Consider the following 71,034-nt stretch of genomic DNA (forward strand, 5'->3'; position numbering starts at 1 on the left):
TTGTTCCACTTTGAAGTAAGCTGTTTGGGGGAAGAATCAGTTTTGTGTTGTGTGTTTCCTTGACTGATGAAGCCTTCTGGATGGAAGGTGAAACGTTTCAGCAAAAAAAGAAACTGTCCAGATGACCTGACTGAAAATTGTTGGATTGTATACCTGGATTATTGAGCATGAAATTTTTGGTCAACAGTAGCACTGTTCTAACATGCAACGGTATTTTTGCATTGTTCATATTAAAAAATTGAACTAGGGAAATTACATATTCTGCACAAATGCAGTGAGAAAGCTGAGTGTTGAACAAATGCTGGAACTGGTTGAAAAATCTGAAACTGGGTTGTTAATGCAAAAAAGCAAAGCATTACCGCTAACTAAAAGCTAAAAGAAGAAGAGCATGAGCTAAATGCTAGAAACAAAAAAAACGTTGTGAGATAAAAAACATTTTCATCTCTGTCTACTGGGTTATGAAGACAACAGATCCAGGAGTAAAACCCATAACTCCATATCCCCAGCAAAACTCTCCAGCTCATCCTGGGGGACTCATAAGTGTTCCCAGGCCAGGGAGGATCCATAATCCCTCCAACATGAGAGGCATCTAGGAAGTATCCTAAGCTTGAACCACCTCAGCTGACTTGTTGCATGCAAAAGTGCAATGGCTCTACTCATTCGCTCCCTCTGGATGACAGAGCTCCTCACCCAATCTCTAAAGCTGAGCCTGGCTACCCTACAAAGGAAACTCATTTTGGCTGCTAGTGTCTGGGATCTTGTTTTTAAGTCATGATCACAAACCAGCGGATCATCAATCACTCTATTATAGTACAGTCGACCAAAGATTCATTTACTCATTATAGAAGACCAGTAGCACCCCTCACAGAATGCCTCAGGGAACACGTTCATAAGCTTTCTACTGGTCCACAAAACACATGTAAACTGGAGAGTCAAACTCTCATGACCCTTTTAATAACCTATTAAGGATGAAGATCTGGTCCACTGTTCAATGACCAGGACGAAAGCCACACTGCTCCTACTTAATCTGAGATTAGCTAAAAAAAACACGCTGCAAAATACTAGCTAAAAGCAACAAAACACTAGCTAAAAGTAGCAACATGCCTGGGCTATGTTGAAGCTAAAAGTAGCAACAGGCTAGCCTAAAATTAAAAAAGCAAAACACTTGTCAGAATCAACAAAATTCTAGTTAAAATTCGTTGTCAGGCTAAAGCTAAAGTAGTAAAAGAGTAAAGAGCATAGCTATATATTTTGAAAGGTATAAAAGCTACAAAACCAAAATTCAGATTATCTACTTCTTCATTGAGCTTTGATAATTGATTGGCTAAAATGGCACAGAGTATCCTGATGCATGCTCATCATGCTCATGCTCATGCTTGAGGGCACAGAGTAGTTGAAAAATGTATGGAATAGTTGAAACACTTGTGAATGTGAGAAGGAGGTACCTTTGTGATTGACGTTTCGTGTCGTCCCATCAGGTAAGAGGCGGGCCCATGAGAAAGACAGCCGATAGTGCGTCAGTCCGAGCTGCCGGATACACTCCAGGTCTTTCTCCCACAGCTCGTAGCTGTTACAGGCCACATCTCCATTCTGGTCCTCGAACACTCGTCCTTTCTCGTGACTAAATGTGTCCCAGATACTCGGTCCCTTCCCGTCTGCCTGCCATCCACCTGAACCAGAACAAAAACGTTGAATTTGGAGATGTTTACAATGTGGACATAAAGACTAATGATTGAAAACACGTATTACTTGTCTGAGTGTATGTACAAAAAAAATAATCATCTCATGAACCAATGGATGTTTTCATAGTGAAATAGACGTACATCTACACCTTGTTCATTTTTGGTGGCTTGATTCAAAATGGCTCAATTTTGCCATTAAGTTCTGTCTGTCTGTTAGCAAAATATCTCATGAACTACTGCACATATTTTAATGAAATATAACCAGTGGATGCACATCTACACCTGATTCTGTGTCTGGCTTCATCATGGGATGGGTTTTGTTTAAAGCTCTGTCATGGAAGTCAACCGTCGAGGTGCATTCCTTCAAAGAATGCTCAGTCTTTATTTGTTACAGAATTTGTGCAGGCAGGTTCAGTTTGGTTCCAGTGATCTCTGTCCTACTTTGTGACTACAGTATACTGGTTTGGTTTCCTTTGGAAAGGCGCCTCGCCTGTCTTCCCATAACGAGTGCATTTCCACTTGTTCAAGTTTTGGTTTGTAATTAGACTAAGCACGGTCACACCGGCTCTGTTCACAGACGCACGGTGGGTTCTGCTGTTGCAGAAAACTGCTCACCCTCCCTTGCTATCGCTTTGTACAGACACTGTGTAGAACGTGCCAATAAATAGAATAAAAATCCAAACTTTATGTTTTCTTCTGTTCCTTTTAGCACAAAGACAATACAAATTTTAAATATTTAGGATTTACAACCATGGTTATTCTAGGAAAATCATAGCACACTACTACTACTACTGCTGCTACTATTAATAATAACCATCATCATAATCATCATACAATAATAATAATAATAATAATCATCATTATTATTATAAATGTACATTCAGTAACTATTATCTTGTACCCGATAGTTCATTTAAAATGCATGAGTTGAATAATGTGATACTTTGTTTACTTACAAACTTAATACAGTACATACACAGGTAAAAACATTATCGCCCACATTAGCCCTTTAGGTGGGGGAGAAAAGACAGATGATTTAAATCTTTTGCACAGGACAGTATGAATCACATTGCATAAATAATATGGTGCTAATTTGCGTTATACGTTACAAAGGTATAGAGAAAAAGACATGATAGTTTTAATATTTAGTATTATATTGCTAAAACAGTTACTATTCGAGCCTTAATGAGTTATTAAAGATGGTTCTGTCATGCTTCTGTTTACCTTCAATTTGATACGCCGAAGTTGACGCTCCCCAAGCAAAGTCAGAAGGAAACATGTTTTCTGAGCCTTAAATGTGCCACACAACGAGTTTATCCCTTTCTTTGGCGTTTAAGAGGTTTATCTCGTGCTTCTTATGTGTCGCAGCTCTTTTTTATGGCACCACTTTGAACGTTCCTAAGATTTGCCGCTCACTGGGCGTGGCCTATATGTCACGTGGTGCGCTTTATCCAATAGGAAGGACACAACGTGTTTTCTTTACTGCACACGAAAATTCAAAAAAAGCGTTCAAAACAAAAACAACTGGACTTTATTTGTAACAGAAGACGTTTCGCTCCTCATCCGAGGAGCTTTCTCAATTCAAAGAGCAGTGAGTGAGAGATTCAGGTTATAAGGCTGAGTGAGATAAGACACACACATATGTAGATTGGCAATTCACACCTAAACACCTTATCAGTAAGAGTCTTTTGTTCCTCTAATTCACAGATGAGGCCCCTCTGTTTCCATCAGGTGTGAAAACTGGCTGGGAATTTGTCTTAAAGTTGCATTATATGTTTTTGAAAGTTGAAATCTGAGGCCTCCTCCTCTGTTAAGAGACAGTTTTTCTCTTTTTACATAAATTGCTTCCTTCACCCCCCTCTCAAACCATCTGTGTTCTCGGTCCAAAATGTGCACATTTTGGACCTCAAAAGAGTGTCCCTTATCTGTGAGGTGGAGGTGAACAGCTGAGTCTTGTCCAGAGGAGCTGGCTCTCCTGTGTTGAGCCATGCGTCTGTGAAGAGGCTGTTTAGTTTCTCCATTGAAGAGGTCTGGACAGTCCTCGCTGCACTGGACCGCATACACTACACCACTCTGTTTGTGTTTGGGTGTTTTGTCCTTAGGGTGGACCAGCCTCTGTCTGAGAGTCCTGCTGGGTTTGAAATGTACTGGGATGTTGTGTTAGTTGAAGATCCTTCTGAATTTCTCTGATACTCCAGCAACATAAGGGATGATGATGTTTTTCCGTCTGTTGTTCTCCTTTTTCTGTTTATTAGTGTGTTTTGTAGATTTCTTCGCTGACTTGACAAAAGCCCAGTTACGATATCCACATATTTGGAGAACTTCTTGGATGTGTTTCTGTTTCTTTTCCTTCCCTTGTGTCTTCATGGGGACACGTTCGGCCCGATGCTGTAAAGTTCTGATGACAGAGAGTTTGTGTTCCAGTGGATGGTGGGAGTCAAACAGAAGATACTGGTCTGTGTGGGTTGGTTTTCTGTAAACTTCAATGTTCAATTCAATTCAATTCAATAATACTTTATTAATCCCAAAGGGAAATTATTTGTTGTTGTAACTCGTTGTCCTCATTTCATTAAGAGATGTTGTAGATGCTGATGGCTGTAGACAGGAAGGATCTCTTGTAAAGGTCCATCCCACAGTGGATCCTAAGAAACTGGCTGCAGATGCCGTCCGATCCGTCCACCCAGACTCGGCTGGCCTCTCGGTTCCCCCGGGCTGTAGGACCACCCGAATGCTGGGCAGAACTCCTCCCAGAGCGATGGTCACTCCTCCCAGCAGTCTGCCGAGCTCCTCATAGCTGCGGACAGCCAACTGTAGGTGCCCAGGGACGATCCTGTCCTTCCCCTGTCATGAGCCGTGTTTCCTGCTAGTTCCAGGATCTCAGTGGTCAGGCACTCGAGCACAGCTGGCAGGTAGATGAGAATGCGTCCACATAACATCCTTTTCAACTCTTTTGAGATTTGGGGCTGTAGTTGATATATTATTTGAGCTTTTGAGATGTTAATCAGCTGCTGTTGTAGAAAACTGCCTTGTTGCCATGGTTATGCATCATAACAAATGTCCAAAACTAAAAAAAGTTCAGGAAACGATCATCCCAAAAATGTGATTTACATCCAAAAAATCAGGAATTAGTTTCCAAAAGCAAAATCTCAGAATGAAAGTAACAGAGCTGCTCCAACATGCAGCCACCTTGAGCGGCGCAATTCTAGAACTTAAGTTGAGGCTGTCCTCTCTTTCCATCTGAACCAAACAGTCCAAAAAAAGGCAGCTTGTTGTCGTTTGCATCTTCTCTGGTGAACTTGATGTTGTTAAGAGAACACAGATGGTTTGAGAGGGTTGGCTTGTTATGCTGCCATAGGCTTAGACTACTGAAGGACAAATTTACCTTGTTTTTAAAAATGAATTGTTACAATTGAATAGTTTTCATTTGAAATTATTTCTGTCTTAACATGTGATTCTCAACCTGCCATTGTGTATCTGTTCCTCCTTCCTGTCCCCTCAAACCCAGCCGGTCGATGCAGATGGCTGCTTATGCTGAAGGTTTCTTCCTCGTGAGGGAGTTTTTCCTTTCCACTGTCGCCTTTATGCTTGCTCAAGATGAGAGTCTGCGATAGAGTTATATTCAAAGCAGTCTGCTCCTCAGATAAATAATGTTATTAACTTTTTATCTATATGAATGATTCTGTTCAGTGCCCTGAGATGACTTCTGTTGTGACTTGGCGCTATATAAATAAACTGAATTGAATTATAAGACATATGGTTTTGGAAAAATATATGCAAACTATTTTTGGTTTTATTGTCAACTTAACAAAATTATAAAAAATTAGTCACTTCAGTATTACTGCCAAGTTACTGCTACAACGTAGTCACTTTTTTTGCACAAAGAACATCTTCAAGTGCATTTCATGCTGTTAAAATTGTGAATAAGGTCTAAAAAAAACTGTTATTTTGCCTTAACTAATACTTTTTTAGATTGTACTTTACTTACTTTGTACTTTTATTTAAAACTCCACTTGAAACCCTCAAGAGAGGTGTTATCATTGGTTGCAGGTACACTTTTAATCCACATGGAGGCAGAAGGAACAGGTCCAATAACTACTGTAGGTAGGTCACCTCCTGATAAGGAAGTTACTTTTTGTAACATTTCTGTGATTTTACAGCAAGTGACTTCAGCTGTGTTTTGTCAACTATTTTGTATTCTTTGGATAAAGATGATTAAAGTCTGAAAAGGGCTTATTAACCTTTTTCCAGTTTTTATAATAATGTAATTATTTTGAAACTCCTATTCCGTGGTTCATAAGATATTTTTACTTCTTAAATTCCAGACCAATTTTTCTTATCAGGCCTCTTTTGATGGCAACTCTGAAGTCTTTGATGCGGTCATTTCAAGAGGGGCATGCCATATTTAACACGACTAAGAAGACGTGCACTGTGGGTTAGGTGTGTCACCAGAAAGTGTCTGTTCCTTTTCTCAGTTGAATTACCACAAATCATATTTTGATATTAACTTCACCTTGGATTTATACCTCATTAAATGTTCACAGCCTCAGAGTTAAAATGTCCAGTCAGCTTCAAACAGTTTTAATATTGTGCCATATTTTTGCACTTTAACTTCAAATTCATCATTGTACATGCATGCATGCATAAAAGGAATGGTTTGAACTTTTGAAGGGGTGTTCTCCACAAAATACTACTTCAAACAAAAACCAAACAATCCCTCCAAGTAGAAGGCAAACTCTCAATAATTCTTAGAAGGGATGGGATGTTTGACAAAATTTCAGACAACTATATCACAAAATAATACACTCACTTCAGTTTCTACTGTAAATCTATAAATGATGAATACTGGGATGATAGCAGCTTAAAAGTGGGTGATCAGTGACATAATGACAGATATATTACACTCTAATTTGTGAGCTTTTAATAAAGTTGCATCAGTTGTACAGTTCTCATTTTCATCACACTCTGACATAGACTTGACCAAATGTTCTCATTGGGTTTGCCCAGACTTTTGGTGTTTTGAGATGATCTTCGCAAATTCCTGCCCATACAGGTACATGGTTCGACTCAGCTTGGCATCAGAGAAGTCCACGTGGAACAGCCCGAAACGAACACTGAATCCATCAGCCCATTCGAAGTTGTCCATCAGTGACCAAGCAAAATATCCATGGACCTTGACTCCATCTTCCTGCATAGCTGAGCACAACAAAAAAACAGAAGGGTGGGTTAAAATCTATGTGTGTTCACCAAACAGAATATTTCTCCTTTTATTATGGTTAAAGTCGTCTTGTGAATCCATGACAGTAATTATGACATGAGAATAACAATGTCGTTGGAAAGTGCTTCAATCACAACACAAGAGTCCCTCAATACTTTGCAGTTCAACTTTCGCGGACTCATTCGTTCACGGGTTTTCAACGTATGATTGTACACATTGTTTCCCGGTGGCCTGGCCCACTCAGTGTTTGCCGAGGGGCCCCCTCCTTTCTCTTTCTGAGGCAGATCTGTGCAGACAGCCTGAGAAAAAGAAAGAAGGGGGTGGGGTCCATCTTTCCCCATCGCTGCTGTGGGAGCTTCAGTGAAGCGGATACCAGAGTGAGCAGCATGGATTGTTTATTTAAAATAATCAAGTGCGACCTGAGCCGAGCCTTAACCCGAACCGAGCCCGTCCGCCCCCGGGCACCAATTAGCTCAGTAACCGTAGCATCAGTGTGTCTGCTCTCTTTGGCTGTGCTTCTATTAGAGCGTTTAGACTCTAAATGTGAGTTTATAACATTGCAAGAATGTGGGAAGGGTTTCTAAAGTTGTAAAATATATATACTAAAATAAATATGTTGTCTGGAACATAACCTCTGCAATAAGTGAGGGACTACTGTATACTACATATTAGCTTATAAACAAATAACAAAAAAAATCTAAGAACATATCAATCTACCTCTATATATGCATTTAGGAAGACTTCTTAGGCCATCTTGTTAGGTTAGGTTCATTTGTCATATGCAAAAACAACAAAAGGTCAACAGTGCAATGAAATGCTTAGGAAGAGAAGAACCATCTCGACTCGGCAAACAACAAAAAAATAAAACAAACAAACCAAAAAAAAAATAAATAAATACCAAAGCATGCAGCAAAAAAATACTAAAAACATACTAAAAATACTCCTAAAATACTAAAAACAAGGTGCCAAAGTTGAAAAATAAGTACATCTACAGTGTGGTTCGGATAGCAGTGAGGTTCTTTCAACTGCGTGGTTCTGTTCTGTTAGCGGCGTGGTCTTATTAGCAGCTTAGCAGGTCTTGTTAGCAGGTCCTGCTAGCAGATTGATGGTAATAAGGACCACAGCAGCTGCCCTCACAGACCGTAGTCCAGAACCGGGTCCGGCAGACAGAGAACATCCAAGGTTTCCCCGCAGAACCGAACGGGTCCGTAGAGTTCGGTCAGGAAGATGAAGGATCTTGTTAGCATTAGCAGCGTTTGCAGCAGATTAAAAAAAACCAACCATTTTTAGTTTCCCTGGTATTACCTTTAGCCACTTCCAAGATGGTGTTGCTGGAAAACTCACAACGTTGAACATCCTCCATCTGCAGAGGCCCCATCTGAGAGAAGCCATTCTCTGTAATGTAGACTGTTGGGTCATTGAAGGTGTCCTGGGAAGTCACAAAGGAAATGTTTTTGTCAAACAGGGTATCATGGTTGTCAGACATTCAGAGCAGAGACAGATTGGTCTACAACGTTCTATTTAGCTTTATTTTAAGGCACTTGCTACAAACTAATGGACCACAACAAGTTACAACAGGAGGAAATGGTTTGTTTGCGAACACGTTTTGATAAAGTAACTGTTTCATACAATGTGACAGAGCTAATGATGCGTCAACGTGTTTCTAAAAGGTGTCTACAATAGATTACTGAAAATAAAATAAATGGAAAGACACTAAAGAAATGTCAGACGGGTTCTCTTTGTGTGACTGAATGTTGTTCATCATGAGAAGAAAAAATAAAATTTTAAGGGATGTAAACGAAGTCAGAAGAAAAACAATGGAGACCCAGAGATGCTAGGTCAAAAGGTAAAAAGTTAATTCTCTTTTCTTCTGAAAAGGAACAGCAACAAAGCTGTGAGGACAAGAGTCAACAGAAGTGGCTAGTTTGAGGGAGGAAATCTATCTGAGGAGAGGATTAGAGCAAAAGGTGAGAAGATCATGCAAACAAGCTGAGACAATATTCCTAACTCAGGAGGGTTTCCGTAAATGATTGTCAAAGTTAGTTGTTAAAAAAAGGGGGGGTAAAAAAATATTTGCTGTTTTTAAACTGTAAAAAAACCTAATGAGTTTTCACATTAACCCCAAATAATTACAAACCGGATTCCAAAATAGTTGGGACACTAAACAAACTGTGAATAAAAACTGAATGCAATGATGTGGAGATGGCAAATGTAATGAGAGGACAAGGATAGCCTAAGTTGTTATCAACGCTCCGTTCAGAAGCCTGCATCACTGATGGTATGGGGTTGCATGAGCGCTTGTGGCAGGGGCAGCTTGCATGTCTGGAAAGGCACTATTAATGCAGAGAACTATGTTCAGGTTCTCGAACAACATATGCTCCCACCTAGACGTCATCTCTTTCAGGGAAGACCCTGCATTTTTCAACACGATAATGCCAGACCACATTCTGCAGCAATCACAACATCATGGCTAAGTAGGAAAAGGATCCGGGTACTGAAATGGCCAGCCTGCAGTCCAGATCTTTCACCTATGGAGAACATTTGGCGCATCATAAAGAGGAAGGTGCGACAAAGAAGGCCCAAGATGATTGAAAAGTTAGAGGCCTGGATTAGACATGAATGGGGGAGCATTCCTATTTCTAAACTTGAAAAACTGGTCTCCTCTGTCCCCAGACGTCTGTTGAGTGTTGTAAGAAGAAGGGGGGATGTCACACAGTGGTAAAAATAGACTTGCCCCAACTTTTTTGGGATTTGTTGACGCCATGAAATTTGGAAACAACAGATTTTTCCCTTAAAATGATACATTCTCTCAGTTTAAACTTTTGATCTGTGATTTGTGTTCTATTCTGAATAAAATATTAGATGTTGGCACCTCCACATCATTGCATTCAGTTTTTATTCACAATTTGTTTAGTGTCCCAACTTTTTTGGAATCCGGTTTGTAATTATAGATGTAGAAATTGGTTTAGAAGCATCCATCCATTATCTTTACCCACTTCTTCATTTTTGGGTCGCGGGGGTCACTGGTGCCCATATCTTTTCATTCAGTCAACCTTTATTTAGACAGGTTGTTCCCAATGAGCCTCGGGAACTCGTTTACAAGAGACTGTGAAGTTAATGATGTCCAGTTAACCAGTGAATACAGGGTGCAATAGTGGGTACAGTAGTTACAGCCAGTTATGAATCTTAGTGCACCATGATAGACAGCATCCAACATCTGCAGGGTGCTTATAGGAGCGTTCATGTAAATAATGTCAACGTAGTCAATGGAGGGAAGGTTAGTTGCAGTTACAAGGCATTTCCTAGCATTCAGAGTTAGACAGGATCTATATCGGAAAAAGAAACCCAGTTTAACTTTCAGTTTCCTTACTAGGTTTTCCACATGAAGCTTAAAAGAGAGATATGAGTCCACCAAGATACCCAAATATTTGTAGGAACTGACAAACTCAATAGGGGCACCATTTGAGGATAAAATCAGAGGAAGAACTGCTGGGATCAACCTCCTGTTTGAAAAAAAGCATCTCTTTGGTTTTGTCGGCATTTAGGACAAGTTTGAGATGGAACAAATCAGAATGGATGATGTTGAAAGCGGATTGTAAAAGCGGAAAAGCCATAGCAACAGTTTTAGCTCGACAATAAACAACTGTATCATCAGCATAGAAATGTAAGGATGCATAAGGGATGGTCTGACCTACATTACCTATGTAGATTGTAAAGAGGGTGGGTCCTAATACTGAGCCTTGTGGTACACCATTGTTGACTGTTAAATAACTGGAGGAAATACCATTAAAAATAAATGCAAAATCATGCATTTTGACCATTATTACAGCTTTAAGATAGACAGAAGAATAAGAACAAAGTGAAAATGTTTACCTTCATATATTTCAAAAGTTTCCTTAAGCCATAGGGCACCACAGCCAGCCAGGACACGCCACAAATGGGCCAGGATGGATCTATAAACTCCAAGGCATCTCGGTCACTCTTCATACACAACGTTTGCTCAGCATCTCCCCCTGCTTTGACTTTTCGGGACGTATAGTAGTTTAGTGCGAAGAAGTCTGCTGTTCCCAAAATGGTTGGATCATCCTTTGAGAAACTGGGAAGTCTTGGGGGACCGCTGTATCCCAGCTTCTTGCTTCGATGTTCAATGGCAGATCTCATAATTTCTGGATAATCTCCAGTGACAAACACCGGCCAAGCGAACCACCCCAGTGTGAATGCAAGATCTCGTTCGGTAGCGGTGATGTCTTCATTAGAGTCAGGATTTAACGGCTCAAGCCAGTCGCTGTTGAGGGCCAATGACACAGCACCCCTCTGCGTGGCTCTGTACTCGGAGTCGTAGCTGTGCCACGCCATGGCGTGAGCTCGCAGCAAGTTGTGCCCAACCTGGTAGGCAGAAATGCCTTTTTCTTTTACCCCTGGAGCATGGATGCCATCTTCATATCCTAGTTTGGCAAATGTTAGTGGCTCGTTGATTGTGAGCCAGAGTTTGACCCGATCCCCAAACGTCTGGAAGCAAAACTTGGCATAGTTGTCAAAAAGTGTTGCTATCCCTGGTGACTTCCAGCCCCCCAGGTCTTCTAGAACTTGAGGCAGGTCAAAGTGGTATAGAGTGACCATTGGTGATACATGACAGGCCAGCAGATCATCAATCACCCTGTTATAGTACTGCACACCTGTTGGTACAGAAAATTACAAGTTGAGAAGAACACTAAAATCATAAAAAACCCAACCAAAGACTAGGTTTGCAATTGTGTATTTAGCTAGGTGCCCTATGTTCAAAGGTATAATGCCATTGTTCTAACATGCAACATTGTTTTTGTGTTGTCTTTATTGATTAAACTTTCTAGAAAAATGGCAATTTTCTGCTTACCAAAGAAATGTATAATATCACTATCTAAAATCATTAAAATGCAAGCTAAAAGTAGGGAGTGGTAGCACAGAGGTTACTGAAAGTTAGCCTGGTATTAGGAGATCACAGGATTCAAATCCTTCAACCGACACAAAACATTTGGGTGGGAAACACCTACATCTGCCTCTACCCTCATTTGTCCTCACTACATGCACTTGAGCAACCCAAGTAGCATACCCTACAGCTAATCTTCATGTGTCTTAGACATTCATTTATTTTATTTAACCTTTATTTATACAGGTAGTCTCATTGAGTCACCACGACTCGTTTTCAAGAGAGATCTGTTTGAGAGCAGATGGTGGGGTTAAGAGCCTTGAGCGGGGCAAATGAGGGTGGAGGCAGGTGTGGGTGTTTCACCTTTCTCATTCACATTTTGATGTTGTCGTTACGGGGAGCCGAACCGGCAACCTTCTGATCACAGTCCCACCTTTTCCAACCTCTGTGCCACCACATCCAACCTAGCAGCCCTTTGCCTCACAAAATTATTAAATGAATAAATAAAATTAGAGAAAGGCTAGCTACAAGCTGAAAATAGTGAAACTGTAGATTAACTAAACAAAACGCTGAGTAAAATTAGCAAACTGTTAACTTCCATCTAAAGCAGCAAAAAAGTAAAAAGGGTAGCTAAAAACTTAAAGTAGCAAGAGCCTATCTAAAAGCTACAATTAGCAAAAGAAGCTATCCAAATGTATCAAAAGTCTAGCTCAAAGCTACAAGTAACAGAAGGCTAGCATAAGAAGACAAAAAAGAGCAAGTGTGCTGAAATGATTTCAATATATATATATATTTATTTATTTTTGTTTGTTTGTTTTGTTTTGTTTGTTTATTTGTTTGTTTAAGGAGTTGAAGAAACCCCAAATTATTATCTGGGAAAAACATCTGCAATAAAAATTACAAAAAACAAAAGTCAGAGCATCCACCTCTTGATTGCGCTTTGATAACTGATCGGCTAAAATGGCACAGAGTAGTTGAAAAATGTATGGAATAGTTGAAACATTTGTGAATGTGAGAAAGAGGTACTTTTGTGATTGACGTTTCGTGTCGTCCCGTCAGGTAAGAGGCGGGCCCATGAGAAAGACAGCCGATAGTGCGTCAGTCCGAGCTGCTGGATACACTCCAGGTCTTTCTCCCACAGCTCGTAACTGTTACAGGCCACATCTCCATTCTGGTCCTCGAACACTCGTCCTTTCTCGTGACTAAATGTGTCCCAGATACTCGGTCCCTTCCCGTCTGCCTGCCATCCACCTGAACCAGAACAAAAAAAAGTTGTTAAACCTGAAATGTTTGTAACAGGTGTTTATGGTATTACTTGTGTCTGAGTGCATGTTCTGTACCACAAAACATCTCATCAACCACTGGATGGAAAATAATCAAAGCGTTGCTTGAATGTTTGTTAACTCTTTATAATTTTCTATATTTCTGCATACATTTGACCTCAAACATCATCAGATTTTCACACAAGTCCTAAAAGTAGATCCCATCCCACCTCAATCTGTAGCTCCTTTTGACCATTTGAACCCATCACTCTATCTTCTCTAGAGCAGGTCATGTGCAGCTTGAAACCTTCTGGCTCCCCCTTTGATGTGGCCCCCCTCGACTACTAAAGGAGGTGTTTCCAACTCTAGGTCCGTCCATTCTTGCCATAGTAAACAGTAGTTTATCCACTGGCGTGGTGCCAAAATCCTTTAAACATGCTGCTGTCCAGCCTCTCCTGAAAAAAACAAACCTTGACCCCTCAGTCGTTTCCAACTACCGGCCTGTCTCCAAACTCCCATTTGTTTCTAAAGTACTGGAGAAAATAGTCGAGTCCCAGTTGAAGTATTTCCTGGAGGATCACTCCATCTTAGAGCTTTTCCAATCTGGCTTTAAACCTCTCCACAGCACTGAAACTGCCCTGCTGAAGGTCTTTAACGACATCTTTAGATTCACAGATACCGGTGATTCTGTGCTGCTTGTCCTGTTGGACCTCACAGCTGCCTTTGACACCATCGACCATGAGATCCTCATTGCTAGGTTGGAGCAGTGAGTGGGCGTCACAGGATCAGCCCTCAATTGGTTCAGAGCTTACCTCACTGACAGATCCTTTTGTGTCTCCATCAAGGATTTTAGTTCTGCAGATGCAGAGCTTAAATGGGGGGTTCTGCAGGGGTCCATACTGGGTCCCCTCCTATTCTCTTTATACCTGCTGCCGCTTGGTGCCATTTTTCGGAAACACAACATGCCCTTCCACTTCTATGCCGATGATTGTCAAATTTACTTCCCCCTAAGACACAATGGTACATGCTCTGTTCAACCGCTGCTCGACTGCCTGGCTGACATCAGGGACTGGATGGCTTTAAACTTCTTAAGTTTCAATGAAAAGAAGTCTGAAGTCATGTTGTTCCCTCCCAATGACACGATCACAAACCACTGCATCGACCTTTTCGCTCTAACCCTGTCAGAAAAACAAAGTGTCACTAATCTGGGTGTGATAATGACCCTTCCCTGAAGCTTAACGATCATGTAAACATGATCGTTAAATCATGCTTCTTCCAACTGAGGCGGCTGTCTAAACTGAAGCCCATATTGTCCAAAAATAACCTGGAGACAGTAATACATGCATTCATTACATCTAGGCTTGATTACCGCAATTCACTCCTGTTTGGTATCAGTCAAACCTCCAATGCACGACTACAACTGGTCCAGAATGCAGCAGCCCGGTTTTTAACCAGTACAAGCAAAAGAGAGCACATTACACCAGTTTTGGCCTCACTGCACTGGTTACCGGTTCACTTTCGAATCCAGTTCAAAATACTCATGTATGTCTACAAATCACTGAACAGTGTCGCCCCCCCATCTCCCTGATCTGCTACAACCGTATGTCCCACCACATTCCCTGAGGTCAGCTGACCAGTTGCTCCTCACAGTTCCAGGAACTCGTCTTAAGCGCAGAGGTGACAGGGCCTTCTCTGTAGCAGGACCAAGACTCTGGAACGAGTTACCTCTGCTTGTCAGACAGGCCCCCTCCCTCTCGGTTTTCAAGTCCCGTTTAAAAACTCACAACTATTCAATACCTTTCAACACAAGATGATCTGTGTTTTGATCCTGTATGCTCCACACTGGTTTGTCGTCATTATCTGCATCGTTTTTTTTGTCTATATTCTGATTTACCTCATTTTGTATTTTGCTTTGTGTGTTACCTGTTGTTTTGTCTGTACAGCACTTTGGTTGGCTTTGTAGCTGTTTTAAGTGCTTTATAAATAAAGTGGTATGGTATGGTGGTATGGTATACACAGAACCCAGTTAAACAAATGAGACAAAAAATTATACTTGGTCATTTATTTATTGAGGAAAATGATCCAATATTAGATATTTGTGAGTGGTAAAAGTATGTGAACCTCTAGGATTAGCAGTTAATTTGAAGGTGAAATTAGAGTTGGGCGTTTTCATTCAATGGGATGATGATCAGGTGTGAGTGGACACCCTGTTTGATTTAAAGAACAGGGATCTATCAAAGTCTGATCTTCACAACATATTTGTGGACGTGGATCATGGCAGGAACAAAGGAGATTTCTGAGGAGCTCAGAAAAAGTTGTTGATGCTCATCAGGCTGAAAAATGTTACAAACATATGTAAAGAGTTTGGACTCCACCAATCCACAGTCAGACAGATTGTGAACAAATGGAAGAAATTCAAGACCATTGTTACCCTCCCCAGGAGTAGTGGACCAACAAAGCTCACTCCAAGAACAAGAAGTGTAATAGTTGGCGAGGTCACAAGGACCCAGGCTAACTTCTAAACAACTGAAGGTCTCTCTCACATTGTTAATGTTGATGTTCATGAGTCCACCATCAGGAGAACACTGAACAACAATGGTGTTCATGGCAGGGTTGAAGGAGAAAGCCACTGCTCTCCAAAAAGAACATTGCTGCTCAACTGCAGTTTGCTGAAGATCACGTGGACAAGAAGAGTGTTGGAAGAATGTTTTGTGGACGGATGAGACCAAAATAGAACTTTTTGGTTAAAATGAAAAGTGTTCTGTTTGGAGAAAGGAAAACTCTGCATTCCTGCATACGAACCTTATCCCATCTGTGAAACATGGTGGTGGTAGTTTCATGGTTCGGACCTGTTTTGCTGCATCTGGGCCAGGACGGCTTGTCATCATTGATGGAACAGTGAATTCTGAATTATATCAGAGAATTCTAAAGGAAAATGTCAGAACATCTGTCCATGAACTGAAGCTCAAGAGAAGGTGGGTCATGCACATAAAAGACAATGACCATAAGCACACAAGTGGTTCTACCAAAGAATGGTTCAAGAAGAATAAAGTTCATGATTTGGAATGGCCACGTCAAAGTCCTGACCTTAATCCAATCCAGATGTTGTGGAAGGATCTGAAGCAGCAGTTAATGTGAGGAAACCACCAACATCCAGAGTTGAAGCTGTTCTGTACGGAAGAACAGGCTGGAAACGTTTAGTTGCAGTTATTGTTCTAGAATTGCGCCGCTCAAGATGGCTGCATGTTGGAGCAGCTCTGTTATTTTCATTCTGAGATTTTGCTTTTGGAAACTTTAATTCCTCTTTTTCTGGATGTAAAGCACATTTTTGGATGATTATTTCCTCTGGTATCAGATGTTGTGCAGCTGGAAGGAGTTTTATTGAAACTTTTTTAGTCTTGGACATTTGTTATGATGTGTAACCATGGCAACAAGGCAGTTTTCTACAACCAACAGCAGCTGATCAACATCTCAAAAGCTCAAGTAATATCTCAACTACAGCACCAAATGAGCTGAAAAGGATGTTCTGTGGATGCATTCTCATCTACCTGCCAGCTGTGCTCGAGTGCCTGACCACTGAGATCCTGGAACTAGCAGGAAACATGGCTCACGACAGTTGAAGGACAGGATCGTCCCTCGGCACCTACAGTTGGCTGTCCGCAGCGACGAGGAGCTCGGCAGACTGCTGGGAGGAGTGGCCATCGCTCTGGGAGGAGTTCTGCCTGGCATTCGGGCGGTCCTACAGCCCGGGGAAACCAAGAGGCAGACGAATCTGGGCGGACGGATCGGACGGAATCTGCAGCCAGTTTCTTAGGATCTACTGTGGGAGGGACCTTTACAAGAGATCCTTCCTGTCTACAGCCATCAGTATCTATAACATCACTTAATGAAACGAGGATAACGAGTCACAACAACAAATAATTTCCCTTTGGGATTAATAAAGTATTTTTGAATTGAATTGAATTGAATTGCTGGGTGTCACACCAGATACTTCTACCACTCACAAATATGTAAAATCGGATCATTTTCCTCAATAAATAAATAAAAGACCAAGTATAATATTTTGTCTCATTTGTTTAACTGGGTTCTCTTTAGCTACTTTTAGGTCTTGTGTGAAAATCTGATGATGTTTTAGGTCAAAGAGTTCACAAACATTCAAGCACCACTGTTCATCTACATGTCATTAACTCCGGATTCATTTACACCTGGTTCTGTATCTTTGGCCTCATCATGGAATGGGTTTTCGTTAAAGCTCTGTCATGAAAGTCGGCAGTCAAGGAATGCTCGGTCTTTATTTGTTACAGAATTTGTGCAGGCAGGTTCAGCTTGGTTACAGGTGATATGATCTCTGTCCTACGTTGTAACTATACTGGTTTGGTTTCCTTTGGGAAAGGCGCCTCACCTGTCTTCCCATAATGAATGTGCTTCCACTTGTTTTAGTTCTGCTTTGTAATTTGACTAAGCCCGGTCACACCGGCTCTGATCACAGACACACGGTGGGTTCTGCTGTTCCAGAACTCCCTCGAGTTGTCTTTTTTGTTGAGACTTTGTTTTACACAAAGACAATATTAACGACACAAAAACACAATGCAATAAAAATTGTGAAAATCAGGCAAAGTCTTTTGAAAGGCCAACAAATGCCACTCAATACCATTTTTTTAAGTTTACAAGCAAGCCTGGCAGCACATGAACATATCACCATCTTTCCTGCCAAACTAGGATCACTTCATGTTGCACAAATGATGGAGTTATAAGTAAAACAGAGTTAAAATAATGTTTGTGCTTTCTAAATTCATTTGGCTGTGGCAGCCATCTTGACTTGGATTGTTTCCAAAAGTTAATCATTTCTAGAGAGGCACCCAAACATTGCCTTCTGAAAGGTTTATTGAAATTTGATCAGCTGTTTGTGAGATATTTTGCTAACAGACTGACTTGATTGACTCCAACAGGTACTCAAATGCTTTACATTGCATATTGCGTTTGTAGTTGTTATTGTTATAGGTAATTAGTTTGCATTAATGCACTGGTTACAACAGCCGCAATAAGACAATTTTTTAAACAGATGTTGCTGGTATTGATGTAAAAAAGTATTCAACCATGTCTCGTGCCTGTATTTACCTTCGATTTGATAAGCGGAAGTAGACGCTCCCCAAGCAAAGTCAGAAGGAAACATGTTTTATGGGCACAACCAACTCGTGCTTCTCTTGTGTTCGTTGGTTTGTTTTGTGCTTTAACTTTTTGTTGCTGAACGCGCCCCAAATTTTGCGGCCTCCTGGGCGTGGCCTAAATGTCACGTGCTGCGCTTTATCCAATAGGACACTCTGTTTATGTAAGGCTTTTGTGCTGCATCGTGGTATAAAGTTTATTCATTTAAAAAAAGTACAAAACAATTCCATAACAATATAAAAAAAAGATACAAAAGATTTAAAATGAAAGGCAGCAGAAAGAAGAAAAAATCTTATTATATCTGCCCCTTTTTTCAAACAATTATTTCAATCATAATTCAAAAAGCGTTCAATACAAAATCAATTCAATCATAATAATTTTCAAGTAACAGAACAAAATGAATAACTCTTTCTAATTTTTCTAATTCTAATACAAAACACACACTAAGCTACTTCATATATACTTTTTTAACAATTCAGCTTTGATCTTTTTCTTAAATGTGCACATTGACTTGGCATTTTTAACATCACTCTCTTGTTTCTTTAAGACCTTTTATGACACATTTTCACTGAATTGCACTGAGTTGTTGGGCAAAATCAACAGGTATGTTTTTATTATTAGATTTCAGTTATTTCTTTATTATTGTGTGCCTTTTTTTAAACGCTGTTTTGGTATTATTATTATCACGTTGCCAATGTTTTTGCCATACAATTAATTTTGCTGCATTAATAGTGATGCATTGCTGCAACAAAGTGCACACTTTTTTTTCTAAACACTATTGTTTTGCTTACTGCGTAACACACATAACATAAAACAAGCAAAACCCTGTTTTTTTGCATAATCAATCAATCAACCTTTATTTAGACAGGTAAATCCAAAGGGCATCTTTCAGTGCATTCCACACACTAATCAATAAGGAAATTAGACTTAAAACCCTGTTCTTTCTCTATGCCTTATCTAATAAATTCTGGATAGTATTTTTTTTAGACTTTTTATACATTTCTTGCATTGCTGGGGCTGTTAGTTTTTGGTTGCAGGTACACTTTTAGCCCACATGGAGGCAGAAGGAACAGATAATAAAGTTCCTTGGACTTTTTTTTGGTTCCTTTTTGTAGCATTTCTGTGATTTTGCAGCAAGTGACATCAGATTAATCTGTTTAGTTAACTTTTTTTGCTTGCTCGGGGCAAAGAAAATTATTATTATAATCTGAAAAGGACATATTAATATATTTCTATTTTATATAATTTAATTATGTTGCAGTTCCAGTTTAAAAAGTTAGTAGATTTTAGGTAAACGTCATAATTCATACGTGATGTAGATTTTTAGAAAGTAGTAGATAAGAATCCAATGAACTACTGCTCACTTTTTATTACTCATTACAGATAAACATTATAAATCTGTTTTAACAGGAAAAAATACACGTGAATGACTTTTTAGAGAAATAAGAAAAAAAGTTAAGTTTATGTAAAATTTCAGAAATGATGACAGAAAATTTGAACACTGTTTTTATTTTTGCAGAGTGTGACTCATTTGACTTGAACAAAAAATTAGATGGTTAATGACCAGTGATAAAAATAAGCGGTTTTAAAATCAAAACATCAATTTGAAAGTTTAGATTTTTTTTTTTAAGTTTAGAATGTTCATTTAGTAACTGTACAGTGGGCCTTTATAGAAGTGTCTATACTAGAGCAGCTAGTCAACAAGAGGAACTGCTCTAAACACTGTCTGACATTTTGTTTGCTGCTGTGAAGTTATTAATGATGATTGAGTTAAATCAAAAAGGTTGCAAGCACCTTACAGATGTTGGACGCTGTCTATCTCAGTGTGTTAAGATTCACAACTGGCTGTAACTACCGTACCCATCACTGCACCCTGCATTCATTGGTCAATTCAATTGTTCATCATTAACTTCACGCAGACTGTCTCACTGGTACATTTTCATCTTTAAATCACTTCTTGGTCTGTTGCCTTCATACATCTCCTCCTGCATGTCATGTTGTCAGTGCAGCGCCAGCTACAGCATGCACTCTCAAGACATAATTACCTGAAGTGTCCCATCCCATCAGTGCGGACCAAACTTGGCAAAAGGGCCTTTTCTTACTCCACTCCTGTAACCTGGAACACCTTGCAAAAAGATCTGAAGTTGTGGACTTTGACCTTTTTAAGGGATTTTAAACAACTGTTAAGTTCATTGCAAAAAAACAACACAGACATGTTCCAGTGAGACAAACCTGTATATAATGGTTGAATTAATAATAAAAAAAAATTGACTACATAGCGTGTTTGAGATATCCTCTGTGTTTTTGACCAAAAAAATATCTTTAGATCCTTCAGATTAATTTTCTACTTCAGTAAATAAAATCCAAAACAAAAGTCAAATGCACCAAACTGGTTCTGTAATTTAATTTATCGAATACTGTTGATGGTACGGTTTTATTTTGAAAAACAAACCGGATATGGTTTGGAATTCCAACTGGCCTTGGTGACATAATTCAGCGCAACATCGGGACAGATTGACAAAGAGGGTAGGCTACTCAATTCTGGACTGGAGACTAGTTTAATATGTTTTTTAGGACATTTCGTAACAGTTAAAAATATCTCCAACTACTAAAGTTACGAACTGATACATTTTTTTCCCGTGTTTTTAAGATTTCGAAGCACGGCTTTAGCCGGGAAAGTTCTTTTGTTTTCGGGTTTCATGTGAAAGTAATTTCCTGCGACTGTTCGGTGGATAATGCGCCCCTGACTCATTTATTGCGTTTAGTTAGTACGCTGTATTTGGGAGTTAAAGTAAACATGTGAAGACAAAAAAAAAAAAAAAGAGCCAGAAGGCATTTCCTGAAGTTTGGAGCTGATAACCTGGAATGAGTTCAGCCGCCTCCTGGGAAAAGGAGACGACAGTCCGAGCTGCGGAAGCTAACAGAGGCTCCCACTAACTGGAACTGGGGCTAGGTTTGGGGGATTCCTGCTAGTTTTCGTGAATAAACGTTATCACGACCGTGGATTGAGAATTATAAATGAGTCGTTTGCCAAACAAAGGAGGACACGGTCGTGTTGAGAGAAATGGAGGAAGGATCACTTGAACACGCTGAGATTTCGTCTTCTGGCTGTTTTTCATGGCTTTGAGCTAACCCTGTTCCGTCCTCTGTAAATGCTGCAGCAGCGGTGGACAGTTTCACAATGACGCTGCGGTTGTTGGTGTTTTCACTGCTGCTGTTGCTCAGAGGCTCCGCGGCACAGCAGTCCGCCTGCAAAACGTCGGACGAGCGGTCGAGAAGCGGGGGGAGAAGCCCGCCGTCCGACAGGAAGGTGGTCTGCAGCAACATGGAGCTCGAACAGGTGCTACCCCCGGACTTCTTCCCGAACAGAACCGTCACCCTGTGAGTACAAATCAGCAGCTCATCATCCATGCAAACATGAGCCGAGACGTGTTTTTAAAAGATGCTCTTTGCAAAGAATGAAATGAAACATACCTGTATGAAATGTTGAGGTCTGAAAGAGTTTGCGCCAGTAGTTTTCTGAAATGCAGGTCCACACTCAATGTAAACAAAGCTGAAATGTCCTGATGCATGCTCACTAATCCAGGTAATCCAGGTAGAAAAATCTAACCAAGTTCAGTCCTCTCCTCTGGATGGATAAAAAAAATAAATAGTTGAAACGTCAGTCTGAGGAGCTGCACTGAACTCAGTCTTATAAATGACACCTTCTCGTAGGTCGTTTTCACACTTGGCTCGATTGGAGACCAAAATTCGGTACAGTTGTTTACATTTTCAGCTGGTGCGTTCGCATTCACACTGCACTGAATCAATTGAATCAACCTGTCCCCCCCCCCCCCCCTCGCCTGTGGTGGTGCTGCTCCAAGAACTACTGAAGGAAACGACACGAAAACTTCTGAAGAAGACGCTGAGCACGAGGGAGAAGACCATGGAGAATGTTGTTATTCACACAAGGCGGCTGAGACGGCTCCGTATGAGAAATGCACGTTTGTTTTGGTTGTATTTACACAGAATGCCCTGCGCTGTAGTCCACTTCCTGCTTTTGGAGCGGTTTCTGGTCCGCTTGCATTCACACACTGCATTCGAGCCGCGCCAGAGTTCACTTTGACCGAACAGAGACCTAGGTATTTAGGTGGATCAGAGATCACTTTTTTTTGGTTCATATCAGAGTTCGATTGCGCATTCACACGAAACGAACCGGACTTTCTAGGCAAACGGACTAGAGTTTGATTAAAGCAGACTTAACAGGGCTGGTGTGAATGCACCCATAGTGGATCAACCAGTTTGTTGTTGATATCCAAAACTAGCTGTTCACGTGATAAAGGAGGACCATCAGCTTAACAACCGATTGTTAGTGCTCTGATGACCGCTTGCTATTCACAGAGGACTGAGTGATACTAATAACAGCATTGTAAGTAGACCCGTCACAATAACAAATTTTGCTGGGTGTCTCAGAAATTATTGTGATAAACGATAATATTGTTTGAAATTTGACAATAATTTAGTAATTGTCAAATTTAGGAAGAAATGTTTTTTTATTTGTTTTGCGTGTAGCACCGTTTTCGACCACTGGATGGCTGTTTAAGATGTTTGAACCGAAGGATGGATAGTGAGGGAGCGAGCAGCGTGTCTCTTTAAGAAGGTTAAGAATACAACTAAAATGGATTTTGGATTTACAATGGATAAAAGGAAAGGGAGGGGTCAGTGAAGAGCACCGGAGTTGAGCTTTTTGTCATCCAGTGTCTTCAGTAGAAAGAGACACGAAGAAACGATAAAGCCGATAAATGAAAATGAGGTAGATAATTTTGATTTATCATGCGATTAATTGATTTATTGTTTATTGCGACAGGCCTAATTGTAAGAGGGGGACAATTGGACACGGAGGCCTCCGCCCCTGTTTAATTAATTAACGTTCATCATTAAATGTACAGGTTGTATACAAGTATCCAACCATGATGGCAGGTGTCCGGTATGACTAGTTTCTGGTACGGTAATGGGAACTATGTATTGACCTACATTAGCTGTGGGTGATACAGCAAAATTTGGTATCAGTCAGATACCAAAGACAAGATACCAAAAACACCACCAGCCTGATAAAGAAAGCTCATCAGAGACTCTACTTTCTCAGGTGGCTGAGACGAGCTGGTCTGGGAAGCTCAGTCCTCACCTCCTTCTACAGGTGTGCAGTGGAGAGCATCCTGTGCTCCAGCATCAACGTGTGGCATGGAGGCTGCACAGCTGCAGAAAGAAAAGCTTTGCAGAGAGTGGTGGAGGCTGCACAGAAGTGTGTTGGAGTCAGACTCCCCACCATCACAGACATCTAGACCTCGAGATGTAGGAGGAGGATCACCTGCATCATGAAGGACCCCACTCACCCAGCACACACACTTTTTACCCCACTCTCCTCAGGAAGGAGGTTGAGAAACATTAAGTGTAGAGCCACTAGACTGAGGAACAGCTTCTACCCTGAGGCTGTTAGACTCATGAATCTCTAACCAGAATAATCACTGTGAAAAACCATATCATGTTGCTGCTGATCTGTTTCATGTTGCTGCTGATCTGTTTCAATGTTGCTGTGTTCATGCGTGCTCATCTGCTTACACAGACTCATGTTCATGTTTGTGCTGATGTTCGACGTAATTTAAAAAAAAAAATTTATGTTATGAGTGTTTAGTGTATATTTAGTTGATGTTTTTCTTAGTTCATGTCTTGGATCTTTTTACTGTTTTTCTTTTACATTTTATTGTTGGATGCAACTGGGACCCTGTGTACATAATTTCGCTCCACCACATGTACCACATGAGATGTGAATGACAATAAATAAACTCTGACTGTGATACCAAAGCAGTTTAAGTAAAAAAAAAAAAAAAATGTAATCAGTGTTGTTGTAGGGAAGATGATTGCGTCGTCACAATTAGATGACCACTCGACTCAAAACTAGGGATGCACCGATTTAAGTTCCGATCCGATCCCGATCCCTAAATCTGGAATATCGGCTGATACTGCCCTGATATCATCATCATTATTGATTTTATATGAGGCTGTAATAACCTCCTCTCTATAGGCAAGTACATTTTGTACAAATATATGCATGTCCAAAAAGGCAACATGAGGTAAGTTTTATTAATGTTGGATACGTTTCAAAGTTAGAATTAAATCCTGCTAACACAAAACTTGTTAGTTTTTTTTCTCTCCTAGCTTTAAAGTGGATATTAAAGTGATTAGATGGCTTCAAACATCTGCTAAGTTCATGGCATACACCAACACAGACATGTTCATGTTTTTAGTATTTTACATCGCTTTATAAAGTAGCTGTTTTGTTATATATATATATATATATATATATATATATATATATATATATATTTTATATATATTTTTTCTTGTATTTTTCAATTCATATGCTTTTTATTATTATCTACTGTTGTACTGATAAATAACTCCTGGAGGGTAAACTATATCTTGGTTGCAAGTATCAAGCTGTGACATCCTTCGTTTATTTTACAGCTGATAGCGATTGGTCATTAATTACGATGAAGTTTAGCAACTTCTCGGTAAACATTCGAGCTCTGTGGCTTCAGCGGACTGTTATTCTCATTCAGTTCGGAGAAGGCAGTCTGATTTCAGTCAGCTGCGCTCAGTCTGCCCGTCTCGACGGAAGCCACAGAGCTCGAATGTCCAACGTAAAACTAACTTTACCGTGGTTTAATGTGGCGCTATGGCTCTGCAGATATTGCACGTTGCTGTCTTGTTTTGTGATGTTTCTAGTGTAAAATACTTCCACACAGCAGACATGTTTCGATAAAAATTTGGTTAGCCGTTAGCCACAGTGCTACTGCACGTTTCAGTTGGCTGCAAACTATGAACTGGATTCCCTGAATGTGAGGCGGGTCTTGTTACTCTGGGTTCATGAGACACGCCTCTGTTCAGGAAATCCATTCCATACTTTGAAGCCAACGTGCATCATGGATCGGAAATCTCTGCAGGTTGGATTGGAAAAATCCAATACGTAAATTATGCTGCCGGTATCGGAGCCCAATACCGGATCGGATCGGCCCCGTCCCTACTCAAAACCTGCTGGTGGGTAGAAAGACAAAGTACACTGTTTGTTTTAAATATGATCACACGCTTCTTCACATATTTGAATATGGTCCAATCCTGCGTTGTGGCTGGATGCGCACAATGGTGGGAAAACAAAAAAACAAAATCAGATTTCCTGGCAGCATATACCAGTGGTGTGGCCTACGTGATACTCAGGCATACGGAGTGTACCCACTAGAAAAGCTTAAGAATTTCAGTAAACCCACTTAAAGTGCCCAATGATACATAACACATCATTAGGCACGTGTCATTGATACGTTAAACACAGTTAAACGCTTCTGTAACAATCTTATCGGTATGCAGCGCTTTGCTTTGATACTGTTTGATAAATTCTATAACATGTTTTTAATGCAAAGCCAACTGTTGTACAAAGTTTGTTGTTCATTTATTCAAATACAAGCATCAGAGAAATTTGAAAATGTTCAATACGCTTAAAAATCTAAATAAATTGACGATTACATTGTACTGACCAGTGTACTTTGGTTTCTAAGCACAGTATACGCACTACAAATATGAAGACTACACTGCCATATACCAAATGACAGATAGGCAAAGTAAGTACTAGCTTTTGGTGATCAACAGAAAGGGTTGGATTCTGAAGAATGAGGGTCATGTACGTATGTGGTGCTCAGTTCCTATCAGGTAAATTTGATTTGTGCTTTCAGACGGACGATCTGTCTCCTATAAGCAGGTACAGCTCACGTTATCCTCGATACACACTGATCTGAAGTGATCCTGTAAAAAGAAATAAACAATACAGTAGTCTCAAAATGTCTAACCTGTTTTTGTTAGGGAATAGCTGGGAGCACAACAGAAAATTATCCTGCTGAATTTATTTGACTTCAACAATCTGACCAATTTACAGGAAACTGATTCCCCAAGATTGTGGTGGTTCAAGATTTGTGGATGGGGTGTAGTAAGAGAAAGACTTCTAAAATTCTGATTCTATTTTATACTTGCTACCATTCAGTGTAAGGAGGAGGTTTTCACTTTTGAATGAGTAATACACATGACACCATGTCTGCGTGGTATTTCTGAAAGCCTTCAGGATATAAGTTAAGCCTTATGGGGTTTTAAAACCAGAATGTAATGTAGACTCTGATGGGATTAGATTCACTTTCAGCTATTAACACCACCCTTGAGTGAGCCTTGTGGCGTTATATTCTTAATGAATAAGGCTTTATACCTATTTTTGCTTCAGTTATATTTAGGAGAACTGCTCTTCTCTTTGTACTAAAGTAATAATGGTGAATTCTTGAAACACCATTACAGATGCACATTTGACAATGATGTAGACTGTTTTTAATTCTACATTCAAGTCGACGTGATAAATCTGATTTGGGTCCTGGTCACCTGCAAATGTATAGAAATTTAAATCTTTGTATCCAAGTTTGTTTTTCTTGTTTATTTTTTTGATGAGGGTTTGAATTTAGCCTTTAGCTCCGAGAGACAAATCGGGTTTCTGGGTACTGTTTGCATAATTGTGCGAGTGACTATTTCTGTGTAGCTGTTTAAGTTTCAACCTGCACATCAATGCCTACATGAATGACTACACTTTCTTTACTCATCCAGCTCATGTTTCTTAATATGGAGCTTGTTATTAGGTGCAATTAAAATCTTATTCAAAGGAGCAGATAAGTTCTCTGCTGAGTAAGGATGGATTAATTTCAGGAAGATAGTCGGTCTCAGGCTGTAGAGTTCTGTTAACCTAACTAGTTTAACAGTGCAAACTTAGAATCTGTTATTATTATTATGATTTTGGGACTTGTTTCCTTAAAGATGTGCATATAAAACTGTTTCTCTTGGGTCTAAAAAAGTTAAATCTGGTCCTCTGGACATTCAAAAAAAACAAAAAAAAACAAAGCAAAACAACAAAAAAAACCATTTTGTTTTCAACAACATTTCAACAAAAAAACTACATTTTTTTGTTGTTGTTGCTTTGTTTTTTTTTTTTTGAATGTCCAGAGGACCAGATTTAACTTTTTTAGATTTTTCTACCTGGATTATTGAGCATGCATCAGGATGTTTCTCTTGGGATTTCACATTCTAAATCTGATTAAATGTGATCTCAACCATATTTTTTTTTACATTGTCTAGAGTAGACTAATCCAAACGTCTCGTTACTCATTTTTTTGTTTTCTTCCTTTTTGTCATGCTGTGGCTCTTTGAAGTTGTTGTGTAATGAGAACATAGGTGCCGGCTGTCATGCATGCCCTAAAAGGATTTATTTTTGGTCTTATCCAGACACACTATGGTGTAAATCTGTGGTTCTCAAACATTTTGGCCTCTGACCTGAAAAATAACAAAGTCAAACATTTGCAACCCCAAATATCCTTGTGACTATTGTTTTTATGTTTTATAACTATCATAGTGTTTATAAAGTGTAAAACATTATTTTGTAGTTATGTTTTATTTCTTGAGATCATCTCAGGACCTCTGCTAGGTGGTGCTAGGACCTCCGCTAGGCTAAAAATAACAGAAAATCCAATTTAATGAGTCCCACACCAGTGTTATGATTGGCTTCACATTGAAGGTTTTCCATGTTTGCCGCTATCCATCCACGTTGTGTAGGATGTAGCTGGGCCAGCATACAGTGGAAACGAGAAGGGGGTTCATAGGAAACAGAAGCACCTCAACTATTGAACCACTATGAAGTGTTTATCCCAGTACAGTTCAATGGTAAAGAAATTTTAAGTTCAAGTAGAACAAGTTTTTTTTTTTTTTTTTTTTTATAACCTGGCTTAAGTCAGAAATGTATTCAAAAACCTACTGAAGAGGTACAGATTTTCATACCTACCAGTTTTAACATAAAAGCCTCTTGAGCAGAAAGAATGTGTTGAAAGAGTATCGTTTTGTTCTTAAAGCAACACACTTCTGGGGGAGGTGAGTAGTGTCTCGTCATTTTATCTATCTCTCAGGATAAGATATGGTAAGACGAATAAATTAGGACAACTTTTGCCATATTTTGTCATGTCATATTTACTCGCCAACAAGCCAAGATAAAATCTAAACTGTCCTCAAGTCTTTTAAGAGTGGTAATTTGGATTTTCAAGATGATTCTTTGGTTAACGTCATTGAGATTTATGTCATTTGTTTTAGCAGACTTGATGTGAGATTTGGTAGATCCCCGTTTCAGCATTTTCCTGGCTTGAGCTCAAGCAGATTTATGTACTGTATGCCTCAGGAGACGAGACTTCCTGCCTGAAATGTTTAAGATCTGGCTTGGAACAAACAGAATTCACAGACCGGTTCATAATCTGAAAATGTAAGCAGTTTAGCTGCAGACATCCTGAGGGTGGCAGAAATGCTGGTAGTTAAATTCCTACTATCTCTGATCAAATTCTTAGCTTCATGTTACTTATTGTTAACAGAGGTGTTGTTTCTCATTGTTAAGTCTTGTACTGACAACAGAAGAGTTTCTAATAAGCCATTGGTACAATCCTATCATAAGGAAGAGGTAGGGCCAGAGAAAAGCGTAAGCATTAGGGGTGCACCGAGTGCAGTTTTCTGACCGATCACAGATTTCTAAAAAGTCTGACCTGCCGATTCAGATTTTGGCCGATACCGATTTTGTTTTATAAGCGACACTGTTGGGTGTTATAAGGTCTCAATGCACCGTCAATTTTCCAATATTATTTTATGGAAAAACATACCCTTGAACAATATCCTAGAAACAATACAAACTTGTAACTGGCCATGAGGTGTTGCTCTGAAATATAACTTAAATTCAGACAATTGTTGTTAAAACTAATAAAATCGGTAAAATCGGTTTCTCGTGCAAGTATCGGCCGATTTCCCAAATTTAAGACAATTGGGGCCGATTTATTGGTGCATTCCTAGTAAGCATGCATAGATTGAGGGTGGAGGGTGGAACGAAGCCAAAGCAAAAGTGCATGAATTTCAGTAGATCTCTGGTTAACATAAATTATTTTTTTTGATGAATAACAATACTTGAAAAGTGCACTTTTGCAGCCAAATGCACCCTAATTTTGTGGTAAGTAAAAATTTCTACATTCTAACCATTTCTGTGAAGAAACTAAGATAAGATGACTTTAAGATACAGTAACATCAAAGTTCATGCTCAATAATTCAGGTAAAAAAAAATCCAACAAAGTTAAGTTAGGTCATCTGGACGGTTTCTTTTTTGTTGAGGTGTTTCTTCCGAAGGACTTCATCCATCCGAGGAGCCACAACAAACTCAGTCCCACAAGCAGCACACTCACATAGTGGACCAACCATTTTGCTGGTGGATTTTTTTTACCTGGATTATTGAGCATGGACTTTGATGTTTTGAACCACTTTGGCCTTGGCTACCCCAGTGGAGTTGACAGGGGAGAGGGCAGGCCCCAGAAACTATCTTATCACCAGCAAACTGGTTGGTCCACGATGTGAGTGTGCTGCTTGTGGGACTGAGTTTGTTGTGGCTCTTTGCACTTAAGTCCTTTGGATGATGGACAAAACGTCTCAAGAAAAAAAGAAACCATCCAGATGACCTGACTGAGCTTTGTTGGACTTTAAGATAACTCCTTTTATACCTCAAAAAAACATTTGTTGAATGTCATCTATCTGTACATGGGGAGTTCCATTTTCATCCGAGAATCAACCCCGTTAGTTTGTTTGCAATATTTTATGAACCACTGGACAGATTTTAATGAATCTCTCAGAAGGTAATTATTAGATGGACATCTACTATCGAACTTTTGGAGGCAGTCCGATTCAAGATGTGCCAACACAATGAATTAACCATAGCAACCAAAAAAAAAGTCAGTCAGTTTTACAGACATCCAACTAAAAACTTGTGGTAGGAGTTGAGAATCTTCCCCAATACTTACTTTGATCACAAGATCACAGTTGATCTTTGTTTTGATTACCTTGGCCTGCAAGGTGACAGGTGGTATTCACTTTTTCAAGGAGTACTAGTTTCAATGTAGTTGTATCTTTCCTTTAGACTGTGTACTTTATTTTTATAGAAACCCAACCTTATTTGGTTTGGTAAAACACTTCTGTATGTGTGCTACCAATCACTCATTTGTCCTGCAGATCAGTTTGGATACCCGTTTCAAGCTGAGACACTGCCTGAAATACACGAAAGAGAAAAAATAGTGAAAGTTTTCTGTTTGAGGTTTTCTTTAGATCCCTTATTAAAAGGTGAGGAAGGCAAGAATACAAAGAAGCAAGACGTATCATTATGTGTCAGCGTGGAGCTGTGTGGCATCCTTCCCCTAAATGAAAAAGATATTTGATCCTTTTTGATTCCACCTTCACGTTTAATTAATACACATTCCTTGCTGATGTTTTAGATTCTGTGGCTGTTACGACACTTTGGTTTTCTTCCACATCCTAAATATGACTTGATGCGGGATAACTGGACAAAACAACCTCAGCTGCTTAGGGCATGCATCACGTTACATTGCAAGCTTCTCTCACGCCCATCTGTTGTCATTTTTAATGTTCATTTTCATTTTGGATTTCCATTCATTTACACGTTTTTTTTTTCCCCCACAGAATTCTCAACAACAACAAGATTCAAGAACTCAGAAATGGATCCTTCTTTGGATTGTCTGCTTTGGAAAAATTGTAAGTACAGCTGACACGTTTCAAGCAAGCTGAATGGATGTAGATGTGTCAGATAATGTCATGAAATAGGTCATCAAAATTGTGAATATACTTTACAAATGTATATTACCGTTTCACCCAACTAAACCTGCTGTTTACTGTAAGGGAGTATACCAAATTTAGTGTTGCCACTAGGTTACTTGCCTTGGGAGGGCACTCGCCTCTTAGTCGTTTGCTGATGCGAGGGGTGGGGGTGGGGTTGGTTAACATAGCTCTACGTGGTTATATAGCCAGTGCCAGCAGTTCTTGGCAGTGTTAGCGAAGCGCTACAATTGTGTTGCCTGTGGTTGTTTTTGAGTCTGAGCTGAGCTGCTACAGTCTCCGCTGCCCGTCCAGAAGTGGCGGAGTTGCATGGGGGGTGGGGGATTTGATAGACGGGGCGCACGGTTGTGTTGATAGGGCGAGGTGCCCTTCTTGATTAATGGTAAGGGAAACACTGATATTGTTGTTATGGTGAAGGCCCTAGTTTGAGCCTCGTATGAATTCCTTTTTTATCCAATCATGGCTATATGCAGGCCTAAAACCAGACATGGCCATTTACAAAACATTCATTTTCAGGTCAAATTTTGTTCATTTTAGCCTACTGGTAGATGTTTTCTCAAACCAATAGGATTCACAATATGGTCTTAGATATCTGCATGAGCTCCAGGCAGATGCCTTTAAAAGCAGCATAAAGAGACTAATGTTTCAGTTTTTATGACATTTTGCACTCCTAATTAATGTGCTATTGTACAACTTGTGCATGGTATTCTGTCATATTTATAGTCGGAAAGAGATGTACCACCTTTCTAATTTTTGAAACAATTTTTTTTTCTATTCTTTCCCACTCCAACATCTGAATGCTCTTTGGTCTAACAAGCTAGTCATTTGCTGCCAATTAGAAAAGTACATTTTTATCATAGACAAGCTGTGATTTATTCTAGTTATTCTTTGACAATTCTTCCAATATGTAACTTCCTGCCTGAATGCATTAGGTTGCTGACATGTGATTGGCTGATTAGCTATTTGTGTTAACAAGCAATTAAACTGGTGTACCTAATGAAGTGTCCATTGAATGTATAAACAAATAAACCATTCTTTATTTTTCCCCCTTATGGCAGGTATTTACTTGTCAAGAATTCTTACCAAAGTCTCTCGGCACACATTATGCTGTCTAAATCCTTGATATTTACCTTTGCATTAGCAGAAGCAATCCATCACTCTGCAAGTGAAGCTTTGACTTGTTGAGCAGGGAGTGAAAGCGGGGTGGGGGGGGGGGGTTACAAACATACATGAAGTCATACCAGTGGAACATCCAGGTCACCGAAAACGAAGCATCTTCTGCGCAGCACTTAGCCTCAGTCTATGCTGGAAGAGTACTAGAAAGGGCTAATTATAGGAGTAGCCCTGAGGGTTGGTAGTTATCTGACTCGTGACACACTTTTCACGTACTGCTGCTCAGGTGCTCCTGGGGTTCTGTTTTTCTTTAAAAGCAGTCAAATGAAAGTAGCATTGCAGCTTCCTGAAGATAAAGTACAAGCGCTGAATGCAAATGAAAGGTCCAAGGAACTTGGTTTGATAGTTGGTGTAGATATGTTGGTTTTTCTTTGGGTTTCTAGTCTAAAGAAAGTCAAGTCATGCCGTTACACTCCGGTGTTGAGACTAGAATGTTAGAACCTGCATTTCCTCCGCACAGAAAGTGACTCTGGGCCTGCACATATGGGCCACCGGTGATTTATCGCTCAGGAATGGCTCCATGCAGATAAAATAACCAGACCATTAATGGCCCTGCTTTTACCCAAGGCTACAATAACACATGACTGCATTGATATGGAATTTTAAGTGCATGTGTCTCCTCCCTTAATGCCGAGGCGAAGAAGAGATATAGACGCTATATGTTTATGTTGTTTGTGTGGTTAGCCACGTGGTGTGTATTTAGACAGATGTTTTAGACTTAATTATATCATTGAGGAACCATTATTGTTGATTATCCTGTTTTAATAGAAAAATGCATGTAACGATTTTTCTGTTTTTTTTGGTTTGCTACATCCTACAAGGTTTTTACCAGTTTTTTTTCTTTCTTGTGATCATTTGTTCTTGTTTGCATAATGAAGTGACAATCCTCTTCATCAAATATTTATCATTTTGCAAGGAAAATTTTCTGTTTGTGTAAATGTTTAAAATGAAGTCAAAAGAGGTATACAAGATGTAAGAAGCTGTGAGAAACATCTTTTTGTAAATACCTTTTCAGAACTAGAAATTCTTTGGTGTTCTGCTAATTATAGTTTTAAAACAGAAAACTCTAAATAGGCTAAAAGAGCCTCACATGTTTTGGGATCTGCCTTCAAAACTATGTTAGTTTTCAGATCTTGGGCCTTGAGGTTTTAAAGGTCGACGTACTCTGAATAAGAAAAACAAATCTTTGATCTTTCTTTAACATCAAAGCTGTTTTAAGGCTCTTGGGCGTTTTGTCTCTGAATGGCCAACCACTTAGGTTGTAAACTGCGTTCTGCTTGTTTGTGCATGAATCCACATGCAAGTTTACCACCAGTAAGCCTCTTCCATTGTGCCCCAGAGTCCCCTCCCCACCGTAGTCCACTCTCTCAACGACCGGAGCTAGACTGCAAAACAGCTTTCTCGCTTTTGTGATAGTAATGAAGCCACGCTGAGGCCAGAGGTGTCAGTCGTACTGTTCCCACACACGCTCACATTCACACGCTGTGCATGCTGAAAGCCTCTACTCCTTAAATCACACTCTTTTTAGTTCCTCCTCTGCCAAATTTCATTTAGCAGAAAAGAATAATGCTCCATCAGTCAGTTGGAGAGTATTGAGTCTGGTTTGGACAACCTAAATGTAATGGCAATGACTGCGATGGCAGTCTGAGTGCCACGCAGAGGTAAAGAGTAGATTTCTGTCTGAACTGCAGCACTGAATGAAATTGTAAAGTTACTGTGGAGACCATTAAGATCTGTTGGGGCCAAAGATGTTGGTACTTGCACATAAGCCAGTAATAATCCCTATTATCGCTCTTTTTTTAAGGAAAAATGCTACTCTAGGCAGCTATCTCCTGCATTTCTTTTGTAAATGCACTGCTGTGGAGACATTCCTGTTATGGAAGGTGGTGCAAGGATAACAGCTTGGGTTGGGTGAGATCCATTTCGGATTCATTCTTTTTCAATACTCAAATTACGCTGTGGAATACAATACTGTATTATGATAAACCTGAGTGGCAATGGTTAAATTGTCGTATTTGTTTAGGTAATTTTAGTTTTTTTTTTTTAAGGGCTTCTGAGTAACTTTAAACCTTAAAACAAAACAAAAACTGGACATATTTTCTTGTTTGTTGAAGACAATTTGCTTTTCAACCAAGAAGCTTTGTCAATTCCAACTGAAGCGTTGAATGCCAAGAATACACTCAGTGCATATTCACTATAGAGCTGCCATCCCCAAAACTTGAAAAGAGCGCTTCCTGTATGTCCGTCAGCACAGGAAATATTTTAAATCAAAAAGAAAAACGGCTAATTTAACATTTTTAAACCTGCATCAGATGCAACATCACTCTTCCTTTTGAGACTGGTTCTAGAAGAAGAGTTCTGCAACATACCTTGAAATACTCTGCAAGCCTTTTTGATTATGTCCAAAAATCCTGTGCAAATAAATGTAAAAGGCACCCGGCTGTGTGTGGTCTGTGGTCTTTGGATGCTGATGTGGAGCTTGCGAGTGGTTTACCAGCCCTCCCCATATTTCATCTCTCATTTTTTACCTTCTGCTGTGGAAATATCAGATCATAGACCTGCTGCAGCTAATGGAAGAAAATCCATCTTTTAGCGTTTGGTAGAACTTACTGTACTCATCTGTTACTGTGTAGTCAATGGAACATTATTATTATTAGTATTCTCATAATTTTATGTGCACACTCAGCAGGAAAATAGCTTTTTACCACTCAAGCTGTAAAGTTTATATGTTACGTGGCTGTGGCTGTTGGCATCTACGTGGAGGTAGAACTGCGAGTGAATATGCAAATTTTCCCATGGATTCACATTGAATTGATACAACAAGTATGTGTGCCAAGGTAGCTGCAAATAAAAAGGGGGGGGGGCGCTGTGGTGTATAGGTAGTGCAGCTGACCTTGGACCAGAAAGTGGCCGGTTCAACTCCCCACCATGCCCACATGTCGTGGTGTTCTTGAGCAAGACACCTAATCCCCAACTGCTCCACCTGGGTGTATCTCAGGTGCGATGGGTTAATTAAATGCAGAGCACAAATTTTGTCATCGTATAGAAACATGACAACACATAGCAAAAACAATGAATAAATAAAATAAAAATAACTTCTGACATTTGTGACATTTCTGGAAATGACGTGCACGTTTGTTTGTCCTGATTTCGTCATGTCATATTGCAATTTATTCTCTTTTTGCTTCAGTCAGTCACAGTTGAAACCTGCCAATGTTGTTTCCCATTTTTCACACTTTCTGACTCACAAAAACAGAATCGAGAAGTTAGCTTCAAGCTATTGAAGTCCTTTGGATGAAGGACGAAATGTCTCAGCAAAAAAAGAAACCGTCCAGATGACCCGACTGAAATTTGTTGGATTTTTTTACCTGGATTATTGAACATGAACTTTGATGTTCTGAACCACTTTGACCATGGCTGCCTCAGAGGAGTCGTCAAGGGAGAGCGTGAGCCCCCAAAACCATCTTATCACCATCAAACTGGTTGGCCCCGTCATTCCCCGATCTGTTACGTAACCCGATCCTTAAAGTGTAGTTTATTTGCACATGCGCTAAATGGAATACTTCCCGGTCACACGTATCGTCGTCGAATATGCTAGAATAAGAAAAATGTACTGGTATAATTCTGTTTATGAATAAGAACTGTCTTAATTTACTTAGAAAAGTATGTGCTTTACCTCCGCCATTTTCATGTCGCTAATTTATGTCACTTGTATTTCCGTTAAGATCAATGACATATTTACGTCATGGTTAAGCTGATATGTAGCTTCATCACTGAGCGGCGCCGTTTCACCTCGGAAATAATTCATTCTGTATCTTGCAGGGTTTTTCTCATTCATCCCAGGCTGGGAGTCAGCTCTAATGCATCGCATATCATCTTAACCAATGATTTGTAACGGAAATACGAATGGCGTAAATTGGCTACATGAAGATCGGTGGAGATAGAGCACGTAATTTTCTAAGTAAATTAAGAGTTTTTATTCATAAACAACGGCGATCCATGTGACCCGGAAGTACACTACGGATCGTGCTTTCGTAACAGATCGGGGAATGTCATGCCCACTATGTGAATGTGCTGCTTGTAGGACTGAGTTTGTTGTGGTTCCTCAGACTGATGAAGTCCTTTGGATGAAGGATGAAATGTCTCAACCAAAAAAGAAACCGTCCAGATGACCTGACTGAAATTTGTTGGGTTTTGTACCTGGATTATTGAGCACGAACTTTGATGATTAATTGAGAAGGTTACAAGACAAGTTAGGGGTGCACCCCGGCCGATTTATCGGCCCCGATTTCCTTATTTTTGGGAAATTGGAAATCGGCCGATACTTGCATGAGAAACGGATTTTACCGAACAACATTTATCTGAACTTCATTTATATTTCAGAGCACTACCTCATGGCCAGTTAAAACAAGTTTGTATTGTTTCTAGGATATTGTTCAAGGGTATGTTTTTCAACAAAATAAGATTGAAAATTGAAGGTGCATTGTGACCTTATAACACCTGACGGTGTCGATTATAAAACAATATCGGAATCGGCAGGTCAAACTTTTTAGAAATCGGTGATCGGCCAGAAAACTGCAATTGGTGCACCCCTACCAAACACTCATGAAGACTGTCACTGTTCTGAGGCAGAATTTGTTTTGGAAATTTAAAATAATGTCAGAAAGCAAGAACTCTGTGAACTCATGCAAACAAAAATGTCTTGAAACCATTCCGCTTTAGAAACCAACTCATCACAGGACTCGTGTTTTTGTGCACCAGCCTCTCTTCAAAACTGACTCCTCTTTTCTACAAGAGAGCATTTGTAATTTCCTCGTCCTGCCTTCTCATTTCTCTCTCAGCACCGTCTCACAATGAAGCCGCTCGCTCATTTCAAAAGTTTTAACAAGCACTAGATGTTTTGTCCGTGACTTCTCTGTGGCCACAAACCTGCCTGTAGATGACGGTTTCTCCACATCAAACAGGCAGAGTTACCCACCGGTGCTTTGTGTGGCCTCAGGTGGCCAGTACAAAGCCTCTTGAACCTCCAGGATATTGAGTGACGAGGCAGTGCCAGTGCAGGTGAGCGCCGCAGGAATTTTGTGACGACAAACCTTTGAACTTTACGAGAGCGGGGGTTGTCTGTGTGCGTTTGTGTGGGAACCAGAGAAATCCTTTTACGGTTTGTTAGGGGTCGTGGCAGCAGTTTTTACAGTGATGACAGAGGATTGAGTTTGGTGTTGGTCTGGGAGTTTGTAGAAAACTAGATTTTTTTTTTTTCAAAGATTAGTTTTCGTGATACTGATCCCTCCTCTGCTTTAATTTCACAAACCTGACCTAATAATTTGGGGAGTGGTGGCGCAGAGGTTAGAGAGGTGGGCCTGTGATCCGAAGATCGCCGGTTCACGCCCCGGCCCGACAACATCAAAATTGTGGGTGGGGTAGGTGAAGCACCCACACTTGCCCCATCCTCATTTGCTCCACTTTGGGCCCATGAGCAAGGCCCCTTACCCCCACCATCTGCTCAATGAGACTACCTGGACAAATAAAGGATAAATGAAAAAAAAATAATAACAATTGGTAAAATCAACGAAATGTAGAAATATTGGGTTTTACTGGTAGATGAATCAAAATAACAAAATTTATGTAGAAGCCCAATAAAGTTTAGTCAGCTCATCTGGATGGTTTCTCTTTTTGTTGTCGAGATGTTTTGTCCTTCATCCAAAGGACTTCATCGGTTCAAGGAGCCACAACAAACTCGGATGAAGTCCTTTGGATGAAGGACAAAACATCTCAACAAAAAAGAAACCGTCCAGATGACCTGACTGAAATTGGTTGGATTTTCTACCTGGAATATTGCGCATGAACTTTGGTGTTTTGAATCACTTTGGCTATGGCTGCCTCAGAGGAGTCGACGATGGAGATGGCGTGTCCAGAAACCATCTTATCACCAGCAAACTGGTTGGCCCACTATGAGAGTGTGCTGCTTGTAAGACTGAGTTTGTTGTGGCTCTTTGACCGATGAAGTCCTTTGGATGAAGGACGAAACGTCTCAACAAAAAAGAAACCGTCCAGATGACCTGACTGGAATTTGTTGAATTTTTTTTTTAACCTGGATTATTGAGCATGAACTTTAATGTTAATGTAGAGGTATTTCACAAAATAGAACTTATCATCACATGATCGGTTCAGACAAAATTCTCTTTGGAGTTGGGTCTGATGATCTATTAGCACATAACTCTGGTCAGAATTTAATTTCATTTTTTTACTGAGATTTTCTAAAAAGCTATATTCAACTGGTAAGATATACTTTTTCATAACCTTTTCACTGAACCCTACTAAAAAGATGCATTGCTTTGCAGTTTGTGGAGGAAATGATTCCCCCCTCCCAGCCTAAAAGACTGAAATGAAGAATTAGCAAAGCTGTTTGTTGTCTTGCTCCTCACCTAAAACCATGTTTCTCCCCACAGGGATCTGCGCAGTAACATAATTAGCCGTATTGAGCCAGGCGCTTTTCTGGGCTTGCCAGCACTGAAAAAACTGTGAGTATTGTTGGAGCTTCTTTTAAAGTTTTGTCGATTCTCGCATGCTATGCTTCTAAAAATGTGCCCACTTTATGATTTACTTGTAGCTCTGTTGTTTGTTTTTGTATTCAAATTAGCTAAAGTCCAAGTCTTTTAATGATTTCGAGTGTTTGCTCTAATTATATAACAAATTGTACATGAAACGTTTGTGAAAAGGCTCCTTTGTGTGTTAAAATCAAACAACTGGACGTTTTAGGTCACAAGCTTTTTAAAGCAGTTCTCTTTTATTAACAAGTGAAGGAACTGTTTGGCTTTTAAGAGCATATTGCTTGTTCTTTTGCTAACCCTTTCCAGTGCTATACTTTCACGTTTCAATAACACATCTTTGATTTGATAAATTGTGTGTATAGCAGCTATTGATTCAGGTCCATCTCTGCAACATCCTGTGTAGAGAGGATCTAATTCCCTTAAGGAACGCACGGTTCAAGCAGCTGTCTGTTTCTACTCTTGTTTGACTTGGATGTGTACCAAAGACTGCTGCCGTCAGCGTGAGGCCTTAAATATTTTCACACACTCCGGGGGAAAATAGGAAGGAGATGCATGTCTATGAATATTTGCTGCAGATTTGCAGTTTTGATATGGGGAATACAGGAAGCTGAAGTCCATGTGGGTTATCTAGGAGAGTTGTTTGTTTCTGTTTGCAAACACGTGCACGAGGGGGAGCAGGAGCAGAGCTTGAACTGGAGTCACCTGACAGCACTCAGTCACTGCCAACACAAACTTGAACTTGGCTGTTGTTGAGGAACAACAAGAGCCTGACGGGAAGGAGGTCATTCTCTCGGCTCAGACTGGGCCTAGTTTCCCCCTCCTGCTCATCGTCATCGATATAAATTCATGCTACACTTGAATCCAAATCACCCAAATCTACCCCCTTTTCTTTATCGCCACACATCTCAGTTAATTTGACTGGACAGAGAGGAAAAACAAACAAGTGCATACCCAAGGAATGTAAACACAGAAGCTCTACATCAAGCTTTGGAAAACATATATTTACACAACTTTTTTGGTAAATGAAAGTGGAAAGAGGGAAAAAAAATGGCCACAAGGAATGAATATATCAACTTATAAGTGTTGCTTATGTGTCAGAATGTTTGCCAAAGTTTGTGAAGACATAAAAATCCTGGAAAATGAATACAGGTTTGCATATAACACACAAGCTCCCATTTTTCTTTAGTTTTCCCCATCGAAGCTGACGACGACTTCAACATTTCACAAGCAGCACACTCACATAGTGGGCCCCAGTTTGCTGATGGTTTCTGGGGCCCGCCCTCTCCCCCGTCGCCTCCTCTGAGGCAGCCATAGCCGAAGTGGTTCAAAACATCAAAGTTCATGCTCATTAATCCAGGTAAAGCATCCAACAAAGTTCAGTCAGGTCATCTAGACAGTTTCTTTTTTTGTTGAGACATTTCAATCTTCATCCAAAGGACTTCGTCAGATGAAGGACGAACCGTCTCAGCAACAAAAAAAGAAACCGTCCAGATGACCTGACTGAACTTTCTGGATTTTTTTTACCTGGATTATTGAGCATGAACTTGACATTACTTGGTTTGTTCCAGTGTTTATTAATTTTGTGTTTACTGTCACAGCACTCAATCAGAGATTTAAAGGGAAGAGATTTTTCTGAAGTATTTATATGCCACATCAGGATTTCCCAATTTCTTTAAAGTAATTTTGTTGAGTCATATTAACAGCTAAACCATAACATTAATGAAGACTTGTCAAACTTCAAAAACGCTGTCCTCAATTAAACAACCTTGTGGGGGTTTTGTTTAAAAACCTGTCTTTCAAAGTACCATTACCAATAAAGGTCTTTGGGGATAGCTCTCATCCTGAATTCAGATTGCCCTCAAAACATTTGCCACAACATAACACAAGATTATTTCGAGTTTTATCGTAAAAATAAACCAAGACTGTTCCCAAAATGCTCTTGTGTGTTTATGGTCTTTATACCCACCTCAGCATGACTCGTGGACCTCATCAAGATGCGACTGTGTATTATGTCTGCACCAGGTTGTTTTACTGAACTTGTGTTGATCAGCCTAGAGTCATGAGACCATTGTGGTCACTTCTTCAGACTTTCAATAATTAAACCAACACAGTTCGCCCAAGCCCCACATAAATTATATACTGCCACCATGCTCCTTCCAGGACCATAATGCACTGCAACCACGATGATAAACTATCAAACCCTTGCTACAGAAGCTTTGTCCTTGTTCAGAATCACTGTGGACCCATCACACTGTCTTGGCGCTTTGCTACTGCCTCAACTCTTTAGTTTTGCACCGCATCAGTTAAGGGCCTGCCCACTGCTGGTACCCGCCCCCACTCAGCCTGGTTTATGGGACCATCTTGTTTATGGTTCCTAGCGAACTACTCTGAGGTGATGATTTTAATGTAAGCAGGCAGCAGCCGTTGATTGACCAGTGGAGCTATGTCATGGGATGACCTGCCCACCACATACCTGTCAAGTCTTATAGATTTTCCGTTAATCTTAACAGATTTTCCCCCATTTTTAATAACTATGGACGTACAAAGAAAGTTTTACGGATTTTTCAAAAACTTTGCTTCAAATTATTATTTTTTTGACGTCACAGAGCTGGCCTGTAAGGAAATGCTAAGGTCGCCCCTTCCTCCTCGTCTTCCTCTTTCTGCCAGCAATAACTGCAAACTACATCTGAACTGCCATTTCCTCTCTGAGCTTTGTAGAGTGTGGGTCAGTTTGTTTGTTTTTTCTGCTTTTCTAGTTTCTATCTCAGTATGGACGCTCCAAAGACCAATTGACGTGGTCCAGACCTTTCTGTCTGTACCGGTGGATCAGAGGATTCAATGCGAGCTGGACAGCGCTATAAGAAACTCTTCACTTTGCATTGACGATCCCGCCCACAGAGCAGGGAAACGAGTCACAGTGTCAGTTCACCTACACCTGAGAAGAACCGATAAGATGAGAACCAAGTGGAGTCGCACTTATCAATGGCAAAGTGGCTTATTAGGTGTAATACATGCTTAATACATACCTAAAGATGCTGCTAAGACCATTCACATTTTGGCTGATCTTTTTTTTTTTTAAGTCAAAGGGTGGCCGTCATCATGCAATGTGAAGAGTGCATTATCCTTAGCTGACAGAGTCAGTTGTTGCATTTAGGGACATCTGCATACATTTGAACACACTTAGTTTTAGGCTGCGCAGCACTCTGTGGATTCCTTCGGCCCCAGCATTCCTCCAACAGCTGAATGGTCTCTGCTCGGACCTACCTTAATCACAGCTTACGCTATTTTTACTTCCCCTTGTCGCATATGACGGAGCTGAAGCTTTCCTTCACACTGTTGATTTTCTACAGTTGTGTCTGAAAGCCTTGTTTGAGAATTACTTTGAAAATATGAATTCACTTCTAACGTATTATGAACGTAAAGAAAATTGTAACAGACTGACTGACAGCTGTGACAGTATCCCAACTTGTCTTAAGGCCTTTCTGTAACTCTAGGATTTGAATCCAGGTGCTTAAATGAGAGGACGGTGGACTTCTTGAAAATTTAATTTCATAAAAAGCCTCCTCCCTTTACCTCTGGCACACAATGCTCGCTAAAACTGGCAAGCCTGCAAAAGGCTGTTGTTTCTTCTCCTTTGAGTGGAACTAATAACCACGCAGAGTGAATTCCCCATCTGGCCCCTTAAGGAAAAACACCAATAATGAGATAAATGCTTGAAAATTGGCCTCTGACTGCCAGTCGTTTCTCAGGTATCTGTTTATGGTTGTATCACATTCTTCAAGCACCCCTGGATTAAACTCAGCTGGTGGGTTGGGTTGAAGTAATGTCTCTTTTATCCCAGGCTCTTGTTTCATTGCCTGGCACTTGAACAACTCTGAGGAATGTTTCTTTTAGCTGACAACACGCTAAGGTTTTATATTTGAGTCATGGTGAATAGTTGATTAAAACGTTATCTCTCCGGGAATTGTCAAAGCTTTTTGTCACTGTAAATGTGATTTATGATATTTTAGCATGTAGAGTTCTTTGGATTTAGTTTCCTGCAAAGGAATTTGTGACTAACCTGATACTTTTAGTGGCGATCAGTTTTGCGCAGATCTTTTTCTTTCTTTCTCTTTTTAAATGTAATATAGCAAACCCAACCACCTGGCTGTAAAAAAAAAAAAGGACTTTAAATCACAAAGTATTCGTCTCATCCAGGTTATGATCTGTTCAGACCTTAGCCCACTGAGTGGTGATATAAGAGTATAAAACATGGATAACTAGCCTGACTTTATTTACCTTATTACTATGTACGACTTTAAGGTGCATTACTACACAGCAAAGGTCATCAGTAAAATTTGCTCAACGAACAAAACGTTTCTAATCAGACAATTGCCAATTCAGTACAGTACTTTTACGTATTAACACAAACATTCAGTTAGCTAATGTAGCATACTTTCACATCGGAATGTTCTTTTCGTTAAAGAGTTGTTTTATAACGATTTTAAAAACGGACCCTTATTTGGCTAGACATTAGCCAAGCCTCGAGGAAGACCTTTGTCCTTGTGTTCATACTCTTCATACCTCATATTTATTTCTTGGATGTTTTGCACCACAGGCAAACAGATATTGTAGCTTTAGTTTAAATATAACATAATATGTATATTTTATATAGTCTCATAGTTATATTTGTAAACTTTGACTTCAAAAGCTCCTCGGTAGGCCTTTGGGTTTAAATAAATGGATTTCCCGTCTGTGTGAGATTGGCATGCCCTTGAACTGATGGCTCTATAGAAAGTTGTAGACCCTCCAGTGAATGTTAATTTTATCCAGACCCTTTAAATTCAGTTGAATTCAGTTTATTTATATAGCACTAGGTCACAACAGAAGTCAACTCAGGGTACTGTACAGAAACGTTCACATACATGCGCGTAGCCAGGGGGGGTTCGGGGGGTTCGAACGAACCGCCCACTTTGCCAATGAAGTCCCACCTACAACTCCCGCGAGATATAGAACTGCATGTCCTACTTCAACTGGCCTGCACACTCCCTGTCACCTCCTGCGAGTGTGAGCGCAGTGCCAGTGCCCTTCGTCGACTGAACAGCTACATGCGGGCATCAATGGGGAAGGAGCGTCTCTCATCACTGGCACTACTTCACATTCACTACAGCAAACACATTGACCTTGACAGAGTTGTTGATGTGTTTGCAAACAAACACTCGAGGAGGATGGAGCTGGACTCACTTGTCTATCCAGAGATATAAGATGTTGGACAAAACTGTCTTATGCATTGTAAAAAAAAAAGGTTTTGCAAAACTACATTTGTCTTGAGAAATTTTAATCTTACTCTATAGTGTCATTTTTTTATGTGTAGATGTGGATTGTATTGTATTTTTCAATTCATTAATTTCATTCATAAAAAACAATGTCTAACAAAGCAAAGTAAAAAGATGAGTTATTTTTGCAATTGAAGTAATGTTATTATTTGCGGGCTTAGTTTGCATTTATGTTGTTAGAGTTAAGGAGTGGTACTGTGCCTTTAAGAGGATGACGTCTTTCATTCTTCTTCGGTGTTTTTTTTTTTTTTTTTTTGTGTATGTTCGGGCGGGACTCGGGAGTACCGAAGTGTTCGTTCGTGTCTGGGATGAGTTCTGAATAGAAGACTGGACACACACGCTATTCCCCTCTCAGTGTGTTGCTCTTTCTCCACTCACAACCGCCTATTTGGTAACACAGATTTACCTCACACAGCAGTGTTTTAACTAGCTAGCTAATTAGCTTGTTTACACATTTGAAGTTATGTGTACCACCGCCAATGAACCAATCAGAGTAGTCCTACAGGTCCACTTTTTCTTCAAACGAACCGCCCCTCATAAAATCCTGGCTACGCCTATGACATACATTACAACAGCTAATTGGTAAAAGTTGTCGATCCAAGGAAGCCAGCAGGTTGCATGGAATTTTCACTTTGTTGCAGTCTCCCATCCTGAGCAAGCACAAAGGCAGCAGTGGAAACCTCACAGGAAGAAACCTCCAGCAGAACCAGTCTCAGGACGAGCGGCCATCTGCCTCGACCGGCTTGTTGAGAGGAACAGGAAGGAGATACAGATGAACACAGAAGGGCAGGTCCAGGTGTACTTTCTATAGGAAGAAAGGCTAAAAAACACAGGTTAAGATCAAAATAATTACAAACGGGTAGAGGAGACCAAGCAGCAGATTGAGGAAACATGGTCAGCTTGTCCTCCAGTAGTCTAAGCCTATAGCAGCATAACTAAAGGATAGCTCAGGAAACCCAAGCCACCCCTAACTATAGAGTTGTGTGAAACATCTCAGCACAACTAAAAAAAAGAAACCATCCAGATGACCACCTGACTGAACATTGTTGGATTTTATACCTGGATGACTGAGCATGGACTTTGGATTTATATAAAAAATAAAAAAAAAGACTTAAGCTCAGTCTTAAAAGTGGACAAGATGTCAGCCTCACGGACAGAAACTGGAAGTTGGTTCCAAGAGAGGAACCTGATTACTGAAAGCTCAACTCTAGGAACCACAAGTAAACCTGCAGTCTGAGAGCGAAGTGCTCTGTTAGGAAAATATGGAACAATAACATCTCTAATTGAGCTAGGTTGTTGAGAGCTTTGTATGTAGAAGTAAGACTTTGAATTCTATTCCGACTTTGACATGTTGACATGACAATTTAACATGTTGTGCACACGGTAAGTGGCAGTGGCAGCATCAATCATGCTCACTGTTTAACCCTGGATTTATGTGTGATTCCTTCTGAAAGGCGTTTGGCGTGTTGGACACTACTCTGTGATGTTTCTCCGAGACATCATGTCGGGTCACATCCAGAGTTGAAGCAGACACTTTTGATGCATTTGACAGTATTCAGAGGTGATTAATCACCTCCCACAGCGATGCTCTGCCTTTTTATGTGTCGGATCGCCTGCAGGCCCACACACACATTATCTAATACCATCTTGAAAGTTGTAAACCTGTCGGCTGGATTTTTGAGCTCTCTGCCTCAACCTGCCTGTTAAACTTGGTCTTTTTTTCCTTTTAAATCAGCAGCTTCTTTATGCCTAACTTCTCTTTCTTTGTTCTTTTTATCATAATGCAGCAGGACTTCTTTGGTTTGTTTTGCTGAAAACTTTTTTAGTCCTAATAAGAACTACACATGGACTTTTTGTGGCATTTTGTATGTGTTGCAGAGACCTATCCAACAACAGCATTGATTGTCTTAATGGAGACGTCTTCAAGGGCCTCACCAGTTTGACCAGACTGTAAGTCTTTTGCTTTCATGTCATGAGTAGAGATGCACCCATCACTGGTTTTTTGTGCACCTCTAACCTACTGGTTTTTATTTTAGACAATTCCATTTCCGTACCATTTGTTTTTCATTCCAGGTATGCGATCTTTACAGTACAAAACATTTACTAAGCATATTATAAATGTGCTGTGTTACATTTACCACCGAAGTCGGAACAAATGTTGGATTAAATGTTGAATTGGAACAATGCAAAGATATAACTCAGTTTAATATTTTTTAAGTCATTTTGAGCTGTAACATGGCAGTGGAGGGGTGTAAATGGTATTGAGAATTGGAGAAACGGAAGGGTGTTAGATAAGCTATTAATCCAACAATTTTCAGTCAGGTCATCTGGACAGTTTCTTTTTTTGCTGAAATGTTTCACCTTCCATCCAGAAGGCTTCATCAGTCAAACACAAACACACAAAACAAATCTATTCTTCCTCCAAACAGCTTACTGCAAAGTGGAATAAACCAGTTATGTTGGTGCTAAATTGATTTTTTTTGGTTTTGAACCAGTTTGACATGACTGTCGACAAGGAAGAGGGCCAGCACAAGAGGAGGGGGCGTGCCAAAGACACCATTTTAGCACCAACATAACTGGTTTGTTCTCCTTTGGAGTAAGCTGTTTGGAGGAAGAATCAAATTTGTTTTGTGTGTTTCCTTGACTGATGAAGTCTTCCGGATGGAAGGTGAAACGTTTCAGCCAAAAAAGAAACCGTCCAGATGATCTGACTGAAAATTGTTGGATTGTATACCTGGATTATTGAGCATGGGCCTTTTTTGATAAGCTATTAATGTTTAATTCTGCTGTAAATAAGATGTACACTAGAAAGTTCCTGGAGAAACTTTGATGGGGACTGCCATTTGGCTGCCATTTAAAAATTTTGATTTTACTGTATTGTGTTTGCTCTCAGCTACCACCATACCAAATTCAGTATGTGATGGGGAAGATTCTCAGCTATAACCACACCAAATTTCAGCTCTTTGTTTAATAGCTGAGTTGAAGCCATTTAAATTGAGCTTTAGTGGCCATCTTGAAATGTTTTAATCCATAATCCATTATTTATTGGGTATTGCTCTCAGGTACTACCACACCAAATTTCAGCTTAATATCTCTAAAAATGGCTGATTTACAGTATTTTTCCTTTTTAGCTCAGGCAGCTGTCTTGGATATTTGATTTGCTAGCAGAGTCTATGAAAAATGACTAATAAAAATGGCGTCTTTGTTTGTTAATTACGTCACCATGGTAACTCGAAACTCCAATACAATAGCACACGTCACGATGCCGAGCCGGTTGCTTTGATATAACATTTGTGGGGGTACACATTCTGGTTCGGGCTGCATTAAAGTTGATGGAAGAGTAAGATATAAAGTTAAGAAACCTTATCAGGTGGATAATAATAGGTGCTGCCTTACTAGGCAGTCCAACAATGTAAGAAGGTTTAATTATAATAAGAATTGGAATTCTATTCATCTAATTAAGTAAAAAAAAAGGGGTAGAAATAAGTTTTATTTCAGCCTACTTTTTTCATACAGATGGTTTTGTAAGTTGGCCAAATATGTATATGTTGTTTTATATCTGTTTGAAATAAATATTCATTCATTCATAACGTGCATCAGCGAATGACATCACATTCAGTGCACCAACAATGTCCTCCAGGTTTTTGGACAGATGTATTTGTACAGATAAAATCCAACAGAATAACTCGCAAAGACTTTTATAAACTGCATATTTTTTTGCACGCCTCAGACAATGGAAGTGCACCAACTGAACATGCCACCACAGCAGGTGGTACTTAAAGAAAACAGCTGGAGTGGTAACGAAGAGCAGAAAGTCCAGTTTACTTTGATCTTCTCAGTCTTAGTAAAAACGTCCTTATCAAAAAGGTGCTAGCTAAAATGAGTCCTTTAGCGATGGTGCATTCAGCTATAGTACAATCACTGACGAGAAAAAAAATCTGATTTTTCAGTGTTGGATCGATTGGTCGACACCAAGCTGAAAATCAGATGCTGATGAATAGAGGCATCTATAATCATAGGTTTGATTTAATTATCGCTTGTATATAAACCTAAATAATAATGTTTTCTTTTTCTACAGAAATATTTCAGGCAACTTGTTCTCTTCTCTGGCCCAGGGGACATTTGACAGACTGGTGTCTCTGAAGTCGCTGTAAGTGCGTTAGTGGAGTACCGGCAGTTTTCTTCAGCCACACACTTATAAATGCAAACAAAACTATGTTAAGTCTTCAAATACGCCACAAACTACCAATCAAGTAGCTATGTTGATTTATTTTTAATCTCCAGAGAGTTTCAGACGCCTTTCCTGCTTTGTGACTGCAACCTCCTGTGGCTCCTGCGTTGGACCAAAGACCGAACCGTCGCTGTGAAGAGCACAAAGTGCTCCTTCCCTCAGTCCCTCCAGGGGCAACTTATAACCTCCCTCAGACCAGAGCTCCTCACCTGCGGTAGGAATGACAACGAGCACGAATACACAAAGGCACAAAGATGTCGCCCTGAAACTGCACCCCTTGAACTCTGCAACGCACTTCTTTCATCATTTATGTGAAACTTTGTTCAGTTTCTGACATTTTTAACTGCTGAAATGTCGGTTGGAGTGAGCGCTGCAGATTTCACTGCCAAAAAAAAGAGCGCCGTCTCTTTAATTCGTCTGTTTTGGTATCGGTGTGGCCGGCGTTTGGGGAACGAGCTTGTGCAACGACATGCAGAGAGATAAGACGCGGGCTGCCCAGGCCAGCGCTGCCTTTGTTTGGACTTGCTTACATTTTATCAGTTTGGCACTCGCCTCCGTGGAGGATTATAAGATGCACAGCACAGATTTACAAGGAATGTCTGACTTAAATGACTTGCTGTGTTTGTGATCTACGGCTTTTGTTTCTTCCAGATGCTCCCCTGGAGCTGCCCTCCTTCCAGCTCACTCCATCCCAGCGTCAGGTGGTCTTCCAGGGGGACAGCCTGCCGTTCCAGTGCCAAGCTTCCCTGGTGGCTGAAGACATGCAGGTGCTCTGGTACCAAAACGGCCGCATGGTCCAGCCTGACGCCACTCAAGGCATCTTCATCGAAAAGCGCGTTCTGCAGAACTGCTCTCTGATTGCTAGGTGCAATGCACTTTCAGTTTACTTCATGTATGTCATTCATGTGAACAGGGGACCCAGTTTTAGAATATTATTTTCTATATTTTCCGTCAGTGCTTTGACCATCTCGAACATTCAGCCTGGTTTTACGGGGAACTGGGAGTGTCGGGTCCGGACGAGCAGGGGCAATACCACCAGGACGGTCCATATTGTGGTGCTGCAAAGTTCTGCCAAGTACTGCGCTCCTGAACGCGTCTCCAACAACAAGGGAGAGTTCAGGTACAAGCAGACTGCTGACATTCTCTAATATTAATTATCACTGAATTTGATATAAAATCTGAAATGTCTTTTATTTGCACTTGTCCTGAAAAATTTCCATCCTTTAGAATTAAATGTTTCATTAAATTTAGTCTTTTGGTTCACTGTTCGACCTCAGGTAGGAGATTTAGCCATAGCAAAATATTTGAACAATTTAAAGTTTCTGTCCTATAATCATTTTATCTAAGTAAAAAAAACAAACAAAGCAAATATTTTCTGTGCAAGCAGCACCACCTTGTGGACAGATGTAAACATGACGCAGCTGTAATTCAAACAAGGAGGATTTATTAGATAAACATCTACAGGCATATCTAAAAAAAATAGAATATCATGAAAAATATTACATAGATTCATTACACATAGAGTGAAATATTCCAAGCGTTTATTTCTTGTAATGTTGATGATTTTGGTTTTAAATAATGAAAAAACAAAATTCAGTGTAGTGGTACTTTTTTTTTTTTTACTTTTTCACAATATTCTAATTTTTTTGGAGATGCACCTGTAGTTCAGGTCCAGATTTAAATCCAATCAGCCACTTCTTACCTGTTATAATATAATACATTCACGTTCAGTACATTATGAAATGCCAAGTTATGTATCTGAGGAAGCCAACAGATTGTATTGAATCTTCATTTCGTTGCGATCGCCCATCCTGAGCAGCACGTTGGCAACAGACAGGAAAGACTCCTGTTTAACAGGAAGGAATCTCCAGCAGAACCAAGCTCAGGAAGGGCAGCCATATGCCTCAACTACCTTTTTTTTATTTTTTATAAGGCATACTTAAAATCCTTTAATTTGATTTTAAAAATTGACAGTGAGCATTATAGTCCTGTCTGCCTTATAGTCTGAAAAATACAGTAGTTGATGTTTTGGAGGACAGGAAAGCAACAAACACAGCAACAGCTGGTCCAGGTGGAGTTTCTATGGAAAGAGAAACAAAAGAAAACCTGGTTTAATGGCAGCAATGGTTTGTAAATACAAACATGGGGAGTAGAGTGAGTAAAGACTGCAGCAGAGTGTGGAAATGTGTTCAGTTTGTTCTCCAGCTGTCTAAGCCTATAGCAGTAAAACCAAGGGATAGCTCAGGAAACCCAAACCAACCCTAACTATAGGATTATAAAAAAAAAAGAAAGACTTAAACCAAGTCTAAGCCAAATCACAGATTAAAAAAAAAAACACCTCACAGATTAAAAAAAAAAGAAGCCTGATAACTGAAAGCTCTGCCCCTCGTTTTCCTTTTAGAAGCTCTAGGAACCACAAGTAAACCTGCAGTTTGAGAGCGAAGAGCTCTGTTAGATGCATTTTGGATGGACTACTTTCCAGACATCCTACTAAATAAAAGTTACCTGTGCTTGTGTTACATTGCTCTTCTTTTCAATGTATTATTAAACCTTAGGAAAGAGGGTGAAACGATGTCACAAACTAATTAAACCAGACTCATTGGAACTCTTCCAGATGGCCCCGCACTCTGGCAGGGATCAGAGCGTACCTCGACTGCAACAGGCTGCCATCCAACGCCGGCGGTCCAGCTGAAGGCCGGCAGGCGTGGCGCTACTGCAGCCGCGAGGGGCTGTGGGCCGAGGACGACTACTCCCTCTGTCAGTTTCAGAAAGACGCCACCAGATTTCTCTTCGTCATCAACCAGGTTCATGTCTGATCCTTGGACTTAAGATTTTCACCCTTTAATGTCTTTTTTTTTTATTGCGTTCTGTGGATTAACCTACTTGTTCATGGTTTTTCTTTGATAATCACAACCTCCTCCGGCTCGTGTAGCTGACTAACTCCATGTATGTTTCTTAGATGCCTCTGAATGAGAGCAACGTGGAGAACATAGCTCAACGCTTGCGAGTCTACACCATCGACGCAGCCAACTTCTCAGACAAGATGGACATCATCTTTGTGGCTGAGATGATCGAGAAGTTTGGAAAGTTTGTTGAGAAGATTAAAGATGTAAGGATTCTTTCCTTGCTCTATTTGTTTACGTTCCCCATCCAGCAGCTGTTTGTTTGATGAGAACAAACATCACCTGGCTCCAGGGACAGAAACCCTCGATAGTCTTCAGTAAATACATAGTAATTTAACTCCTCTTTTTACTTGTAATAAACAATGTTTGACTAAATGGGACGTTTTTTTTAGATTGATTCGGCCATCTTGAGTCAAGTTGACTCCAAAAGTCGACCAGTCGTTGAATTTGATTTGAACGAATCAAATGTACAGTAAAGTGCCCTCATCTTGTTTTCCCAGTTGGGTGAGGTGATGCTCAACATGGCCAGTAACCTGATGCTGGCTGATGAGAGAGTTCTGTGGATGGCTCAGCGTGAAGCCACGGCCTGCTCCCGCATCATCGCCTGCCTCCAAAGGATAGCCACCTACCGCCTGGCCACAGTGCAGGCTTTCTCTCTGGTTAGTACACCGCAGGCTCTCTGCTCGAGTTTTGGTCCATAGCCATGTCCGTTCAATTCAACTAATTGTATTTATAAAGCGCCAAGTCTCAACAGACGTCATCTCAGGGCACTGAACAGAAACATTTATATATTAAAATAATAATTTGACACGATCTGAGGAGCAGACTGCTTTGAGTTGAACTCCATCGCAGACTCTCATCTTGAGCAAGCATGAAGGCGACAGTGGAAAGGAAAAACTCCCTCATGAGGAAGAAACCTCCAGCAGAACCAGGCTCAGGACAAGCGGCCATCTGCTTCGACCGGCTGGGTTTGAGAGGATCAGGAAGGAGGAACAGATACACAATGGCAGGTCAAGAATCACATGTTAAGATAGAAATAATATCAAACGAAATCTACTCAATTGTAACAATTCATGTAAGGAAATGAGGTCAATTTATCCTCAGTAGTCTAAGCCTATAGCAGCATAACAAGCTAGCCCTAACTATAGGATTTATCAAAAAGGAAAGTCTTAGTCCAGTCTTAAACTGGGCAATGTGTCGGCCTCATGGACAGAAACTGGAAGTTGGTTCCACAAGAGAGGAGCCTGAGAACTGAAAGATTTTCCTCCTATTCTGCTCTTGGAAACTCTAGGAACCACAAGTAAACCTGCAGTCTGAGAACGAAGTGCTTTTAGGAAAATATGGAAGAACAAGATCTGTAATATAAGATGGAGCTAGGTTGTTGAGGGCTTTGTAGGTTAGAAGTAAGAGTTTGTCACCCTCCCTGTTCCTTCCCCTAGATGTCCCCCAACATTGCCCTGGAGGCCCACGCCGTCAGGGCCAACGACTGGAACGGCATGACCTGCATGTTGTTCCAGAGGCCCCCACCGGAGCGAACGTCTGGCCAGGACCGCAAGTTCTCCTTCAAATGCAACACCACCAGCTCTGTCTCCACCGTCCTCTACAAGGTCAGCTCTGACCTGAACTAACTACATGTAGCTCGCACCTCCATCAGTTTCTCTTGACCGTAGGAGAACCAGCAGAACATTTGCTGCGATTCATCTTTACTTTGGTTTTGTGATTAGAGCGCCGTCGTGGAGGCTTCGTTGCAGCTCCCTCAGTCTCTGCTGAGCCAGGCTGTTCTCCCGGGGCGGGCAGATGATACGATCTACAAACTCCACCTGCTGGGCTTCCGCAGCGGCAAGTTTTTCCCCTCCACTGGAAACACCTCCCTCCTGGCTGACGGCGGGAAGAGGAGGAGCGTGGCCACACCTGTTATTGTGACAGAGATAGGTAGGACATCTTGTTTTTAAAATGTGGAGAAACATATCCTGATGCATGCTCAATAATCCAGGTAGAAAAATCTAAAAAAGAGGAAAAAAGTGGAGAAACATCTGAAAATGACTATTATTTTCATAGTATTTCCTCATAAACACTACAGTGTAATTCGCCATGTAGACTGCATTTACATAATGAATGGCATGTTAACCATCTAACAGATCTAAAAATAAAATGAGTCATCTCACACAAAATAGTATTTGAGGCAATGCTGCAATTTATTTTCTTTTCACGCACAAAGAATGTTTGTCCTGTGATCTAATGCGCTTCAATGTCTTCATATGTATAAAATAGGATAAAAAGGTTTTATTGTAATCTGTATTTCAAAGTAATTCCTTTTAGGTTGTATCTTGTTTGTCAACACTTCTGTCTGGTAACCTAGAGCCAACTTGATGTTTTTGAGAGAGAAAAGTTAATAAAAAAATGCAAATATTTATAATAAACTGTCAGATGTTTCAGTTTGCCCAGAAAGTATAAAATCATATTATTCTGTCCGTTGTTGTTCTATGGGGGAAATAAATCAGCCTTACAAACTGTGATCAGTGCATTTCTAAATATATCAGAACAGACAAATTAAAAACTAGCTAAACTTTGCTCGCTAAGAATCAAACAGTGGTGGGCACAGCTAACCATAAAGTTAGCTTTGCTAACACTAAACCGCTACCCACTTAGACCACTATCACGCAGTCTGCGTCACGTCTTCGTCTCCTTCCAGTTGAAGCTGCGTCGACCAATCATATCTTGTCGTGTGTACACGTAATAAGCCAATAGAGCGCTTGATGGCCTCTTTAAGACACGCCCACAACAGACAGGAACAAGCAAGTGCATTTTGTTAGCAGACTTAAAGTTGGTGAAACCTAATTTAGAGGAAGCTAATTCCTCTAATCAACCTTTATTTATACAGGTAAATCTAATGGTTTCCAAAGTTAAGTGAAAACGCTAATCTAAAAATAAAGTCAGGTCCTCTGGGTGGATTCTTCTTGTTGAAACGTTTCATCTTTTACCCAAAAGACTTCTTGAGTCTGAGGAGCTGCAACAAACTCAGTCTTATAAACAGCACCTTCTCATAGTGGATTAACTAGTTTGCTGCCGACAGCCAGAACTAGTTCACATGATAAAGGAGGACCATCGGCCTAACGACTGATCGTTAGTGCTCCGATGGCCTCTTGCTATTCACAGAGCTGAGTGATACTAGCAATAACAGCATTGTAAGAGGGGGACAAGTGAACACGGAGGCCTCCACCCGTTTAATGATGGACAAGTTCTCTTCACAAAGATGGCCTCCTTCACTCCTCTCTCAAACCATCGTTCCTCTCTCCGGGATGTGAACATCTTCTTCCCTGGAAGAGTGACCTCTGGTCTAAAGATGTGCAGACCTCAGAGTCCTGGCCTGATGATGTTGATGATGCTGCAGTTAGCCTAGTTTTGTTCTGCTATTAGCTATTAGCTGTTAGCGGATTAACGGAACTGCCCACCACTGGAATCTGTGTTATTGACGCCGTCAAAACTTTTGTTTTTATTTTAATTTAAAAAAATTCCTCTGATTCGTGTTTTCTGTCAGACGGTGTGTCTCTGCGTGACCTGAGGACCCCCGTCAACATCACCCTGCGACGGTTCGCACACGGCTCGGACGCCGTGCCCGCCTGCTGGAACTTCAGCCTGGCAGGGGGTCTGGGCGGCTGGAGGAGCGAGGGCTGCCGCATTCAGGAGCATCAGGACAATTTCACCACCATCTCCTGCAACTCTCTGAGCAACTACGGTTTGCTCATGGTGGGTGGGGTTAGACTTTTGCGAAGCATCACTAGAAAGTGCAGCCATTTCAGCGTTTTATTTATTTCGTTTATAACGTTGTGAAGAAATGCACCACAACTTTCATTTAACAATGTCGCCCTCTAGTGGTAATCAGGTACAATTGCCAACAAAGTGTCTTTTCTGCTGCAGGACCTCAGCAGTGTTGACCATTTCTCTCCGAGCATCCAGCCGTTGCATCCAGTCATCTATGCAACAAGCGTCATACTGCTGCTCTGCCTGCTTACCATTATAATCAGCTACATTTACCATCACAGGTGAGAAACCAGTATATAATTAATGTAATGTCAATAATGTTTGTGTTGGTTTGTCATAGAAACACGCAGGTTTAAACTTTTAAAAACCCATTCTTATACACTCGTGTCTGTGTGTATATATATATATGTACTTAAAAAAATTACATGAATCATGGTCCATTTAAAATGTATTCAATGTTTTAAGGAGAAATGTTTTCGTAACTAATTATGCTGTGGGTTCTCTGAAACTTTGTAACGCTAATACTTATTTAAATTAAAAGTCTAGCTAGCATGCCGTGAAGGAATGTCCACTTCCTGTTTCCTGTCACAGATTCAAACTGCATCAAATTTTGGCTCAATATCTATTAAACTGACTGAGATGTAGTCGTTTTTGTGTTGTCTGTGATCAACTAGCTGCTGCAGTCATCTTAAACTGGGGAGGCTCCAAAAGTCATTCAGTTTTAGATTTATGTTCAATGATTACATAATGAAAGAGTCAGTAAAATCCACTTACTGGTTTCTTACAATATTTTGCTAACAGACACACTGAGTTAAATCCAACAGTCAGTGCTAGAGTTTTAAGCAAATATCTCGCACAATGAAACGCTTTGATTACTTGTTGGGGATCAGTCTCAGCTACCAACTTAGCCAAGTTTATGTCGATGTCTGCAAAGTTGTTTGAGTTATAGCAATATTGGTGTTTGCTGAGGTTGACGAGCTGTGGCGGCCATCTTTAATTATTTTGACTCCACATGTTTATCAGTTGTGCTCAAGCATCCAGTGATCACTCTCTGAGAGTTTCATTAAAATACGTTGACAAATTCCTAAGATATTTTGCTAACAGACATGCAGACACGAGTAAAAATATGGTACTTTTGCCTTCTGATGGCAGGTGGCTCCTACTGTTATCCGCCATCACTCTTCTTGTTCTTTCGCAACAGCCCTGTTAACCTGGCTCGCCATCGCTTCTCTGCAGGTGTGTTCGTGTGAGCTGCAAGTTTTGGCACATGCTGGTCAACCTCTGCTTCCACATCTCCCTCACATGTGGGGTTTTTGTAGGCGGCATCAATCAGACACGTAACGCGAGCGTCTGCCAAGCAGTAAGTACACAGCACCTTCACACACTCCCCCGTGTTCCTCCTTCACACTCTGTGACCTGGAATCCTAAAAAAAAAAAAAAACGGAGCCTCGGGTGGATTTTTAGAGTAAAACTGAAGATGTCTTAAAATTCAGGAAACAAGTGCAATCTTTTTGTTTAGGTGGGTATTTTGATGCACTATTCCACTCTTGCTACGGCCCTGTGGGTCGGCGTGACGGCACGCAACATATACAAGCAGGTGACACGCAAGGCCAAATGCTACGTGGAGCTGGACGAGCCGCCGCCGCCGCCGAGGCCGATGCTCAGGTTTGATCTCCAGTCTCATGCACGCTCAGCTGTTGTTTAGCTTCAAGCTGCCACACGGTGTCAGCGTACAAGCCTAAAACAATTATCCACTTCTTGTGTGAGAAGACTAAAGCTGAACTGCTGGTTTTAGGTTCTACTTGATCGGCGGAGGGATCCCCATTATTGTCTGTGGGATCACAGCAGCAGCCAACATCAAAAACTACGGCAGTCAGGCAAACGCACCATAGTGAGTATGCACAACATTCTCAGTTTTTCAAAAACATTAGAATTTAGTTAAAAGGCATTTCAGGCCCCAAATTAGTTCATTTTGTTTTTTAAGGAACTTTGGTTGAATCACGGTTGTATATGACGACCATGCTGCCTTGTTTTGGTGAATAATGTACAATTTATATTTTAATGGAAGTTGGTAGGAGAGATCATATCTCTCCAGTTTTAGCTTCTCTCCATTGGCTCCCTGTCAAATTCAGAATAGAATTCAAAATCTTGTAACCTACAAAGCCTTCAACAACCTAGCTCCATCTTATATTACAGATCTTATTGTTCCATATTTTCCTAACAGCACTTCGCTCTCAGACTGCAGGTTTACTTGCGGTTCCTAGAGTTCCCAAAGCAGAATGGGAGGAAGATCTTTCAGTTATCAGGCTCCTCTCTTGTGGAACCAACTTCCAGTTTCTGTCCATGAGGCTGACACATTGTCCATTTTTAAGACTGGGCTTAAGACTTTCCTTTTTGATAAATCCTATAGTTAGGGTTGGCTTGTTAAGCTGCTATAGGCTTAGACTACTGAGGACAAATTGATCTCATTTCTTTAAATGGATTGTTACAAATTAAATTATTTCTATCTTAACGTGCCATTGTTAGACCTGTCACAATAAACAATAAATCAATTAATCGCATGATAAATGAAAATTATCTACCTCATTTTCATTTATCGGCTTTATCGTTTCTTCCCGTCTCTCACTTTCTACTGAAGACACTGGATGACAAAAGGCTCAACTCCGGTGCTCTTCACTGACCCCTCCCCTTCTCTTTAATATTCATTTAAACCATCCAAAATCACATTTTTTAATTGTTAAAAGCAGCTAAGCTAAGCTATGAGCTAAGCTAACAGGCCGACCTCAGGGACACCCCCCCCCCCCCCCCCCCCCCCCCCCCCCCCGGGTCTTGTTGAAGCTCCAAAATTCACGGTTGAAACCCGTGCCTTCGTGTAAAAAGTTTTTCTCTGCCAAAAGAAGCTGAGAACTTGTTTACCGATTTTTTAAAAATTTTTATTAAAAGCTTTGTGTGACAAATGCTACGCTAAAGAGGTCAAACCACACCGAGCGTCTGCCATTTTGAGAACTGAAGAGAGACGGCCCATGTCACGTCAAGGGGCCTCCCTCCCATTTATCTTAAAGATAAATGCTGCTCGCTCCCTCACTATCCGTCCTTCGGGTCAGTCTTATATTGCCATCCAGTGGTCAATAAAAGGTACTACACTCAAAACAAATTAACAAACATTTCTTCTTAAATTTGACAATAATTACTAATTATTGTCAAATTTCAAACAACATTATCGTTTATCGCAATAATTTCTGAGACAATTAATCGCCCAGCATAATCTGTTTTCGTGACAGGCCTAGCCATTGTGTATCTGTTCCTCTCAAACCCAGCTGGTCGAAGCTGATGGCTGCTTGTACTGAGCCTGGTTCTGCTGGAGGTTTCTTCCTTATGGAGTTTTTCCTTTCCACTGTCGCCTTCATGCTTGCTCAAGATGAGAGTCTGCGATGAAGTTAAACTCAAAGCAGTCTGCTCCTCAGATAAATAATATTATTAACTTACTATTTAAATATGAATGTTTCTGTTCAGTTCCCTGAGATGACTTCTGTTGTGACTTGGTGCTACATATAAACTGAATTTAAGTGAATAAGTGTAAGATAACTTTATTCCCTAAAGTTGTGTTTATAGAGGCTTACTAGTGATGTGTGTGTTCAAGCAACAAGCCACTGCTGTCAGTTCATTAAGCGCTCCTGCAGCGTCCTCTCTGCAGTAGCAGCTGTTGAGATCTCATGGTGTTCCTGACTGATAAAGAAATCCATCCTGGAGTCTTTGGAGTTTAATTAATTTGTTCCAAGCAGAAGATGTTCAGCCTGTATTAAAACATGTAATGAGATGATAACCGGAAATATTAACTGTTGTTTTTTTTTAGAGGGATTTAAAGTTTGTGAAATAAAAAAAAAAAACTGATGTGAAAGTGGGAAGATAATATATTAAGATAAAAGGTGGACTCTTTTTGTAAATGAAACATTTGATTCTTATACTATTAATAAATGCAAATCTTTCATGTAAATTTGCTCCCCGAAGAAAAGAGCAGCCAAAAGAAACTTGCTGAATATATACGAGTCCGTTCATGCCACAAACTTTGACTAGTTGATCTTTGTCTTCTTTTTGTTTCCAGTTGCTGGATGGGATGGGAGCCAAGCATCGGGGCTTTTTATGGCCCGGCAGGATTTATCATCTTCGTGGACTGTATGTACTTCCTGAGCATCCTGCTGCAGTTGCGCAGACACCCTGAACGCCGTTACGAGCTAAAGGAGCCAACCGAAGAGGACCAGCACCTGGCTTCAGTCAGCAGCGAGGCGGGGCCCGACGGACCCAGCAGCCACTGTCAACCTCTCACCCTCCAGCTTCAGCCACATGAGGCACCCTCCTCTGTCACGTCAACCCCCAACTCTGTGCCTCTGTCAGCACTGGAGAACGAGCATACCTTTGCTGCCCAGCTGATGGGCGCAGGTGGAGCGTTAGGACTGTACGCAGCCCTCTGGGTGTTTGGTGCCATGGCTATATCACAGGAGCACCCGTTTGACTTGACTTTTACCTGCCTGTATGGGGCGACAGCTCTGGCCCTCGGGGCATTCATGGTGATTCATCACTGCATCAACAGACAAGACATGAGGAGCTTTTGGTCGCAGGTCTGTTGCTCTAGAAGGCAAGCCTACTCCGCTCAGGAGGACGCCCTTCTGCCTCTGCCAGGTGTGGCAGCGACACCCACGGCAGTGTCTGATAGCAAGGCAGACGGGGAGTCAACAAAGTGTGGCCAAAGCAGCGCCGGCTCATCCTACACAAACAAAAGTGGCCCAAGCACACGCCCCTCCACGCACGGTAACAAACTGACCAATCTGCACGCAGAGGCAGCTCAGTGCAAATCCTCCTCAGCAACGGTCAACGGCACGGCTGTTTTGGACACCAGTCTGACTGAGCATTCTCTAGATAATGACATAAAAATGCACGTGGCACCAATGGAGGTGCAGTTCCACGCAGTGAACAACCCTGCGGCTAACGGACACGCGAGCAGGCATTTAAAAAACAGAGTGCGAGCGCACAGAGCGAGTCGGCTAACGGTGCTGCGCGAGTACGCCTACGACGTGCCTACGAGCGTGGAGGGCAGCGTGCAGAGCACCCCCAGCAGGCGTCACCACCACTACGAACTAGCTGCGCGCAACAGCCGCCGGGCGGCGTACATGGCCTACAGGGAGCGCCATCAGAGCCAGCTGCAGCAGGACAGCAGCGACAGTGCCAGCCTGCCGCGCCGCTCCCGCTTCTCCGACAATGGAAGCAGCAGCTTGTTGGGGAACGGAGCTGTGGTGGCCGTAGAGAAAGAGCAGGCCACCTCCTCCGGATTATCAAACACGAGTAAAGACTGCAGTCCCGTTCGGCAGCCCGGCTGCACAGAACTAGAAAACAAGGCGTACGGGCTCAACCTCGTCACTCAGAACAGTGGAACACTGAAAGAGAACGGACAAGCGGTGGCTTTAAGTAACAGTGACAGCACCAGTATAAAAACTGGTTTGTGGAAACATGAAACTACGGTATAGCAGCACTTCCTGTCCCAAAGACTGCGTATTAAGGCCTGCATACCTCTAAACTGTGAAATTCTGATTGTACCGTTTATCTTCTGCAAACAAAGTCTCGAACATTTTGGATAATTTAGCAAAAATACTGCCAACGAACTGTTCCTGTAGATTATATTTAGAAGTTATTTTTATTTTTTTTACAACTTCCATTTATACTCCATTTGAGAGTTCTGTACAGTAGTCCCTCGTTTATCGCAGGGTTTGGGACCACGCCCTCCCCCACCACCACCACCACCACCATGTGCGCGATCAGTAACAAACTGCAAAGTAGGGATACAGTAGTCCAAGTTCAAGTAAACTTTGTCACTACCATCTCGTATACATAAGATGGAATGAAATTATGTACACAAGTAGTAGTAGTAGTTTATTTTAGTATTTATATATAGGTTTATATTGAGGCGTTTTAAACCCTTCCCACATTCTTGCAATGTCCCTAACAATTTTTTTAACTAAACGCTCTAAAAGAGCACAGCATGTTATGATCTCAGCTCTCTGCCACCTGCCAGCGCTCTCAGCCACACCCACTCCTGCAGCAGTGGGCTGCACACAGGTGCAGCAGGTGCTAAATAATTTATTTTAAATAAAAATTCCATGCCGATTGTGCGGCTCATCCATCAATCAGCCAATTGTGTCATGTCCAATCTTATTTTGAAAAACTGCGATAGAGCAAATCCGCGAAAAACGAACCGCGAAGTAGCGAGGGACTACTGTACATGAAGATCTGTGGCCTTCTTAGAATCTTTCACCTGTTTCCTTGTTGGTCCCAGCAATAATATTAATAATAATATTAACTATAATAAAGGTTTAAAGTATTTTTATTGTTGTATTAACACAGACTCACCTTTTGGTCCTTTGCAGTCTTCGAATAATAAAGTCAGAGCTGTTTTCCCTCTGAGTTTCTCTCGCTGTCAGTTCATATGACGAGCTGGTAATTGGGTTTGTGGCTGACCTTCACGTGGCCCCGGGGTCCTTTCCTTCACTGTGGTGCTGCGCTTTAATTGCAACTGGCAGGGACTTTAGGCTCTAAAGGTGTTTTCTTCTCGCCTGCTGGCGGATTTGATGAGTGCCCTGTGTGTTCTGGTCTCTAACTGACTTTGTGCCCTGAGATGTGATTGACAGCTGACTCTCAGGGGGTCTATAAGACTGCGAGGAAAAGACAGGATAATGAGAGAAGAGTCATCTTCTTCCCTAAGCTGGGAGGAAAATTATAGAAGAAAACCAGAATTTGCTTGTGAAGCGCTTAAAATAGACGAGCATCAGTATTGGTTGCGTGAACACTGATACACTGATGAAGCACCTGCTCCAGATTTTGCGCCACTCAAGGTGGCTGCATGTTGGGAGTAGCTCTCTTACATTCTGAGATTTTGCTTTTGAAAACTTTATTTCCTCTTTTTTTTTCTGGATGTAAATGGCTTTTTTCAGATGATTACTTCCTCTGGTATCGGGTGCTGTGCCGCTAGAAGGATTTTTACTGAAACCTTTTTTACTTTTGGACATTTGTTATGATGTGTAACCATGACAACAAGGTGGTTTTCTACAACCTGGAGCAGCTGATTAACATATCAAAAGCTCAAATAATACCTCAACTACAGCCCCAAATCCCAAATGAGTTGAAAAGAAGGCAACGTGGATGCATTCCCGTCTACCTGGAGGCTGTGCTCAAGTGCCTGACTGCCGGGATCTTGGAGGTGGCGGGAAACGCGGCTCGTGACAGTATGAGGGCCGAGATCATACCCCGGCATCTGCAGTTAAGTCCATGGCGACGAGGGGCTTGGCAGGCTGCTGGGAGAAATGGCCATCGCTCAGGGAGGAGTTCTGCTCAGCCTTCAGGCGGTCCAGCTGCCCAAGAGGACCGAGAGTTCTGCTGGGTCTGAATGGACGGATCTGCATCTGCAGCCACTTTCTTCAGATCTGCTGTGGGACAGACTGTTGCAAGAGATCCTTCCTGCCCACTGCCATCAGCATCTAGAACAACTCTAATGAAACCAGGATGATGAGCTACAATAACAATTAATTTCCCTTTGGGATTAATAAAGTATTTTCGAATTGAATTGAATTGAATTTGAAGTAAACTAAAATCCTCAAGTCATGATTATACCTTAAAAAGCCCTGCTAAAAACACGCAAGACCAACTTTACAAAGCCACAAAGAGACTCTTTAAATCCCTATTTAAATAAAGCTGCAAACATTACTTAACAAGTCATCTCACACAGTAACCCACCACCTCCCAGAATAAATCAACCCAATCCTGCATCCTTCCACCAATCTAAATGCCAACCGGACAGTCCTTTGGCCAAAATTTGTGTGGCATCACCGAATGCCCCCTCCCCTGCCATCTCAGTTTTGGGCAATTATATGGTCAGGGGGTAAAAAAAGAGTTCTTCAGTCTGTTAATAAAGAATAGGTGCAAAGGTTGGGGGACATTGTTCAAGATGGAGCACATTTTGTCCAGGGTCCATGTCAGCAGCTGTGTGCCCACAAGTTATATCTCAGCTAACATCTCAAACATCTTGAAAGAAGCCATTTTGCATCTCACCTACGATTCACAGGCCAAACAGAACTATCTTTTAAGAAAAGAAAAGCGTGTCCCTATAACACTATGAGTAGTTTATTAAAAAAAATCATAATGAACAGCTAAGGGATGAACAAGTTTGCAAAACTTGTACAGAAAATGTAGACAAATTCTTAATTATATTACAATTTGTGTTCACCTCGTAGGAAGAATATCAAAGTTCATGCTCAATAATCCAGGTAAAAAAAAATCCAAGAAAGTTAAGTCAGGTCATCTGGACGGTTTCTTTTTTTGTTGAAACTTCGTCTTTCATCCAAAAGACTTCATTAGACCAAGGAGCCACAACAAACTCAGTCCCAAAAGTAGCACACTCGCATAGTGGGCCAACCAGTTTAATGGTGATAACATGGTTTCTGGAGTCCGCCCTCTCCCTCTTGTAGGAAGACGTTTGCCTCCAGGCTTGGGGCCTTTATATGTGGGGTTTACATATGGGGTATTTTCTCTGGGAGCTCTGGTTACCTCCCACTAACCAAAAATGGGTATAATGTTAATTGGGAACTAAATTGTCCTACTGTGTGAATGAAAGCATGAGTAGTTGTTTTGTTTGTATATGTCCCACTGTCCGTAGTGTACCCTGCCTCTCGCACAGCGACTTTTAAGACTGGCACTTGTTCCTCTTCTATGACTTGGAAAGAAAACAATCAGTTAAAGTAAAAGCTTTTCCTTCTTCAGGGGTCTCCACAGCGAGTCATCCTCCTCCATCTTCCTCTGTCCTCACTCCAACTACCTCCATGTCCTCTCTAACTGCATCCATATAGCTCCTCTTTGTCTTTTTCCTGGCTGCTGCATTTCTAACATTCTTCTACCAGTATACCCACTGTCCCTCCTCTGGACATGTCCAAACCATCTCAGACTGGTCTGTCTAACTTTATCTCCCAGTTGTTCAACCTGTGCTGTACCTCTGATGATCTCATTCCTAATCTTATCCGTCCTTGTCACTACTAAGGAGAACCTCAACATCTTCATTTCTGCCACTTCCAGTTCTTTCTCCTGTCTTTTTGTTAATGCCACTGTCTCTAGACCATACAACATACAGTAGCTGGACTCACCACTGTCGTAAACATTTATTTTGACCTTTGCTGACAACCTTTTGTCACAAATCACTCCTGAAACTTTTCTCCATCCACTCCATCCTACCTGGACTCTCGTTTTCTCCTCGTTACCACACTTCCCCTTTTCCTGGACAGACATGTAAGAGCTGAATTGTTAATCCCAGTCACAGCAGAGATAGAGATAGTCCAGCTCCAATAACTTTAGTTTTTCATCAAAGACATATTAATAAAACACATTTTTCACTCTGGCAAAGATGTATTGCCCAGCCGTATTAGATGTGACAAATTAAAATGTGGCTTTTCAATTATGGGAAAGAACCGTTACGGGGACAGTCTCGTCAATTCCCTCGAAGCACAACAGAGTGATCTTCAAAATAATCACTGGGATTCTCGTGCTCTGCCATCTGCTGTAAGGTTCATTAGAGGGTGTTGGTGAGGAAGGAATGACAGTTTTGAGGATGTTGGAGCTTATCATCAAGATCAACTTGATAATCGTCTGCTTTGAAATCCCAGAGAAACCGTGAGCAGAAATGGATTATATTTAAAGATCAAACTGTCATTTTTGTCTTATGTTGAGTCTCATTTTAAACAATTTGTGGGTAGATCATATCTGTCAGGAAAAATTGTGAAGGAAGAATATGTATCAAAGACTGATTCAGCAGAACACTTTCCTGTCAGACTGTAGGTTTACTTGTGGTTCCTAGCGTTCCTAAATTGCAAGACAGCTTTCTCCGCTTTTGTGGTACCAACTTCCACTTCCTGTCCGAGAGGCCAACACCTTGTCGACTTTTAGGACAAGGCTTTAAGATTTTCCCTTTTCATATAACCTATAGTTTGCATTGGCTTGGGTTTTCTGATGTATCCCTTACTCCAGGTGAGTTGTTCCCTATGCTGCTATGGGCTTAGGATCTGTTGGAGGTTTCTCCTTGTTAAAAGGGATTTGATGCTTTCCACCTTCACCAACAGGTTGCTAAGGATTGAGATTGCCCTAAAATGAAGATTTGATGCATCTGCTGGCTTCCTTAGATGCCTTAGTGCTGGTATTTCAGAATGTACTGCAGAATAATGTATTAGATCAGGAATGAAATGCCTATACAAACAAATTGGTGTTCCCTGAACATTGCCAGTAAATTTCTATTTGTGCTCCCTGTTGAGTCAGAAATCAGGTTTCAGCAACAGGCAGAGGCACAAGTGAAGTGTTCCTTACATTTTCCAATTCTTGCACATGACATCTGGTGGAAACATCTGCCTCTGCTGCAGAAATGAACCACTGCAACAGATATAGATACTTTCTAGAACATGAAGCCATTTGACTGGTGTTTGAACGTGAGTTTCTTTCTGACCAGGAAAGTGTTCTTACCCGTACTATGTTTCAAACGTGGAAATATAAAGTTTTGGTGGGAGGAGACCCAGAGGAAGACCCAGGACACGCTGGAGGGACTGTTTCTTGGCTGGCCTGGGAACGCCTCGGGGTTCCCCTGGAGGAGCTGGCCCAAGTGGATGGGGAGAGGGAAGTCTGGGCCTTCCTATGTAAGCTGCTACCCCCACGACCCGACCCTGGATAAGCGAAAGAAAATGGATGGATTTATGGACGGACGGACAGATGGATGGATGGGTGAAATTATTGAACAATCACAAACGATTATTATCCTATCCAACAAAGTTCATTCAGGTCATCTGGACTTTTTTTTCTTTTTAGATGTTTCGTTCGAGGAACTGAGTCTTACAAGCAGCACACCCACACAGTGGACCAACCAGTTTGCTGGTGAGAAGATGGTTTCTGGGGCCCACCCTCTCCCCCGTTGATTCCTCTGAGGTGGCCATAGCCAAAGTGATTCAAAACATTAAAGTTCATGCTCAGTAGATAGAATCCAGATTGGAGTTTCTACCTGATTATTGAGCCTGAACTTTGAAATCATTGTCCTACTTGATGGAGAAAGCCGTTTGAACAATTTTGCTTTGGAGAAACTTTAATTCTGATCAGATTGACAAATTAATGCTTACTTTAAGTCGGGCTAAGACCAAAGTAGGTTGTTGTTGTGGTCTTATTTATTATTACTTGTGAATAACTTAAATCCTAAATTGGTGGAAATGAAAAGGTTTATAGAATGCTGTTGGCATAAACACAGGTAGAGTTTTCCAGATTTGGATGGCAGCAATCTACTTTGACCTCAGTCTCACTTAGAATAGTCAGTAGCATCTCATTAAGGGTCAGAATTAAACGATTTCTCCAAAGTGAGGTCATTCAAAGAGTTATTTTTCAACAAGTAAGATATTTATGTTCCTGATCTTTCTTCAGAACCCCATTTTAAAAAGTCTAAACCATCACAGTCAAAGCTTGAGCTTGTTGCATGGTCCCAGGCATCTTGATTTGCAGCCATGTATTTGTTGGACATTAACCATATTTGTGTTGCGTCTGTATGAACGACTCATCAGATTATGTGAAGGGGTGAGCGATCACATGATTAATGGTCGCCCTGCAATGTCTGATTTCGTTCACACTGATTAAGGTGTCCGAAGGACATGGTAACCGAAAAGCTAGCATTTAAGTGCCATCTTGAGTAATGGATTCTTCCTGGCATGGATAATAAATTACAAATCTATGCCTCATTCCTCAAACCTGCCTGTGAAATCAGCTGTGGGACTCATTTGACTACGATCACTTCCCCTGCAGAATGGAATGAAACAAGAAAACTTAGCCTAAATGCAGAAAAACAAAATAAAGACCTTAAAGAGGGTAAATAAGTATACAGTCTGATTTTTCTGTAAGCTTTGATGAATCAAAGTGACGTGCACTAACAGCACAGTCTTCTCATTAAATACACAGCAGAGACCTTATGCAAACCCAGATATATCACTGGTAAACTTTAGATGCCATGACAGAAATATATGCTCATTTGGTGATCTCAGGGGAGCCTCTGCTTCTACTTTGATCATTAGATCAGAATTATGTTTGTGTGTGTGAGACTGTGATGTCTAAGGTATTTAAAATGCTAATTCTTTGTTTTCAGGCAGGCAAACATATATTTTCACTACAACAGTGAAAAATAAACTAGCCTTTTTCTTCCAAATATACCATACAATACCATACATACCATATATCATATCATACCACACATACCATTACATACCATACATACCATACCATATAACATCATACATACCATACCATATAACATATACATACCATATCATACCATACTATATCATATCATACCATATCATACATACCATTACATATCATAGCATAGCATACCATAGCATACCATAGCATACTATATATCATACCATATCATACCATACCATACCATATTATATCAAACCATACCATACCACATCATATATCATATACCATATCATACCATACCATACAGACCATATCATACCATATCATACCATACCATACATACCATATCATACCATACCATACATACCACATCATGCCATACCATACATATATCATACCATACCTTACCATATATCATACCATACATACCATACCATACCATACATACACACCATATCATATATCATTCCATACCATATCATACCATACCATACACACGATATATCATTCCATACCATACCATACCAGCTTTATTTATAACACACTTTAAACACCCATAGGACCAAAGTGCAGTACACATAATAAAACAATCATACAGAAGAAATAAAAGTCATACAGTCAGATAATAAAAGTGATTAAAATAATTTATAGTCAACATTACAGATGGTGTCAAAGGCCAGGGAGAAGCGATGGGTTTTAAGAAAGGTTTTAAAAACAAACAGGGAAGAGTCTGATGTACAAGAGAAGGTCATTCCACAGTTTAGGAGCTGCCACAGCAAAAGCACGGTCTCCTCTGAGCTTATGCTTCGTCTTCGGCACACTCAGGAGCAGCTCATCACATGACCTGAGGGATTGAGAGGGTGTGCACGGATGTTGCAACGCAGACGGATAGGGCGGGACAAGTCCATTTAGAGCTTTAAAAGCAAATAAAATAATTTTAAAATGAATCTTAGAATGTACAGGCAGCCAGTGCAGGTAGGCTAAAACAGGAGCAATGTGGTCAAACTTTTGTGTGCCAGTGAAAAGATGTGCAGCAGCGTTCTGTACCCTCTGAAGCTGACAGATACAGGAATCACTTATTCCTGTAAGAAGTGTGTTACAGTTTTCCAGCCGAGTGGTCACAAAGGAGTGAGCCACTGTTTCGAAATGCCGCTGAGAAAGAATCGGCTTTACTTCCTTAAATCTTCAACACCTAATAATCACTTTGATTATTTCCTCCCCACAGTGTCAGACCGGGTCGGACAGTGGAGTTGCTGGATCCAAGGAAACAGTTGCCGGAATGCACCTTGTCTATAAGAGAGTTCCTGGATCTTGTTCCAGCAGGATTCGGCTCAAATTAAGCACTTGGTATATCGGTTTCCTTTTCACAGACCATGAACTGGCAGTTTGTTTTTTTAATACAGTTTTATTCAGTTTGCAACTTTTAGGCTAATTGATACCTTAAACTGTCCCTAAGTGTGAATGGTTGCTTGTTTCATTTCCCTGTGATGGACTTGTGTCCTGTCCATGGTGCATAAGAAGCGAGTTAAGATAAAACAACAAGCATGGACTTTGCTGTTTTCAACCAGTTTGACAAGACTGTCAACAAGGAAGAGGGCCGGCAATGGAGGAGGGGGCGTACCAAAGAGACCATCTTATCACAAGCAGAACTGGTTTGTTCCACTTTGGAGTAAGCTGTTGGAGGAAGAATCAGTTTTGTTGTGTGTTTCCTTGACTGATGAAGCCTTCCGGATCGAAGGCGAAATGTTTCAGCATAAAAAAAGAAACTGTCCAGATGATCTGACTGAAAAATGTTGGGTAAGACAAACAGTTGGGTTTAACAAAGAGTTGTGACATACAGTCATCTGAGAGATTCTTATCTCCACATGGAGTAAATGCTGTCATTAATGCCCTCAAACTTCAAAAATAAAATCACTTGTACCACATGTTTGGCTTCATATTTTTCTGCAGGTGTTCTGCTATTTAGGGCCACCTCAACATACAGGATGCATCCTGTACATCTAATGATGTCTCCTGGGGTGGCCATGTGGGAACCACTGAAAATCCTGGGGTCGCATACAAAAACCAAAAGCAGAAACCATTATTTATTTACATTTGACATTATTGAGAAAAGCAACGTCACCATGTAACTCACTGAAGCTTGTCCAATATAAATTTATACTTGTAGAAAAAAAAGCATATCATCTCCTGAGACCCTGTGTCCTAATGTTGAGGACATTTTCTTTAGGACCGGTTGTCCTTATCCAGGGAGACTATTTGAAATATTTATTAATTTAAATACAATATATACTCATATTTTTAACTTCTAACTGCTCAAATTGGGTCAAAATAGGTGTGCCAAGGGGGGCCAGTGAGGGGGCCACCAATTTTTAAGGGGTGTCCATTGCCCCACCTGGTCCCCCCTTGGTGGTGCCCATGTATACATCACTAATCATGGTGACCTGAACAAAAGACGTTATTTTAATAAGCACAGGTTGTATCTGTTCACCTGGCTGACTGATTTCACGGCATAACTTGAGAGAAACCTTTGCTGAAGTGAAGAGCATGCACCATGAGCCACCTTCATCTCTAGGTTTGAACATTCAAAGCATAAATCAACTTTATTATTTCATGCTAAATTGCAGTTTGCACATTTTACTATAATCACTGACTGAATAAATCTACTTGCATCTCCTGGATGGTTTTTTTTTGGTTCTTTTTTCGTACTTAACTTCGGTTAAAATCAGGTTAGGCAAAAACAAGTAAACAGCAGGTGCATACTTGAATTCGTCTCATCTGCATATGAACTGTGCACGCTCTAAAAATAAATACTGTATGTGTAAAAAGATAACTAGATATGCAGACACTAATGCACAGATCTTAAGTTGTTTGAGAGTGAAGATGCTGTTCTTTGAGGATTGTCAGCCATGTTCAGTCCAATCTAAATAAGTTTCCTGTTTCATGATTTGTCTAAATCTGTCTCTTGCGTTTAGACCAACAGAGTAGAGTGACAGACGGCTCTATCCTCCGTGGGACCCTTGGGAGACAGTTAATCTTTTGAGTTCTGTTTGTTGCTGCCACGAAGCATATGTGCAGTCTTTTAAAAACATATTCTAATTAGAATAGCTGACAGCTAACTTGGGAAGAAGCATCTTTTTTATGTAGTTTTATTTTTTCTAAACAGCGGTGGTATTTGTGGAAAGAGTGCTTGATTGCTTGCTTGATGTTACAGTCATGAGTTTCTCTTCAGCAATCTGACTGTCATATGGGTTTTTAATTGTATTTTTGTCTGTAAGATTAGTAGAGAAAGCACATGACAGGACAAAAACTACAGAATGTGCATCATGTCTGTATTGTGTTTTGGTGCAGATATCTTTTAATATTGTTTTAACTGTATTAGCAGTTTGTGGTGAGTAAAGTTTGAAAAGATTTATGTCCATACTTTCTTGTTCCTAAAGCACAACTATGGACTTTGGAAGTTGAAAGTCGTCGTGCCAAACAAACCACAATCCATCAGAGGCACCAGTTCAGTTTACGACAGCAGAATGATCTTTATAGTTTATATAAAAGCCATCTAGGAGGACAGTTACTGTAAATATGTATAATAAATATTAATAGTATTATAATTTTTTTTTTTTAATTTAGCCTTTATTTATACAGGAAGTATCATTGAGCCACAAGAACTCATTTTCAAGAATGCCTGTTTAGGGAGCAGATGAGGGTTAAGGACCATGCTCATGGGCCCAGAGTGGGGTGAATGAGGGTGGGGGCAAGTGTAGGTGCTTCACCTACCCCACCCACATTTTTGATGTTGTCTGTACCGGGGCATGAACCAGCGATCTTCCGATCACAGGCCCACCTTCTCTAATCTCTGCGCCACCACT

At 40.7% G+C, this 71,034-nt stretch overlaps 3 protein-coding genes across 3 annotated transcripts in view; 1 reads left to right on the forward strand and 2 right to left on the reverse strand.

Moving 5' to 3' along the window:
• Positions 1-3,006, reverse strand: part of LOC119417760 (cytosolic beta-glucosidase-like) — a 7,995-nt gene extending 4,989 nt beyond the window's left edge. Inside the window, exons 1-2 of the mRNA XM_037685375.1 lie at positions 2,907-3,006; positions 1,446-1,670 (exon numbers count right to left, since the gene is read on the reverse strand). Coding sequence (XP_037541303.1) covers positions 1,446-1,670; positions 2,907-2,961 — 280 coding nt within the window. The 5' untranslated portion in view covers positions 2,962-3,006. The remainder of the gene's footprint in view (positions 1-1,445; positions 1,671-2,906) is intronic.
• A 3,663-nt stretch (positions 3,007-6,669) lies between these two features.
• Positions 6,670-18,238, reverse strand: LOC119416084 (cytosolic beta-glucosidase-like). Its single transcript, XM_037683265.1, has 5 exons — positions 18,184-18,238; positions 12,830-13,054; positions 10,771-11,573; positions 8,203-8,326; positions 6,670-6,875 (listed from the first exon to the last, which is right to left on the reverse strand). Exons 1-5 carry the CDS (start codon positions 18,236-18,238, stop codon positions 6,670-6,672), a joined length of 1,413 nt encoding a protein of 470 aa, XP_037539193.1.
• A 2,481-nt stretch (positions 18,239-20,719) lies between these two features.
• adgra3 (adhesion G protein-coupled receptor A3) lies at positions 20,720-60,621 on the forward strand. Its single transcript, XM_037675958.1, has 19 exons — positions 20,720-21,612; positions 30,835-30,906; positions 38,610-38,681; positions 45,905-45,976; positions 48,105-48,176; positions 48,311-48,471; positions 48,909-49,122; positions 49,213-49,377; positions 50,872-51,061; positions 51,217-51,366; positions 51,661-51,819; positions 52,600-52,767; positions 52,885-53,092; positions 54,699-54,907; positions 55,079-55,203; positions 56,159-56,282; positions 56,442-56,587; positions 56,718-56,813; positions 59,025-60,621. Exons 1-19 carry the CDS (start codon positions 21,413-21,415, stop codon positions 60,439-60,441), a joined length of 4,020 nt encoding a protein of 1,339 aa, XP_037531886.1. The 5' UTR covers positions 20,720-21,412; the 3' UTR covers positions 60,442-60,621.
• Positions 60,622-71,034: the final 10,413 nt, after the last annotated feature.

The sequence above is a fragment of the Nematolebias whitei genome, chromosome 1 (genome assembly GCF_014905685.2).
Source record: "Nematolebias whitei isolate Nwh7 chromosome 1, NemWhi1, whole genome shotgun sequence".
In the NCBI taxonomy this organism is placed as follows: domain Eukaryota; kingdom Metazoa; phylum Chordata; class Actinopteri; order Cyprinodontiformes; family Rivulidae; genus Nematolebias; species Nematolebias whitei.

What these genes read in the sequence shown, in the direction of transcription:
- LOC119416084 (XM_037683265.1), bottom strand. Translation starts at nt 18,238, where the DNA reads ATGTTTCCTTCTGACTTTGCTTGGGGAGCGTCTACTTCCGCTTATCAA. An exon ending in ACGAAACGTCAATCACAAAA is followed by an intron (nt 11,574 to 12,829) that starts GTACCTCTTTCT and finishes CTGTACCAACAG; the next exon opens with GTGTGCAGTACTATAACAGG. An exon ending in AACTTTTGAAATATATGAAG is followed by an intron (nt 8,327 to 10,770) that starts GTAAACATTTTC and finishes GTGACTTCCCAG; the next exon opens with GACACCTTCAATGACCCAAC.
- adgra3 (XM_037675958.1), top strand. Translation starts at nt 21,413, where the DNA reads ATGACGCTGCGGTTGTTGGTGTTTTCACTGCTGCTGTTGCTCAGAGGC. An exon ending in CCGAACAGAACCGTCACCCT is followed by an intron (nt 21,613 to 30,834) that starts GTGAGTACAAAT and finishes TTTCCCCCACAG; the next exon opens with AATTCTCAACAACAACAAGA. An exon ending in TTGTTGAGAAGATTAAAGAT is followed by an intron (nt 51,367 to 51,660) that starts GTAAGGATTCTT and finishes TTGTTTTCCCAG; the next exon opens with TTGGGTGAGGTGATGCTCAA.